The following is a 72,089-nucleotide window of genomic DNA, read 5'->3' as shown; positions in this document are numbered from 1 at the left end:
TACACCATCTTAAAATCTAAAAAACTATCTAATAATGATACTGATTTGATAGTCATGCAAATCTTTCCTGAATTGCAGCATTTTTTTTTAATATTTTTTTTTTTTTTTTAAATATTGTATTGTGTGATTTTCTCCTGTTGTCAAAAGCTAAGAATGAAGGATTATGTGCATACTCTCCAACATTGGCTACTCAGACATCCATAGCACTTCTTACAGATATGTTACATATAACGAATAATCATAAATTACTGAAGAATAGATATTTCTAAAGAATTCTAATTAATTAAAACATTAATCAAAATTATTTAGCATACATATAAGTGAAATATGTCTAAATATACAAATAAAATAATTTTAATTAAAAAAACACACAATACGATTTTGATGATCAAACAAATTAATACTGTTTGTCAGATAATTACATTTTCTTTATTAAATAGCACACATTTATACTTTTTAAAAATCATCACTGCTCAGTTTAGCATCATAGCAAATTCCCATATGCATTTTGTCATGGGGAACGACTCCAGTGTTTTTGCATTCATACAGCAACAATATTTCACTTTTTTGTTTTTAAACCATGCTAAAAAAATTTTTTTTCACAAATTCTCAACATTGCCATGAGTGAGTATTCGGAAAAAGAGTATTTTGAACGTTTTCTGTAGTTTTTCACAATATATCCATAAGTCTACAGTTTTCGTCTAATTTCCGCAGCAATGACAGAAAATCTATAGTTGTTGATGGGTATGATTCGATGTAATTTCTGTATAGTTTAAAAGACCAATAAGAAAGTAAAGTTCCAATATTGTGAAAGTTAAACGATGGATGAAATAGACAATTACACTTTTCATAGAGTTATGATGTCATAGGATACATATTTCACAAGAGCACATTTAATTTGCAACCAGGCGCAGTGTTCTTAATTTCAACCAATCATGTTATAGATTAGTGTTGAAAAGGACAGAAACTTTAATTTTGAAAGGGGAAATGTAAACAAATTATGATCTTCTGTGTTTGAATTATCTTTTTCATTCATTTTTTGTGAATGCAATCCTAAATGTCGATTCTAATACAAATACAATTTTATAATCAATGATAAAGTTTCATATGTGACATCGTATTTCACCACATCCCTGATCTAATAGTACAATATTATCATATTTTACATTGGTTTATATCGAAATTAATTATAATGGGCAAGGTAAGCCTTTTACATCGAAGAAGCTGAATAATGAAACTTTTTAAAATCATGATAACAGGGGTGTTTGTGGGACCCCAAAAAATCCCCTGAAACTTTTACGGACTTACTACCGGCATTTTGGAGTTTCGAGAAGGGGGGGGGGAGAGAAATGAAAAATTACAATTATGAAGTATTGAATGACCTAATTATAAAAGTTCAATGAATTACTTTTTTTGCAAAATTAATAACCATAAATTTTCAAACATATAAATTACTACATTTTATGCAAATATTTTAAATTACCTGAATTAATTCTTTTAAAAAAAATTATCTAATTTCTGCTGCTTTTTTTTTATTTTCTGATGTTTGTGGGCTTGTCTTTCTTTTGTGGTGAACTTCATAATTGCAGGAAGGTTGACTTTTATTTTCCTCATTTACAGTTGAAGAAATTTCCTCGAGAACAGCACATGCAGAGGTAGAAGCAGTTTGCTTTTCTGCTAATGTAGAAGGTTTTTCAGAGACTTTTATAGGTGACTCATCTGAAATACATGTTTTTAAGTCCTCTTGATATGTTTTCCAACTTCTGTTCATATTCAGTAAGAGATCTTTGTGAATTGGATCAGTCATTGGATTTTTTGAGCCATATTTTTCACATGAGGTTTCTTTAGAAGCCATTAAATCATATTTAATAGTCTGCACTGCATCTAGGAAATCAATCTTAAGAGAGGTTCTATAGTCACTGACAAGTGTATCCATTAAGTTGAATGCACTTTCCACTAATGGGCCATGGAAGCAGCTAAGGCAGGCTTTGACCAATTTAGCCAATGTAGGATACTTATAATCATTTGTGAAATCATCTTTTAAATTAAAAACTTTAGACCAATATTTATCAATTGTACACTTGACTTGATTTCCACTTTCATCAGATGTGTAGAGCATTTCTTTGGTGATATCAATATCACTCTGGTATAACCTTATTTCAGCTTCTACTTTTGACTTTTCATTATCACTAAAAATATGGGACATAAAAGATGATAATTTTTCAAAAGCTAATATTGTACTGGTTTTACCTCTTAGCTCTGGATCTAATGCTGTAAAACTAATTAGATATGAATTTTTAAGGGGTAATTTCTGTTTCATATGCTGAAATTTCAAAGTGAAATTCTCTTGCGTACATAAATAAAAAAAATATTTCAATAAGCGAAACGAAAAATTTACACGTGCATCAATAAATGAAACGAAAATTTTACACAGCGGAGAAAAAAAAGTTGCGAAGCGATCAATGACAAATAGCTAATACGGCGAAAAATCCCCCTTCTCTACTTATTGGCGCCACGCCCGGAGAGATAAGACCTATGAACCCAGAGTCACGTTATCGCACATCTGGTCGAACGAAGTCTCTCCCTTTTTTTTCTGCCGCGCCTACTTGCCGAAAAGAATCCAGAAGAGAATGTCCGAGAACCGGGGGAATGAGTCATAACTCGCAATAAGGAAAGAACAAAAAAGAAGTTTTTTCCCCCTTTTCACGCATTATCATTGCCTTTGGAGAAAGAAAGGAAAAGTTTTCACCACACACACTGACCTTGCGTTTTCTGCTTTCAAAGCAAACAAAATTACCCAGATCAAAATAAATTATTCATTATTATTCTTACTTCCTTTTGAACGACGATCCCCGGAATTTCCGGGTATCCCGGAGCACAAACACCCCTGCTGATAAACTATTTTTATAACTCAAACACATTCTTGAGAGACTATAATTTTGCTTTGTATTTTAAATACAAGCACTGTATTAAATATGGGAAAGATTACCTTATTAGGGTAGTTAACTACAGCAAGATTAATTATGATTTAAGATCATTATTAACAAATAGAAGTTTCATCTTCTATAGTAAGTCCACTTCTTTTTAAATGCCTTATGAACCGAATATTGTTTTTATTTTATGTATTTTGATAAGCATACAAGCACACACACACACACCTAAAAACTTGAATTTCTGACTGTTTCAAAGTCTTTTCTTTAACTCAATATAATCAGTCATGCTGCCTAATTTTCAACACAAGCAAAAAAAATCTCCTTTTGAGAACTATTAAATTTATTACATATATCATTGGAATATTTCATATGCCATTACTTTGATTTCTGTTATAAATATAATTCTCACATTATTAACATACTGAAACGAATTAAGTTAAAAAGAAAAGATTCAAGTAAACAAATCAGTATGAAAAGGCAAAAATAAAAATTTGTATATTATTGCAGCATATCTTAAATGAATCAACTATACATCACTTAAAAGGAGTCATAAAATAAATAGAACTAACTAATTTCATTTTGAAATGCAACAGATATTACAAAAATCTTGAAATGCAGAATTTGTTTAAATTCTTAATCTTGTGTCATACGAAAGTAGAGCAGTGATTGGTTGGCAATTAAGACACTGCCTCCAGTTGAAAGATGAATATGCACTTATGCAATATGTACATGGACTAGTCTCCATAAGAAAATTAAAATAACACAGCTTTAAAATCTAATAATTTGATGGAATCCTGGATATCAAGTTATATCCCAACAATTCAACTGAAATCAAATATAATATCCTCGGCGAACCAACTGGTCACAAGAGGCAAATAGTAATAAATACTCACCAGCAAAATAAAGCCATATTTCAAAATGATTGACCTAATTTCTTCATAACTTGGTTCAATAGAGTTTTCATTGGGTATATCAGCATGATGATAAAGAAGAGGACCTAAATTAATCCAATAGCCACCTGGTTTAAGAATATTCCATGTAGTATCAATGTAATCAATTACATTGTTGGCGGTATCAATGAAGAAGCAAGTGCATATGCAATCCCAGACATCTGGGGATAAAAAAATTTGGTATTATTATTATTATTACTTTTCAAGTATGACATGAGCATGGAACAAAAAAAGTTAAAATACTAAATTGTGCCAAATAAACACTGAGAAATAAAATTAATATGATTAATCGGACAATCAAATGAATAAATTAATAAAACTTCTTAAAATATTAGAGAATTATGATATAAAAAATAAATAAATCTGAAGAATGGTCAAATTCAATTCAAGAAAAGTTGGTATCTATGTTTTTGCAAAGATGTGTTATATTCAAGATAGGCCTTATTTGTCATAATTACATTTCATAATGAGACATCCAAAACTTTTCCCTCTCTTTCCAATTTCTTTTTTTTTTTATATTAAATAAATGTTTGTAATTACATTAAAAAATTTTGAAGGAACTTCTTAGATTGAAAAAAAAAGTGTTTCAATTAAACATTTTCTAAAAGATGATACAGATTTTGTATCATCAAAGGATTACGATTTCACTTCCCTTGTTTCCTCTCTCCTCTAATCATTAAGCAGATCCTGTTACTGTGTGGTCTATGCAATCCAGTCACACTATGTGTATAAGGTAGATTGACTGCTAATGAAAAAACAAAAATTTCAATCTCATAGGCGACTGGAGGAAAAACAGACCTAATATAACAATGATTTGAAATTATAAGAAAGAAATGTTCTGTTTACTTGAGAAAATCCACCTGTAATAAAAATAGTCAAATAACTTTCTGTAAATCTAATAACGAATAAATAGAAATTCAGTTAATAGTAAATATATTGTTATTTTTCATATAAATTTTATTTTTGTGGGTAAATTTTGAGAAATCGGAAGGGAAAAAGCTCTACGAAAGTTTTCCTGAATCAAATGTTATTTTCATCATATGTCACTGAAACCTATTGTTTACAAAATATCGTATAATGTTATTTCAATAAAATTGGATTGTATGGGCTTTGCAAAACTTTTTTCAAATATCATTTCACACTACTGAGGACTGCATTACAAAAATTATATATATATTTCAAGAAACACACATACAATGTAAAAAAACTCATTCTTAATCAGAATTATCATTTCTAATTGCATTTTAATTGAATTTCCCATTACAACATGGAAATAATTTTATTAATTATCTTGAAATTAATAATACAACAATGTTACAGAAGACAAGATGCAAGTTTTATATAAGATTAAAATTTTCTTTAATCTATTGTATAACTAAATTCATTTTATTTAATTTAAAAGCAAACTGACAATAAATAATCAAATACTAAATATGTTTATTCACACTACATACATTCCAAATGCTTATTTTAGAAGCATTATTAAAAAAAATATTAAAAACTCTATTTATCATTGCTTATTTCAACTTAATTCTCAGGAAAAGATTTAATAAAATTATGCATTTTTTACAACAGATAATATATAATTAATCCATTAGAAGCTGTTATGAATATTTTTTGACAAAGTTTTTTTAAAGATCAATGGATTATTAATTGAACACATAACAAATTAGTTCATCATTAAGAATGTATGTGCTTTAAAAACCTTATAAGCAATATTTTTAAATTGCGATTTTTATAATTTAAAAGTCTCAAAAAAACAAAAAAAAAAAAACATGGATGTATAGTGCAGTTTGATTCATTGTACTAAAAGATCCTACAAACACTGCTGCAAATCAAAATATGTTATTGAGATGATATGAGAAAGGGTTTAAAAATTTAATGAATGGTTAAATAAAATATTTAATCTTTAGACTATGATTAAAAAAAATTTATACTCTCCTCTTCAGGTGCAGATTTAAATGAAGAAATAGAAAAATGATTTCATCTTTTCCAAGTTATTGGAAGATAAATCTATGTCCTTCTAGACTGTCCATCGAGTTACCTCTTCTTTCTTATCACATTAGCAATAAATCGACAAAGAGGCATGTAATAACACAATAGTGCAAACTTAATATTAGAAAAAAGATGATTACAGATTCATTCAATCAATAGTGCAAGAGTGATTTTTTAGTGGCACAGCATATATGTACCAGACCATTCACAGAAATTAATAAAAATCCATCAATACAGCAACTGTTCCACTCATAAGAAAAAGGCTAATTTGAATTAAAGGTACGTAAAATATTAGTTCAAATCTTATAATAAATTTTCATGGCAAGCATCATGATTGAGAAAAGATTGAATAATAAATTTGTACCTAAATTGTTATAAATTTCGATGTAGCTACCAGCAGCCATTGAGAAATCCACCTTTTCAGGAATATCACATGGATTGGCATCTGGGAAACGCACCATTTGAACCTGATCATAAGACTTTAAGTTGTTGTAATATTGGTGAACCCAAGGATAAATTTTGAAAATGTCCACGCCTTGACACCTGAAGATAAGACAGTTTTAGATTTTTAAAATGGACATTGTACATATTCAAGTTTAAAAAAAAATTGTTATTTTAAATATGTTTTTGTATAATATAATGAATATATAAATATATAATGCTACAATAAATTTCATTAGTTTCTATTTAGTGTAACATTTTTTTTTTGAAAGTTTAGAAATTAAATGCAGAACAATTTTTATTCAATACTATAATCTGTGTTTAGCATTAAATTTACTTATACTGCAATAATACATAATTGAAAATTTTTAAATCAGAAATCCATGAGATTGGAGTTCCTAAATATAACGTTAATTGTCTTCAGATTTCTATAAAAAAAAATGAAGAAAAGTAAATATGTAAGCAAATTATTTAGTACTAGATTTTAAAAACTAATTGACTCATTAAATAAAAACTGTTGATGGCTTTATACTTTTAAATAGGGATAATATAGAAAAAATATTTCATTTACAAGTAATTGAAAAATAGGGAATGAAAAAAAAAATAGGTCTAATTTTATTGTTTATTATAAAAATAAATTTTAAAATAGTCAATGAAATCAAATCTGAAAAAATTCAACTACTCAATTAATAACATCAATCCTCATTTTTTAAAATAAAATTCTTAAGAGAAAAAAACATTTAATTGAAAAACGTAATGTTCCAAGAAGCTGCTGTTCTTTTACATTCCAAAAGTAGTCATTAAACATTAAAGGAAGAATATGCAATTTATATTTTTAGTCAAAGTAATCATAAAACACTTCACATGAAATAGGATCAACCCTTAATTCAAAAAACAATAGTGATAACAAATATTTACTAACTTGTTTAAAACAAAATTGGAAGCAAAGAGCATAAAAAGGCTAAATTCATTTCCTTGGCAAGAATAGCCCCTTCGTGCAATTTCATATGGTAGTCTACCTAGTCCAGCACCAGGAACTAGAATTTGTATATTTGGTTTGTCCCTATAATACATTAAGTATATAAGATATACTTTGAATGAATAATGAACATAAAATCATGGAAGAATAAAATTTTTTCGTTTAGTAAATTTATATCTTAATTTAGCTCTTTGTGGAACTTTTTTTTAATTGAATAACTTTAAGTATACAGAAAAAATATTTTAAAGTAGATTATCCAAATTGATGAAAGAATTGTGACGATAATACCAAATTTCAGGCATAATCTCTCACCATGGACAATACATTGGCTGAACGCTTGCACTTAATGACTGAACCAGACATAAGAGTAGAATCATATGTATTAACAGATAAGAGCACTGTATGAAATAAGAGCAGGAATTAATATGCAAGTACGATGGACATGTTCATTTGGATAGTGCAGTGAAAATTGGCTTTGATGGTCCATGGCAGCAGAAGATCAACTCGAGTGCATTTACTAACAGCACAACATCTCCTAAAGAAGCTCCCCTGGACTTGTATCCATATTTGTTAGATCCTAGATGACTTGAAAATCATGGCTGAACAGATAAGTCCTGATTTCAGTAGGGTTTTTGATAGTAAGATGCAAACCCCATGAAGCCATGGATCCAAGTTGTCAACAAGGCACTGTGCAATTTGGTGGTGGCTCCATAATAGCATGTGCTGTTTTCACATAAGGTCCTCTGGTCTAAATCAACCAATCATTGATAGGAAATGGCTGTATTCAGCTAACTGGAGACCATTTGCCGCCATTCATAGACTTCATGCACGCAAACAACAATGGAATTTTTATGGAGCACCATATCAGAAATGTTCGTGATTGGTTTGAAGAACATTCTAGGCAATAACAATGAATGATTTGATTCATAGATTGCCTGACATGAATGTCATCAATTATTTATGGGACAAAATTAAGAGGTGAGTTGGTGAACAAAATCCTGCACTGTCAATGTTTATACAATTACAGATCAATATTTCTGCAGAGGACTTCCAACGACTTGTTGAGTTCATGCCTCATATGCCATATGGAGTTGCTGCACTTTCCCAGGCAAAAGAAGGTCCAACATGTTATTAGTAGGGATCCCATGACTTTTGTCACCTCAGTATATATACATATATATATGTATGTAGCATAATTTTGATAGATGGCAAAGAATATGGCCCTTTTGGAATTTGAACAATGATTTATTTTACCATGTCAAACATAATTTGTACTCAGCGACAAAGTTAGAACACATTCCTTTGTACCATAAGACAAGAGCAAAAGGGACAGAAAATTTTCTTTTTAGTGATTTTACTAAGAGATTTTGACATGTGCAGACTTAAGAAAGGAAATCTTAGGTATCTTTGAAAAGAATGCTAGGGATTTTTATTCTTTCATCATGGCATGGGAAACAAATAGAAAATTATTTGGATCAGGAAAGAAGACAAAGTTTTAGAATAAGGTAACATGGATTAATTTAATATAAAAAAATTAGGAAACTAACAAGGATTTAAATTAAATTATATCATCACATATCTATAATTTTACAAATTTCTTTAATGAAACTATTGATAGGAATCATCATCTCCAAATTTTAAACAAAATTTTCATAAGGCATTTACACAACATCAAATCATGTAGTCAACATCTATAGAAATTAACAACAAATATTTCAAACAGAAAAGGAAATTGGTAATACTAATACATCAATCTGCACATAAAATATAATTAATATGATAATTATTTTGCAATAAAGCAAATTTTAGCAAAAATATGCAGGGAAGAAGATTTACACTTTGTCCTCGGGAAACCTTAAGGCAATTTCATCCAGTATAGGCTTAAAAGAGGCATCTCTCTCATCTTTTCCTTCGACACTCCATTCTCGATACAGCTGTTTAAATATGGACTGAACTTTTTCCATATCAATCATAGTCACTTCAGAACTAATAACTTTCTATAAATGGATTAAAAAAAAATCAGTATTTAGGCATGTACAATTTATGCTGCATTTTTTTATGCATTGTAATAAACTTTTAATAATTTTACCTTTTTCCTAAATTCATAGATATTTCTTAGTGCAACTCAAACTGCATACACATTAAAATCTACCAAAAAATAAAATCACAGGCTATATTTAATAACTTCAAATAGAATAGTTCATAAAATTTAAAATTTACATTAAAATTATTTTTAAAAAAATGTGTTTAAATGCAAGTTATACCTTTTTAAGGATGCAACAAAGAAACTTTAAGAATAAACAATTATCCCTAAGATTAAAAAAAAAAAAAAGTGCTACCAAAAATATAAATATATATATGAATATAAATATATATATATATATATTTATCTCATTTTATATGCATGATATACTTTTCTTATTTTATATACATGATGCATGAAAAGGATTCAAAAGACATATTTGAAAAAGTTAAAAAATGAACTGGAGGAGAGGGAAGATTGCTACTGAGTGAATATACATTCACACACATAAAAATCAAGTATTAATGAAACAAAAGGCATTGTAAATTTTATAACAAAATTTTAATAAAATGATTGTTGTTTTAGTGATAAATAATACATAAAAGTTTGACTAGGAATACAAAGAAACATCTGTTAGATGACATTTAAATCACTCCTAATAAATTTTTGAATTATAATTATCAATTTATTTTACTTTTGTCAAATTTACAAGTTAAACAGACTGAAATGGAAGGTTGATTTGAAACTTTTAAAATGTTAATTAATTCAATGATTTGCTTTAGTGCATAGCATTTAATTGCAATTCTTAATAGAATTTGTCATAAAATCAAATTTACCTCAAAATTATTTAGAAAAATTATTCTTAAACTTCACTTTCTTCAATAAATGGTTAACGCATATGAATATTTCTATATTAACAACTTTTTTAGAACAATTTCTATACAATTTTATACACTCTATGTATTTAAATATATATTTCGTTTTTCAACTTTGAATCATCTGTGTGAGAAACCTAGCCTTGAACTATGTCGAAATCTCATTATGCTAAGAGATGCATTCTTTTGTTGATTATTTTTCCCATTATGTATAACTACATACATTTTATCTACATTTATATATGTAAATTATAATTTAACATTTATTATATAACATATTAACATTTATATTGTAATTTATAAACTTATATATATATATATATATATATTATTTATATATTTTATTTACAATTAAATATATAAAAGAATTTTTAAAATTCAAAAAGGTTATTCAGTGTCACAATTTATTAAAAAAGGACAAATTAGTACTTTTGTAAAATTTTGAATTTACTTTTTTCATATTCTTGAATATGCACATAAGCTATTTCTTTATTATATACAGTAAAATTGCATATAAGCAGCTTATTTATATTTTTCTTATAATACAATTTAGTAAAACTTAGAAATATGTGCATGGTTGAGGGCAATCATTATAAACAATTCAAGTTGAATGAACACATAAAATTAGGTTAACATTGATCAAAAATCAAATAAGTTAATTTTTGCATTAAAATTAGCATATTTGACTAGGTGTATATTAATGCTTTAAATTGTTGCATTTAATTCCATAAATATTTTAGTCATATTTTGAGTTATTTCTAAAATAAAAAAAAATCCAAATGGCAGGGAGGGGGGATTTATGTGAATCAGCTGCAGAATTTGAAATAAGCACAGTTGTTATTTCAAAATAAAATTAAAGAATGCAATTCTGAAAAGAGCAGATTATAGTGAGGTGATTGCTAAAGAATTACAACAAAAATTATTGAAAGAAAGAAAAAGAAGCCAGCTGGAGTGATCTTTCCAAACATTTCCATATACTCTATAAGAAAGGTACTATCCTTTGCTTAAAAATGTGGACCTACTTTAGATAAGGAAATGACTGCCATGAGTGCTCAGATTTTTATTTTTTGAGTTCTATAAAGAAGTGTTGTGTGCTTTGGAAAGTAGGAAAATCAGTACATATTTTATCTGTCAGCTATTGGCAAACAACACTTACAAAAGATCCATCTTTACTTATATCTAACATTTTTACTGAATCTGATGATCAAACTTTTTTTTTTTGTTTTTTGATTAATCACTAACATGCAGTTAATACAAATGTACCAGAAAATTTAATATGTATGTTGGACAACTGAAATTCGGCACAGAACAACAATTGCAGCCACAAAATAATACAATACATTTCATTTACTTAGAATATTGCATCAAAAAGTATAAACAGATAGGCGGTCAATTCTTTGACAGACATGTTTTGAAATTTGATAAGAATCCACATTTTACATACTTAACATCTGTAAACCAAATTTTATTTATCTAATATGCTATATTTTTGAATTATCATTATAAGTAGGCAAAAGTATAGATTGACCAAAATAAGTTCCTAGACGGATTTGGTTCCAAATTAATATGGATCTAAATTTTTAGATGTTTAACTTGTGCACAAATTTCATCAATCTAGTTTGTTAGGCTGTCTAGTTATCATGTTCACATTCAAGTTATCATGTAGTTGCAGACTTCCTTTAAATAGATTTTGTTCAAAATTTGATGCTTTGCTGAAAAAGGCATTTTTTTCGACTTATTGCATTTGGACAAAAAGAATTTTCTGGACTCAGGGAGGACCTGACAAATTTCGAGTTCAGGTTTTTTGGCATTTCAAACGCTTTTTCACACCACATTTCGCATGCGACAGAATAAAAAGGATTGTAGAAAAAAAGAAAAGAATTACAAACAAACAACACACGAGAGTAGACATTCAAGCTGGCAAAACATTATTTACAGGCAATGATTCAAAACAATGCTAATATAAAAGAATGTAGTTATTGAATGCTAATACTGATTTTGATCTTTAACTTTGAAGATCAGTATAAAAAAATAAAATTTGATTCCAAAGAGAAAAATAATTTATTTTTGAATCTATTTGAAGTAAAGTTATTAACACACATAAATTATATATTTGGTCAGTTTCTTGCCAGGTGTTATGCTTAAATAATTACTAAGTCAGCCAAATGACAATGCTCAAGATTGTAAGTATTTTAATAGTACTTGGTTGTGAAACAAACATGGAAAGACCGGGGCATTGATTGACCATATGGCAGAAATTAGGAAATCCAAAAATGTGACACAAAGCAATGCACAGAAAAATAATTAAAATAATAAATATATTATTAATAAAAAATAATTAAAATGGCAGCCAAAATAGATTTTATATTCATTTTAAAACATTTATAAAAGTAAGAAATTTATAGAATATGATTTTCTCAAAGACATTTCAAGAAGTATATTGTCCAGGTCAAATTTAAATATATATAGGACAACAAATATGAAGTGAAAAACAGTACTTTATTGTAAATATACATCAGTAGCATATTCTAGTAAACATTTCTTTAATGCCCAATGGACCTTTGCAGCATATCTTGGACACAATTATTTTTTTAATTATTTTTTTACAGGTCTTTTATTGACATGATTCAATAGGCATTTCATAAGCCTGTTGAATAATAAGCAGCTCTATTCTGTGTATGAAATTTGGATATGGAAAAAATTTCTACAACCTGGACCTCTTCCTGGGAAGAATTTTGTTTCAAATCTTTGTAGTTTACAAGACATATATAAATGTGAAGTTACAAAACCATGAAATTTAAAAGATAGTTGAACCACACGTTTACATTTTCAATAGAGTCATGATGTCATGAAACTGCCCTCCATTAAATCATTTCATGTACACAATTATAATATGTAAGACAATTAAAATAATACATCTTTAATGTCTGGAAACTTTAGATTATCACAGATTTAATAATTATATCTAAATGACTTACTTGAAATTAAACCTAACCAATATTTCCTCCAAACCAGTAAGTCATCAAAAGAAAATATAGTATTATAATATAAAATAACAACAATGATTAAAAATTAATGAAGAAAAAAGAACATCCATTTTTAATTTGAATTCTTATATAACTACATATGAATTACAAATTATTGAACTATTATTTTGATTGTATATATCAAAGTACTATTAATAAAGTCCAATGTAAGAACTGGCATATAAAAAAATAATTATATATAAAAAATCAGCATCTTTAAAAGGGAAAAGCTACATTTTTATAATATATACAAAAATATTAAATTTCCAGAAATTTATTTCAAAAGTGCAAAAAAATGTCACGTCTTCACTTAGTAAAATGTATACATTTTAATACTTATTTTGATTTTCTGAAGAAAATACTTTGAATTTTAATTTACCAGAAAAAAATTATGGATTTCAACAATAAACAGCTTCCTTCATTATCTGTATATTACTATTATTGGTAATTGCACATTAACCAATGCCAGCAAATTATCTCCAAAAATGTCATGTTTATTGCAATCAGTGATTAATGCCAAAAGATGTCATATTAGTCTATTGATTATGTTTGCCAATGATATGAAGTTAAACCTAAAGTTCACCAAAAGCATGAAGTTAAGCCAAATTTCATCAGTGGTATGCACTTAACATATAAGCACCCTATTATAACACAGTCATGTTTCCCTCATCAACCTTTTCTGCATAATTTTCATAGCATTTTTACTTACTAAATAGTTTCCTTCAATTTATACTACAATTTCTCTGATCAATTAAAAAAGTATTAAAGAAGCATAGTATTGTAATTATATTAAATAAAGAATTGATTCAATATATATAAACCATGAAAATCTAGTTTCACCCAATGGGAAGGCAAAATTGCTATTCTCAAATTCAGTTAATTGTTGTTTGCTTTGTATATTATTTTTTACTTTAAAATGAACTCAAAATATATATCAAGCATTTTAAAGCAGTAATTTTTTCAAAAAGCCAATTTATTTTGTCTTGTGTGATTAGCAATTTGTTTTGTCTTAAATAAAAGTAATTAACTTTAATTGTTAAACTTGAGTGATTCTAGATAGTATCATCTGGTTAAAAACTTGATTAGGAAGATGAAAATAACTATCACAAAAATAAAGTAAACAATCCTATTTCAGACAAATTTATTTAAGCTTAATTCTTTACAATATTAGTACTAAATTATAGGCAATAACATGCAGATTCTTTAAGACACAAAGATCCTTAAAATATTATAAAAGACAAATCATTAATTTTATAGGTTATATATTATTTGATAACATTTCAGAAACTATTTTTCCTTGGCATTGTGTTCTTGCATTGAAAGAATTCTTTGCAGACTCCAGAAATTTTATTTAATATAGCACTCGACTAATTTATGGATACTTAAACTTCATCCATTTTTTACAATTTTTACATTGCATCTATTTTTTTACAATTAAAAGTAGCAATTAAGACATTAATAATATTGTTGGAAAACCAGATGAGAAAATTGTTTTATAAACAAAAATTGCATTCAATAAAAAGCTTTTTTTTTAAAAAAAAAAAAAAATTATTTTAATAAATTACAGTGATAAAGAATTCTTTGACAAAATTTTTGTCTCAATATTCATAAACCTGGTGCAAAGTCAGATCAGAAGATAAAAGTGTTATAAAAAAAACAACCTTGGGATGATGATTATTATACAAGCATGCCCTCCAATATTGGTTACTCAATCATGAATAGCATTTCTTAGCAATAAATCACATATATTATAACAATTATTAAAGAGTAGATATTTCAAAGAAGTTAAAAACGAATATTTTTAAACATTATTTAAGACATTTATTATTGATTAACTAAATTAACACTATTTGTTAAGATATTTACAATTTTGTTTCTTTTTTTAAGTACTTTTGCTTTTCTTAAGTCATTATTGATCAGTTTAATATCACAATAAACTTCCACATTCATTTTTGTTATGAGGAGTGACTCCAGAGTTTTTGTATTCATGATGGAACAAGCTCCTTTTTTTTTTTTAACCATACTAAAAATATCACTACATTGCTATGAGCACAAATTCAAGAAAGGGGCATTTTCAGCGTATTTTGCAGTTTTAAATATATATATCCAATGTTTCTAGTTTTCCTTTATACATCCATAATTCCATGGTTTTCACCTAATTTTAGTAGTAACAAGGGAAATTCCATAGTTTTGGTGGGTATGTATAAGAGTTTAGTAGCTTTTACAAAAAAAAAAAACAAGTAAAAATTACTTACAATATCTTCACTGTGATCAGCATTTTGAAATAAGTGAGCTACATCCTTTATAATAACTTTGATTATTTCGTAATTATGCTCAATTGCTACTCGCACTTGATCCAAATGAATTCTGTAGCCTTTCAAAAGGTCTTGTTGGTGAGGTGATAAGGAAGAAATGTACTTTGTAGAATTGTACAGCCTCTTGAGACTATGCAATCTAAAAGAGTAGGAATTTATTAGAAAAAAGATACTAATTATATCAATTGAATAATGTATTTATATCTTAAAATTAATATTCTAAATACTCTTTAACTCAGCTTGTCAGTAATCATACGTTGACATGAAAGATGATGTATTATATTGCACACAAATATACTAAATACAAATTTACAAAATTTATGACACAATGTGATATTTATTGCATATAGTGCATATTTTGGTTACAGACAAGTTAAGGAGAAAAGTATTGAATTCTGAGATATAATATATATGCTTTTCTATCAAAATTGAAACAAAAATTTCTAACTAAGTATATATATTTATAATGAATTGGAGAAGCTAGTTTGTAATCATAACTTAAAAAAAAAAAAAAAATGTTAGTTCCTTGGAAATCACAATTAACAAATATTAAAGGAGAGAAAAGCATTTTCTCCAGAATGCATTTTTTAAATGATAATTTAAAGTAATTTTTTTATTATACTATTTTTACTAGTTGTTTTTAATAAATTACTGGTTTGCCAAAATTAATAATTACTAAAATATTCAAATATTTTATGTAGCTTGAATTCAAATACTTCTTCAGCAGAAAGCTTTTAAATTGTGGTTGATATGAAATTTGTACTATTTTAGAAGATTTAAATTTGTCAATAGTGCAATACATCTCCTTAATTTATCATCTAAAGTTTTAAAATATTAAACTTCAACTAATCCAATAATATTCTCACAGAAATAAATTAACAAAATAAGACTGTAGGTAGGGGGAAATTATCCAGCACTCAATTTTTTTAAGCATTACAGAACATTTTTTATAATTTACATAATATTTCAAAGGATTATTTAATAAAAAAATTTCCTCACTCAACAAACAATTCTGTGTATCACAGTAAAAATAAATTTTTATGCAATAAACATCACATTAACTTTTTTATACATCTAATTTTATTAGATAGAAAAGTAACAGTTTTAATTTTTTTTTTTTTTTTTTTTTCATTATTGCTTACTTTTGAAGTTAAAATTAAATTGTAAGTACAACAAAAGTATTTTAAAAGCACACTTTAAGGGGAAAAAAAAAAAAAAAAAAAAAACCTACTTTTTATTGAAAATTTCTTAAAAATAACAATTTTTTCAAATTTAAAGCATTATTTAAAAATCCTCCTAAATATCTATATTAAAAATTATTGTAATTCCATTAGTAAATAATTTCTAAAATAAAAAAAATCATTTAGTAATCAGCAAAATTTGTAGTAGAAATTAATTTTAATAATTCCTAAATTTAAAAATGATGTATAAAAAATGAAAATAAGAAAGGGAATCAGATGAAACATTTTTGGATTAACTGATATACACATCGAAAGCACTTAATTGGTTAATCATCCAATATACAACTTCATTGCTTATATGAGTACATAACACCACTCTATACCCCCACAACTAAAAGCATTACAATTATTCATACAGTTTTACAAGTGCACAACTGCCAATTTGTATCTATATTCACATTTGTTTCTAGTTTGGTCTTCACTCCTTGAATGGTATAAATAAACTATGGCATTTCAAAGAATAATAAAGAAGTATTATAAATGCACAAAAAGCAATTTTTATCAACAAAAGACCCGAGACATTTTCTATTACTATCAAATGTTTGCTTACTTTCAGAATGTAATATGCAATATTTAGTTTAATTTGAATAGATTTCCTCTTTTAACATTATTTCAATATTTCTGACACTTTTAGTGGATAATAAACTTTTCCTCCACTTCTTCATACATCCCAAAAACACTTTTATCAAGGCAAAAATAGCGAATTGTTCTAGAATCAAAAATAAAAATCTTACTAATATGAGATTCTTTTTCAGAAATTTGCAAGCTCCACCTACTGAAAAATTCAACATACATCTATTCTTTTATTCCCATGATTACCTGAAAATTCATTTCAATTTCTATGCAAATGTAGCGAAATCATACTGTTCCATTTGACCACAAGCAATATATTTTATAACTGTAAAATTATTGGCATTTTGAACATGATTTGTGCTCATCATTCAGATACAATTAACACATGAAAAGACTGGATGCATTCTTGTTCACATAATTAACATTTTGTAACCTTTTATCTTCAGCTAATAAAACTTAGCGACAGGTTCTGAAATAAAATCATAGTCTATTAATCAATAAAATTACAGCACAATTAATTGGACTATTCTGGAAAATCTGCAATCATCTTGTATGCAAGGTGTTTCCCATCTAGTTTTTGCATTATTTGTCGTACTGGAATTTGACTAAATAAAGTGCATTAGTTTCTTCTAATTTCATTTTGGTTAAAAATAATTCTGTAAAAAGTCTAGCATACATTCTGAATAATAGGACAAAATGTTTCTACAACACATTACCAGCTTTCGTGAATCATTTTTATTTGCAATCAATCATTTGATCAACAAGTCAACAGCTCTGGATATTATAATCTGCTTTCTATTGGTTAAAATTGCTTACATCATTTGGTTTCACATACTGTCCAGATGAAACTTCATTTCCTGAACTAAACTGAACAAACAGCAGTCTCTAAGAAGCATTTTTGTATCAAGCTTCCTTTCAAGAAAATTCGATTAGTCCAAATGCTTTGGAAAGATCAAAACAGAAGCAGTTTCCTTTGTTATGGAAAATTATAATTTTCAGTCTGCTTTAACTAGGATTTCTACATTCCACATATCTTGGATCTACCAAGACTACATAATTCTTTTCTCACAACCTTATGGCATCACCAGTGCAACAAATTGCAAGAAAAAACACAGAAAATCTTAAAAACATGTCTTTATTCCATCACAACACATAAGAGAAAAGAATAAAAACAAGAGTCATGAAAAAAAAAATGATGCAATTACCACATCTAGTGGTAAATTGCTGCTTTTGTGGGTAGACTTCACATTTTTGATTATCAAAATTTCTTAAAATAAGATATTCACAGCTCATAAAAACTTTCCATAATAAATATTGCAATAGTATAAAATCTTACAACTAAAACCAGGAAAGTGTTTTTGTTATTATTTTTTTTTATTAATTTGCAACAAAAAAAATGGATAAGTAAAAATTGATACTCTAGATACAGAATTAAATACTTTACTATGGTACTTTAAATATAAGTACTTAAGAGAAAAAAGTACATCTAGAAAAGGAAAAATTCTAAACCCATTCTAGCCAGTAAGGATGAGACTAGTAATTCAGATGAAATACACTCAAACTGTTTGACAAATATAAGTATTAAGGATGAATATAAGCTATATATATGAGTACACAATTCGAGAAGAAATCTATGAGAAAAATGTAGATTAGAACTAAATACTGAATAGCAATCACAACAGAATATTGTGCAGCAGCTGCTATTATATAAAGCATGCTTCAAGACAATGGCTTAATAGCTAAATCAGACAATTCGAAAGATCTTAATACACACAAATTTAACAGTGAAAAAGAGCTATCATGTGTGAATGTAACCTAATAAGGATAATAAAATGAAAAGATGGAAAGCATCTCAGATAATACAGATTAAATATCAAAATTAGAAATTTTTAAATATATTGCTGGGAAAAGCATTACAACCATTTCATACGAAAAGCATTAAATTAAAATTAAACATAATCAATATTCCAAAATAAAAAACTGGTAACTAAAGACAGTTGCTAAAGAATATATTCAGAATTATATAATTGGGTATGATGATATAACTATAGAAGTAGCATCTCCATGATCTGTTTGTATTATTCTTCATAATAATTACATAAATCAATCTAAAGGTATTTTATCTACAATCATATTTTATTCAAATATTTCATATCTAATCACAAATCTTGAAAATAAATATTGATCTTTGTAACACATATTTGTTCAAGAGAAATATCATACAATTCTTCATTGGCTGAATCTGAATAATAATATGTCTTTTTACACTCCTTTTAAGCAGATAAATGGAAAAAGAGAAAAAAAAATTGAAGATGAATAAAACTTAAAACAGAAGAAATATAAAAATTCTCTACAAAAAATGTCTTTTATAATTAAAAAAATATTCCCTGAAGTAGAAACCAAAACTTTTCTTTGGGCTATGAATACTTTCATATAAATACAAAACAAAGAAAAAATACATATGCAAGGTAATCAAATTTTTAATTTACATTTAATGCTTGAATTATAGAAAATAATACTTCATTATATTTCCTACAATCTGTTTTTTATTTATAAGTTTTGATCAGTTTAATAACTTTTTTTGCAATTACAGTTCATTATTCTATATGTTAAATTTTGAAAAATCTTCTATTAAACCTTAAGTCATCTTTAATTACATTAATTGAAAAATACAAAAGATTAAATTTGAGTAATTAATATAACTCATAAGCTTAAAGATTATGCAACACTCTAAAAACAAAGTATGTAGAAATTAGTCATATCAAAATCTAAAAATATAAGTTCTAGATAACAATATCAGTAAATAATCACTTGAACAAATTACTGATGGAATGAGACTAATACTCGAAATACATATAAAAATGAAAATCCAGATATCTTTAAAATGTTACTTATAAACAAGCGTAAGAAATAAATTAAAATTCTAAACTTCTGAAACCTGCATAACTTAAATAAATACAAAATACTAAGCATTTCAATTAAATAGAAACATCTTTCACTATTTTTCATCAAAAGAAATTTGTTCCCACGAAAATAACAAGCAAAAAAAAATTTATATCTTACAATTACCAGAAAAATGTTTATTAAAACTGCTTCATGAATTTCAATAAATATTAAGATTTAAGGGGAAAAAAATCGTTCATACTTGTAACTTCTGAAAGCATTAACAATCCGTTGAAAATGTTTTCGTTCCAATTCTTCTTCAGTTTCCTCAGGTTCAGGTTCACAGTCATTAGAATTTTCTTTATTGTTAATAGTTTGATTGGCATTATCATCAGGTAAGGAACTGGAAACTAAAACATTATTTAAACTGTCAGTTTCTTCCATACTGTGAACAGTCTAATCCACTAACGATATGCTCTGTAGCAAAAGTAAACAATGAAAGGCAGGTAAATAGGAACGAAACACAATCTCGAAATCGGCTCTTTGTATGTCAACCTTTTTGAATCCAATCATGGGCTTTCTTTCTCCGTCTGTTTCATCGATTGTGATTGGTTAGAGAATTACGTGTTTATTTACATTATAAATGGAAAATAAAGAGGGGAATTTGTATTATTAAATTACTGTTTACCTATATAAGTGTGAGATGGGAAATGAAAATGTTTTTTCCCTCATACTCTCGAGCCTTTAATGCCATAACAGGCATTTTTTAAAATTATTTTCATACTGTCTATGACAATTTCAGAAAATATTTTAGTGAATATAAGCAACGAGTTCACAATAAGTTATGAATGCTACTGTATTCCTAGCTTTCAAAAAGGTTTTAAGAAAACAATAACAATTATTTATTAAATAATAATTAATACTGTGTATTAATTAAAAAAATTTTGCATTAAATTTATGCCTGTTTTAAAAAGTTATTAATTTATGTTTTTTTTTTTTTTTTTTTTTTTTTTTTTTTTACGAATAATTCACTCTATTTATCTTAACTTCCTTTTGACCAACACTCATGCTTTTATGTATTTTATATTTTATTGCAATTAATATTCATCTAATTTTAGTGTTGAATTTAGATATTCATTAATAATAGTTGAATTTGCAATCAATAAATAATTTTAATTAATGTTAACAAAAAGAAATATTGAATTTTTGTTTTTAATAATTTTTAAATGATTTTTAATTTTAAAATTATTAAAACAGAAAAAAAAGCAGTTAACAAAATGAGGAAATAATTGCTATAACTTCCAAATATTCAAAATTCTCATGAAATAAATGTTGGCCAGTAGAAAATAGAAATAGTAGTTCCTGTTTCATACCAATCATTAAAAGAATTAACTAAAATTTATATAAACATCCTGCACTGTTTAACAGATTTATTACTCTTCAATTTTGCTTCATAATGAAGTTAGTGCGTGCACTATAGGACATAATTATAATTAAACTGAATTTTTTTTTTAAAAAAAGGATCTTTTTTCATAAAATTCAGTTGACGGTGCATTCATATATTAAGTGTTTATTTTTTTCCTCAGTATTTTGAAAATTTTCTTAACCATGATTTTCTGATAGAAGAAATTATTTCTGAATATTATATTTATTTTCGATATTTTTATATAATAATATTTTATTATTATGAAAGTTACTGAAATATGTCAGTTGTATTAAAAATAATGCTTTTATAAGTTATCTTGCTAAATAATTATTTGAACAATTATCAAAAAAGAACTACTGTCCATAAAAGAAAATTACTACATGTAAATATATTTGAAAATAACATCACAATAATTATGATTTGTGTAGAATACTGCTTGTAGTATTAAATCAGAATAGAAATAAACTTTAGACTTTCTTTTTGTTTCTTTTATTATTTCTTATATGTAGATTAATAAAATTAATTTTTTTATCACCACAAATGAAGGGTTTATACTATAATAATTCATAGTATTCTATATAGATATCCCGTTCTTTCTTCTAGTGACTAATTTTCTGTATAATTCTTTCTTTTCGTGACTAAATTTTAAAGTACTGTAGAATTAATTTCAAGTCATTTCTTCTTTGAGTTAAATTGGCTGATGATCTAAGTTATCTTGAAACAAATATTCTATATTGATATAAATTTTCTATATTTATGTTCAGTTTATAAATAATCAATATGTATATGTGCAAAAAGATTTGTATTATAAATTTCTCAAATTAACTAACCTGGCCTTTTCAAATATCCAGATAATGCTCTGGGCAAATTTTAAACAAATAATATTTTCAAGTGAATGTCTTGTAGAAATCCTTAACCATTCTATATTGGTATAGTTTTAAACAGAATCATTGGTCCATTTAATTGAAATAAAGCTCTTCCTTGAGGTTACAGCTTATGTATTAAAATAATTTTTAATAAAATTATAAATATATAATTTTTTCTTATATAAAAGATACTATAATTTCAATAAATCACATCAAAGCCATTTCTCAAAAGTATCAGTGGTATTCGTTAAATCAGATATTATAATATTTTCACATTAGTACTCAAGAAATAATTATATTATGACAAATAAAACAATAACTTCTTTCAGAATATAACAGTCAGAATATTTGCAATTCTGCTTTTGTTAAAATGATGATTGTCAATGCTTTTTTAAAATTGCTGAAACAAAAATATTTTATACAAATGGATTTTTTTCCATTTTCCCTCCCCCTTTTTCTTCTCCGAGGAGTATATAAGAAGTTGTGTATGGCAGTCTATAGTAAATTTTAGACTTATCTATATCATAGTCATTCAAAAAGATGAGAAATTACATGACTAGGAAACACTTAGCTGAGGAAAAACTTTCAACTGAAATTTCCGACTTACTAACTTTAAAAAGCTGTTAATATTTCAATTTATCAATTTGCTTTATTCTTTTTAGGAGAATTGTAGAAAGCAAAAGGTTATGTAGATATAAGATATATAATTGTTTTATAAATTTAAAAAAGTTGATAAAAAATATTTATGTGTTTAAATGTTGGAACTTTTTTTTTTTCTTCTTATAGGAAATACTTTCTTTGCATAGTAATAAAATAACTTTGAAGCATATATATTAATAATTCAGCTTTATAAATTAAATTCCCCCTATAAAGAAGTATCCACCCCCTTCTTCTATGTCAGGGAGTTTATAAAACAATGAAAACAGTTTGAACTTCAGGGCAACAATGTAATCTATTGTTGGAAATTAGACAAAATTTCAAATCTCAGAACCTAATAAATTTTCAAGTTTAGTCAAAATATTGTGCATAATTGAAATCTCTGGAATTAGTTTCTAATAAATCAAATAATTGCATTTCAGTCTTCTCTTGCTAATAAAATAGAATATATAGATAAAAATGTCAATAACTGAAATTAAAAAAAAAAAAAAAGAAAGATATTTGTGGGGAGGAGTATTAACAGTCTGAATTCAAAATCAAGAGCAGTATATATAAGCAAGAGCACTAAAATGCATGTGAATAATTTACTGGTATATCCATTCAAGAAGATCTATCACAACTGTGATGCAAGTAAATAACTGCTATCACAGATGAACAGATCATTCAGTCTGCCACAGATCTGGCTGGATGTTCTTTTGTCTCTGTAACAAATCTTTCAGTTTCTTATCCAGTGTTCCCAAGTTGAACAATATTGTAAGTGTCAAACCAGTTGCAACTCAACTCCGTTCCAATGTAATTAATTCAGATTTTGTTTTCTTGAAGTAAATATGCTTTTGAAACTTTCTGTGTAAATATTCGCAATTACAGTGTTCTCTCATATCACATCCATAGTAATTATTGAAGATATTTTACAAGTATTAAACATAAATATATGTATTCATTTTTGTAGTGAACATGATATATTTAGAAAATGTAGATACAATCCTTGGAAAAACACAAATAAAATTATATAATAAAAGAAAACATGAAAGCTAAATATGTGGCTCAAAATCTAAAGACAGGACACAACTTTTTAATATAATTATTATAAATCAAGTAAGGATTATATATTATATTTTGTTGAATTCAAAAGAGTTTTGCATAATAAATTTACTATGAAAGATGGAAGAAAAAGCAAATATTGCTCTTTATAAATATTGCACAATATTACGTATAAATAGTTGCAGGGGAAAAAAGTGCATAAATATTGCTGAAGTAAGTATGAATAGAACATCAAAACTTAACAATAGAATATTTTTTATTAAAATCATTAGAAAATAAGCTGATTACAATACATTATGCTGATACAAGAGCAAATAATACACTTTCAAAATAATACACACAAAATCTTTTTTTAAAAAAGGGGGAGGGGGGCTAAAATTAAAAGAAAAATGATAAATACTGTCTTTTATGTCTTGCAATGTTATGGAAAAGTAAAATTAGGATTTATTAAAAAGTAAGACATAATTATTATTTAAATTAATGTAAAAGCAGAATAGATTCATCAAAAGTCTGAGTCAGAGCTATTTTAAAGATTCTTAGAAAACTCAGCAAATATAGTTGATTGATAATACTGATTCTAAAATGTACTTATGTAAAATAAGCAACACTAAACTAGATGTTTCCTATTGTGCTTAATTTGAGTTTCTAATAAATTACTTTAAACTTGATTCATTTTAGAAAAATTTAGTAACATATTTTAATAAAAAAAATCATGCAGTGTACCTTATACAGCAAGAAAAATAATGTTAAAAATTGATCATTCTTAATCTTATTTATTATACACATGTGATAAATATGCTAAATAGTCATATTTAATGTACATTTGCCTTAAATCTTTCTTCTTGAGAACAGTTGCAAATTATCATATACCTTACTTTGCTTTTATCCAATTCGCAGGATATTACTTTATACACATTACAACTTTTACAAAATGAAAACTCGCAATTTACATTATATATGTGTTCGCTTCCAACATACTTCTTCTTTGGGGCATTTTCCTGTGCAGTAGAAGATGTTAACATGAACTGAAGTTTAACAAAATAGTTATTTCAAAATGAATTCTCTCAAGTTTTGCATTCATATTTTTACTATAACACACAGGCCTATATTATGTGTTATAGTCTATAGTCATGGTCTGGCCGATCTCTAGAAAGTGTCATAAACAATCTTTCTGATTAACATAAACTAATTATTCATTAAAATATCAGATGTGCTGTCTTTTTAAATAAGTCCCAAACAATTTTATGATGAAATAAATTATAACTATAACATAGAACTGCATATTATATAAAAATATTGATTTACTTACCAATTATTGAGTAAACTGTACACATAATATACAGTATTTGCATATTAACTGCATGCAGTTGACAAATATAGTTAAGTTTTATTTATGAAATAATTTATTAGAAGGTGATCTTTGGTGGTTAATTGTTAGCATGCAGTTGATACACAAATATCTAATTACAAACTTTTTCTTGAAACATGATTATTATTAATAAAAATTATTACTTATTAAATAAATCAAAGAAGATGACAGATACACTCATTTGATTATCATTGCTAAGCATTGAGAGAATATCTATTTAGAATTGAATAAAAAAATGTTCATGACAATTACAGTTTTATAATGACACTTGGTCCAAAAGTTTAACACCATCTAAACATGGAAAATATATGCTCAGGTTATTGAGTTGTTTCTAAAATGGAAAATAAATACTTAATAAAAAAACCCAATTTGTATATAATTTTTTTTGTATATCTTTTTGCATATATTTCATAATAAAGAATTGCAATGATAGTTGATCTTGTCTCTCATTGCTTCTGACATCATTATTACACTGAAGTATGTATAACACTTTGATATTTTCAAAGTTCTCTCCCCCCCCCTTTTTTTAAATTCAGTCTACATATTTTGTGCTGATTATGCAACTTGTTTTGTTAATTTAATAAAAGGATAAGCATAAAAGTGAATTAAAAAAATAAAGAATTTAAAGCAAAAGAAAGAAATCTGGATACTACTAGTAGTAGTTTAGTATTATCTGTACAGTATGACTGTATGAAAGAGAGTAAATGAAACTATAAAGTTTGCAAGATTAAAGTGATTATTAAAGAAAATGTAGTGATTGATGACAGTGGCAAACATTTCTGTAGATAGAATCTTTAAAGGGAACGTTCTTTGCAGGCTCTGAAAGTAAATTCAGTTCCGCCTATTATTAGTTAACAAAAAGATAATACATACGCAATAAGTTTTCATTTTTAGAATAAAAAAGCAATATTTTGATACATATTTAATATAAGGAATCTGCTATCATGAATAAACAAGAATATAAAATGTTTTAGCGGTATGCGATGCGCGAGGATAGAACCTGGAACCTTGTGATTAGCAGTCCAGTAACAAAACTAGGATACAAAAGCGTACGCTGTAGTAGCGTAGTTGTTAACTTTCTTATATGCTATTCATCACAGTACTCTTTCTCCAGTGAGTCGGTGGTGAGACGAACGATATGGCTGTTGAGTGGTCATGTATTGAGTTATTAGCTGTTGTCTAATGGGCCTGTACCCAGTTTGAGTAGCGCCAAGCGTTATGGCGAGCGTTTTGTGGTTGCTGATGTTGCTGCGTCAAGTGAATCTGACGACTTGGGTTGTGGGCAGATGGCGCCACAACAGCTGTACGAAGGTTGAAGGTTCATCGCCCGAGGTCACCAATTTAGTGGTATGTGATGCACCAGGATAGAACCTGGGAACTTGTGATTAGCAGTCCAATAACAAAACCAGGATACAAAAGCGTATGCTCTTGAAGGGTAGTTGTTAACTGAATTATATGCTATTCACCACAATGTATGCAATAAATATAACAATGAAAGACATTCTTTTCATGCCCATCCATTATCTTGAATGTGTAAGCACTTGTTCAGAAAGTATATTTAGGGTCATTATAAACTCAGCTAAAAGTTTAGAGTGGGATTTTGAAAAAGATAAACAGAATATACTGATATGTTAGAGGATTTATTTATTTTACAGAGTTGAAACTTGCGCTAAAAACTACGTTTATCATATGAATCTCGGAAGTGTAAATAAGAAATAAGCAGAGGTATCACCATTCTCATGTCAACCTTCAGGAGTCCAATCACAGGAAAGCTTACATCAACCATCATGACGTTTTTGTAAGCTGTGCTGTGATTGTACTCATTTAGGTACTTGGTCTGACCGATTTCTAGAAAGTGTCAATTTCAATAGCCACCACAATTCACCATTTTGCCAGATTAGCAAACTCAAATTAAACAATTTTAATCTTTTAAAATTGAAATAATAAAAAGCAAACAGTAAATATTTTATAAGTTTCAATATATATTACTAAGAACTAATTAGAAAATAAAAATACTATGTTTGTTGAGTTTCTTATTTCAGTGAATAATTAAGAAACTATGGACGTGTTTTTTCATTTTGTTTAGTTTGGCATAGGGAACTTCCGTGCTCCAAATGCACTTCCGATTTAAGTAATATCAGATCAAATGCAAAGTTCAAATAAATTCTTTCTCTCGTATCTCAGTTCATTGATTTGGTATTTTTTTCATATGTTACTTTGCTTTAATTTTATGACATGTGGTTACATCATTTGCTTTTATACTGTTGCTGCTGGCGATAGGCGAGGATCGAACTCGCAACCTTTGGGTTCGTAGCCGAGTAACAAGACCACTAGACAAAAAAAATTTCTCATGACTCGTAGCTGTTATCTGGCTTATAAAGCGTCACCACATTACTCCCCCCTTCAGTGCGTCGGAGGTGAGACGAACGATTTTTTGTCATGTTTTTGCTGTTATTAGTGGTGATATATTGGCTGTAACGTCTTATCCATTTTTTTTTGGCTGATTTTTTATCAACTTTATTTATTTATTGGCTGATTATTTATCAGCTGCATTTTTTTTCTCTCTTATTCTTCCGATAATGTGTTGAAAACCCTATTTCTTCAAAAAATGCCGGATTCCATCCGAAATATACTAATCAGCAATGAAGATATCCGGAAGCTTGCCGAAATGGCTGATCTTATTGTAGAAATGCATCCGAATCGGGAAATATATGCTACATCTAGAGGTGATATACAGCAGGAGAGTGAAATAAATAGTTTACGTTCACAAATTGTTTCTTTGGAGCATAAAATCAACCGCTTACAACTTGAACGCAGTTGTTCAAGGAGCAGAGCTGCTAATAAAAACAATCGGGGACGCAGCGCGTCTCGTAAACGATTTAATCCTGCTGGCAAAATGTTACCCTGATAAATGTAAACAACCTTGCGAGTGGAAAAATGCAAATTCGGAAAACTAGCATCAGCAGCAGACTTAACGGCGAGTTCTGCTGCGGAAGTAAATCAGGATTGCCGTAAATACCGTCTATTTGTCTTTGAAAAAACAACGGGTTTGCGTTTTCTTGTGGACAGTGGAGCTGATGTTAGTATTATTCCCAATACCGCAAAAAAAAATTTCAACTAGTGACTATAAATTATATGCTGCAAATGGAACTGAAATTGAAACATATGGAATGAAAGTATTAACCCTTGATTTGGGATTACGTCGTGAATTCCAATGGCCTTTTGTCATAGCAAATATAAAACAGCCAATTTTAGGAGCAGATTTCCTAAATCGTTTCCATTTGTTAGTTGACGTTAAGAATAAAACATTAATTGATGGAATAACTAACCTCTCTACTCAAGGAAAAGTTACACCTGCCTTAAACGTCAGTGTAAATACAATGTACAGTGCCTGTAAATATTCAGATTTATTGTATTTGTACCCATCTATTACAAAACCTAATTTTTTTATTTCTGATGTAAAGCATACTGTAAAGCACCACATCGAAACTAGGGGACACACCAGTATATTCTAAAGCAAGGCGATTAGATCCGAAGAAATTAGAAACTGCTAAACAGGAATTTAAATTTATGCTGGATAATAATATTATTCGTCCATCTAAATCAGAGTGGGCCAATCCACTGCATATGGTCTCGAAGAAAGATGGATCTTTCCGACCATGCGGAGACTACAGAAGGTTGAATGACCAAACACTCCCAGAGAAATATCCAATTCCTAGACTCGAATATTTTCAGCACATTTTGCCAAACAAAGTCATATTTTCTAAAATTGACCTTTTTAAGGCCTATTTTCATATTCCTGTTGCAGAGGAGGACAAGAAAAAAACAGCTATTATTACACCATTTGGACTTTACGAATTTAACAGAATGAGTTTTGGTTTGCGGAATGCTCCGGCAACATTCCAAAGATTTATTCACGAAGTATTTTGAAATTTAGACTTTGTGTTTCCTTATTTAGATGATGTATTGATTGCCTCTTCTAGTGCAGAAGAACATCGCTCACATCTCAAAATTGTTTTTCAACGCTTAAATGATTACGGGCTTCGCATAAATGTCAGCAAATCAGTTTTCGGAGTTGATTCACTAGAATTTTTGGGCTATAAAATTTCGGCTAAAGGATCAAGGCCTCTGCCTGAAAAAGTAAAGGCCATATTAGAGTGTCCATTGCCAAATACCCTTCAAAAATTGCTTACATTTTTAGGTATGCTAAACTTCTATCGTCCATACATAAAAAATGCTGCGGCAACTCAAGCCCCTCTTCATGAATTTTTAAAAGGTGCCAAAAAGAAAGATCAGAGAAAAGTCCCTTGGTGTGAGGCGACTGTAAAACTATTTGAAAAATGCAAAATGGATATAGCAGAAGTTGCAATGTTGACATATCCAAATTCCGATTATCCTCTGTCTCTTCACACAGACGCATCGAATTTGGCTATAGGAGCAGTTTTGCAACAACACGAACCTGATGGGTTGAAACCTATCGCATTTTATTCAAAAAAGTTAAATGAGGCACAAACTAATTATTCTACGTACGATCGTGAACTTTTGGCTATTTATTTGTCCGTAAAACATTTTAAGCATTATTTGGAAGGAAGAGATTTCCAAATCTTCACAGATCATAAACCTTTAGTTTTTGCTTTTAAGCAAAGGAATGACAAAGCGTCACCACATTACTTCCCCTTCAGTGCGTCGGAGGTGAGACGAACGATTTTTTGTCCTGTTTTTGCTGTTATTAGTGGTGATATATTGGCTGTAACGTCTTATCCATTTTTTTTGGCTGATTTTTTTATCAGCTTTATTTATTTATTAGCTGATTATTTATCAGCTGCAGTTTTTTCCTCTCTTATTGGCCGATTATTTATCAGCTTCATTTTATTTATTGCCCGATTGTTTATCAGCTTCATTTTTTTTATTGGCTGATTATTTATCAGCTTCATTTTATTTATTGCCCGATTGTTTATCAGCTTCATTTTTTTATTGGCTGATTATTTATCAGCTTTGATTTTATTTATTTCTAGTAAAGGGCGCTACAACAGTTGTATGAAGGCTTTTTGCGTATCACGTCATCGGGTCACCAATGTTACTATTGGCGATAACCGAGGATCGAACTCGCAACCTTTGGGTTCGTAGCCGAGTAACAAGACCACTAGACAAAAGAAATTTCTCATGACTCGTAGCTGTTATCTGGCTTATAAAGCGTCACCACAATACTAAATACATTCGAAATTCAGATAATTTCTTTTTCTTGTTCATTCAAGTTATTCTCAATATTTTTTACAAGCCTTTAAACTAGCTTTATATCTTCCCCCCCTTGAATATTACGCAGTGCAGGTGATTCTAAAATAAAGCCTTTTCTATTCAATTATATATTATAGTTAACAAAGAATAGTTTACCATGAAGTTTTATTGATTAAAAACAGTTCTGGATAAATTTCAGTTTTCTTATAAACAGTCATTGCCATCTTTATTTATACCAAAAATGTAGTAGAATAATAATATTTCATAATTTCAATATATTACTTATAGAAAAATTCTTAGAATGTGTTGCATTAGCATACTTTTTTTTTTTTTTTTTTTGTAATCGATCGATAATTTTCATATATGGTGTATATTTCAACAATTTGTACTTTATGCATAGTTTCTTACTATAACAACAACATACAAAAGAGGTAGTTAATAAGCAGTTAATACCTCTTATTAATAAGAGGTAGTTAAAAATCATTTTTCCAAAATGGCTCCAATACAAGATCTTCAAATGCAATATCAAATATCTTGCTATGCTTATTTGCCAAGACAAGTAAATTTTCCCTGCTTATTATTTCAAAAACATAGTATCCAGCTTTGGATATTACTTTCATAGAAGGAGTATTTCATAGAAACGAAATATCGTAAATCGTCCATAAATTGCTGTCATTTCGAAGTTAAAGAAAATGCATTTACACAAATATCTGTCTGTATTAAGAAATGAAAAAAAAAAAAAAACCTTTTTGATTAAATTAACCGTTTTTAAAATTGAGAGCCTGATTCAGCATTAAATAGGCTGCTCATACTTGGAATCGTGGTTACGAGTTGTGAATTTGAAGTGAAATCAAATGAGGTATGTTAAATAAAAATAAAACACCTGAACGCAGACAAGCAGTAAGGAAGCATGAGAAAAGTCTTAACAATGCGCAATATTAGTATATCTTTATTTTATGTTGTTTTTGTTCCTCCATTATTAATTTCAATATCTAATTAAGAAAGGATATGGAAAAGACTTTAACATCAATATTAATATTTATTTTCCATTGCCGAAAAAACTGTAATATTTAAACTTCACACAATGGCTGACTCCAAATTTGAACCAGAAAATATTACTCCTCTGCATCAAATTATTTCTTCATGTACCGGTGCTTTATTAACTTCTGTTTTCGGTGAGTTTTTATATTATTTCATTATACTGTTGAAAAATGAATATATTTTTGGAATCTGCATTAAATGCTTTGTTCCGTCATTACGGCTGAAATTATTAAAATTTGCACGTGTCTTATTGAGCTATTGCTACATTGATATGTACATAACATTTAATACAAATTTCATGTTTTCCTTAATGGGATCGGGTTAGCAAAAGTAGAAGATTAATTTGATATGTGTGCATGATGATTAAAGTTTATATATTGCTGGCTCACAAATGTTTTAAAGTAAGGTTCTTAGTGTAAAAGTAATCGAGCGTGTTTTATAAGAAACTTTTTTATTATATTCATACATTTGGAGTGAAATAATTTTATGTAAAAAGAAGAAATGTATTTATCTTATGCCAAACTTGTCAGTTTTAAGAATTGAAACTTTCATTATTTCCAATCTTGTACAATACAATTGAAGTTGGTTTTAAACAATCTTCTTCTTTACTCAGATAATGAAGATGATACATTTGGGTTCTATTTAAATCAAAAAATCTGATTAATTTGTAACATTCTAAAGTTCAAGCTATATAATTATTAAGGAGTTATAATATAATATTCTTACTCAAGGAGTTATTTAGATAAAATTCTTTTTTTACAGCTGAACTAAAGAATAATGTAATTGGAAATGTACAATTGAATAATGTGCAATTGGAAATTGTAATTTCTTAAATGTCATAGATTGTCAAATAATAGTAACCTAATTTAATTCTTTAGTTAGGTTATTTAGTTATTTGGCAAGTTTTCTACTATAAAAATTGGAGAAGGGGATCTGTACTATGTTCTTTAGTTGTTATCTTCTTTGTTTATATGATTATCTAAAAATTGACTTATTTAGTTAATTAAAGGTCTTTATATAAAAATACTAATTTGACCATTAGGTAGATTATGATAATTCTTTTTAACAGAATTTTAGTTGAATTTTTTATAGTAAGGTGTAAATTATTAGAAGAATTTACACCTTTATTAAGAATGTCTATTTTTAATTTATGGAAATATTCATTTTTTAATAAAATCATCTTTACATAATTCTAAATCTTTGCTTATTATTCACTTATATTTTTCAGCATATATGCATAATATATTATTATAATAACAGTAGAAATTCATTATATAATATGTATGATGTTATAATAATAGACACAAATGCAGTAAACTGAAAAATTAAAAAAAAAAAAAAAAAATTGAAAGAAAACACAAATTATTATTCATCAAGAGATAAATTGTCCCATGGTAATAAAAATATTAAATTTTTTGTATTAATGGTTAACAATTAAACATTAAGTAAAATTCATTACTCCTCTTTAGATGTTGTCCATAAGTTTGGAATAATCTAAAATAACTATCTATATCCACTAAATACATAAAATGCAACATATCTTAGGAAAAATAAAAAGTTGAGAAAATTACTTATTGCCTATTAATAATGTGTCTGAATGATACATAAAAAAATTCATTGCTGTAATAATAAAGCAAGCAAACTATTTTTTTACAATATCTATGGTATTACATTCCCCTCATTTCATGCGAGTGATTCTTCCTCCTTTCAAGACTTTGATGCAGCTGCGTGTTAAGGATACTAAATTGAAAATACTGTGTGATCTTTTATTCTTCTTATATATGTGTGTTGTCTAAAAAAATTATTGAAAAACAATGTTTTTGTGTGACACAGTAATATTCAAATAATTTGTTAAATTTCTCTCGGAAGTAGAACATTCCTAAAGTCTGCTTGAAAGCTAATGGTGCCTGGCATTCAGCTGCTTAAAGTATAAATTAGAAATACTTGCAAAATCTGAACACAACATTTTTCTATGGTTTTTAGCTCTTTTGTAAATGAATTTTATCATTACTTCTCAGTGTTTTTCTGTTTTGTTGTTATCATGAGCCTGTCTCATGTCTGGAAGTTAGGGAATTTAGCTGAATTAGTTTTCTATATGCCTATTCCCATACACATGTAGACCAAGATAATAAAATTGTTCTTGAATGTATTAAATTCAATATTAAATTATTATAACGATAGATTTCAACAAAGAAAATTGTGCTTTATGATTTTTTTGCAATATTCTGTGTTAACCCATTAATTTTCATATTTTTATTAAAAATTTTTTTTTGCTTGTTTAGTGTAAATTTAATAAAGGATTTTTTTCTATCTTAAGAGAGGATTTGGTTATTGATACTTCGATTTTTCAATTCCTTTCATAAATAGCTCTTTTGGCTAAAGAATACAGCATAATTGTCAAGCTGCAATTCTTTGTTGATATTTGACAAGTTTCCTAGGGTTTTCCATGGTTTAGCTGTGATTGATAAAAAAATTTATATTGTGTCCTTTAATTTTATCCACTTGCCAAATAATATGAAATATTTTCAATTCGTAAGAAACCACTCAATATGTGTGCCAAAAGCTTTTAAAATCTGAAGAGTAAGGTTTGGCTGGAAGCATAGTGAAAAATGAAACTGAGTTCAGAGACAGTTTAATCAATTTGATGTTGTTGTCAAGACTAGTAATATCTGAGTTTTGTCATTATTCAGACTTTAAGGTATCATATGATGGAAGAAAAAAATATATAAAATATTCAAATTATCCTGGAGAGTAGCTAAAGAATTTACTTAGAAAAACTGCAGATTTTTGCTATCTCCTTTATTCTTGTCATTCATATTTAACTAACATATATTGTAGCCTTCTTCATAGTGCTGACGAATTATGAAGAACCATATCATCAGTAAATGACACAGTATGCATTTCTGCACAGCATAAAACTATAGAAAAACCTTCATTAGATTTTTGTTTTTAATAAGTGTTTCATTTATTATGGTTATTTTTTCATTTTTTGTAAAACTAAATTTGGTTCATATATTTGTTACTTCTAAATTTAGAAGTACTTCTCTGTTGTATTGATTTCATAAAGAAACTTGCTAAATCTTTCCAATAACTGATTGTGCTAAGAATTCCACTCGACTAGGATTAGGCCCTACTTACAGAAAACAATGTGGATTTGCGTCATATTTCACATCGCATATTGATTAATCTCGTATCTTTTCTTTTACTGTTTGAATTGTTCTTCTCTATGATCTTAAAAGTTAAATTTCATTTATTTAAAAATTGGAGAAAATAGAAGAATCGCATGAAGTGTGCCACAGTGGAGCTCAATGCATGTATTAAATCTAAATAATGAAGACAAATGAATTGTATCGGCAGCTTGTAATCTGTTGCTTGGCTTTGATGACTTGGCATTCTTTATATATTACTGGATTATTAGGAAAGCAACATCTAATAAAGTGAATTTTACCAGAAAAGGTATTTTCTGAGTTGCTTAATTCAAGTTACCAAGGTATTTCTTTCTTTCTTGGGTTTAAGGAAACATTGGGGAAAAAAATAAAAAGTTAATCTCTTTTTTTTAGGGGGGGGGGAGATTCTTGATAGTGAAATTTTGTTGTTTACAATTCTAATAATTTACAACAAATAATTTTTTTAGTTGAACTTGTGAATTTTACGTGTTAAATTATCAGTAATTTTGGTATTATTTCATAGTGATACTATAGTCATTATGCCAAATTTCATATTACATGACAACCTTATGTCATGAAACGTGCAATTTTTTTGCCAGTTTCATGCTTAATGTTCTCAATTTCCACATAACAGAAAATGACATTTTGCATCCTAACGTATGCTTTTTTTTATTTTAATATAAAAAATTATGATTTTAGTTTATTTCACTTAAGAAGGACTTGTATATTGGTTTCCTTTATTAGTGATTTTTTTTCCTCCTTTAATTCTCAAGGCATGTGCAATTCTAAAACATTTTCATCTCGAGTTTCCACACCCCAAATGATCCGTTAATTTTTCTGTAAAACAATATTTTACACCACTTAAAATTAAAACTTCAATTGTAATGGAATATTGATCAGTATTGGATGATCTTTGTCAAATAAATATATTAATAAATAAAAAAAGTTATATGAAATAAAAGATAATTAATAAATTAAATAGAATAAATTAATAAATGCAAATTTCTATGATCTATATTTAAAAAATCCCTTTTTGAAAAGTTAAGATACATAAATAGAATATTTTATTTCATATAAGTATTTTCGTATAGTGCAATAATATTAATTACGTTTAATTAAAATTAGAACATAGTTATTTTTTATGAATTATTAGGAAGAAATTTCTGTTTGCTTATCTTTCATATTTGTGCATTTTGATATTGCACATGCAGTCAGATTATTAAATAGTCAAATTGGGCAATTGCATAGAGGCCCTACAACTTCCGAGAACTTCAAACACTCATTTTTTTTTTTTTTTGGTAGTGGGGTATATTGTAAATGATTTAATTTTGTAATTTCATGGTAATTATAAAGTCAGGGGTGTTTGTGCTCCGGGGAAACCCCGGAATTCCGGGGATTTTGAACTTCGATACCCGGAAATTCCGGGGATCGTCGTTCAAAAGGAAGTAGGAATAATAATGAATTATTTATTTTGATCTGGGTAATTTTGTTTGCTTTGAAAGCAGAAAACGCAAGGTCAGTGTGTGTGGTGAAAACTTTTCCTTTCTTTCTCCAAAGGCAGTGATAATGCGTGAAAAGGGGGAAAAAACTTCTTTTTTGTTCTTTCCTTATTGCGAGTTATGACTCATTCCCCCGGTTCTCGGACATTCTCTTCTGGATTCTTTTCGGCAAGTAGGCGCGGCAGAAAAAAAAGGGAGAGACTTCGTTTGACCAGATGTGCGATCACGTGACCTGGGTTCAAAGGTCTTAATTTTGCAAAATTAATGGTTATTAATTTTGCAAAAAAAGTAATTCATTAAACTTTTATAATTAGGTCATTCAATACTTCATAATCGTAATTTTTCATTTCTCTCCCCCCCCCCCTTCTCGAAACTCCAAAATGTCGGTAGTAAGTCCGTAAAAGTTTCAGGGGATTTTTTGGGGTCCCACAAACACCCCTGAATAAAGGCCAAAGAGTTGAATTTTAATAAAATCAAGTGTTTTAATTAATTTTGGTATACTCCAGTTACAATCCTAATTGTCATCTGCAAGTTTTATAATTTTAAAAAATTGTGATGCTTTATTTTTAAAATATTTTGTTTAAAATTGTTTATTATTATTACCACAAAAATTTTATTTGTGCATTTTTAGTATGCAGTATACTGAAATTAACTTTATAGAAAGTAAAACAGCAAGTAAACTTTTTCTAATTCAACTTGTCAAAATTTACTACTTAAAATTACTTGTATAAAGTCTAAATTAAAATTAAATTAGTTTAAAGGTTGATTTAAATTAAAAGGGCTTCCGAGATTTGCATTTCCTAAGGGTTTCTAGAAGGTTTAATCAAGTCCTGTACAGATTTTCTTTTTTTTTTTCATTTCTTTGAAGTCTGAATTTCTTTTATTACTGATTTTTACTTCAAGACGACCTTAATAAATCGCTGTCGAGTTTCCTGGTTGTCTTTATCTCCATTGTTTACTACAAACTTGTTTTCCATTTTATTCGGTTATTCAAGAATCATCTCAAGGTGAAAACGGATTTGTGTGTTCTCATCTGTCGGAATCAAGTCAAACTAATGCAATGCTTTACGTTTGTGTATTTTATTGCTCTGTGGTATGACGCAACGTATCTGCGTTCTCAGATGACAGAATTAAGCGGAATCGCATAAAAAAAAAATAACTAGTGCATTCCCGTTCGGAATATTAATGACATGTGCAATAATCTTTATTATTATTTTTTTCTTATTTCCATTTCAAACAGGTTTTTTTAAAAGAAACGTTTTCTCACTTGAAACATTTGGAAGTGTTCACTTTTTTTTTTTACTTAATTCAATGGGGTCAAAATAGAATACTGATTTTTTTTTTTTTTTGGCAGTTCGCCACTTCTGTTTTCTAAACTCACGTGTGCACGTGTTCAGAGCTCTTAACTGTAGTTTATATAAGCACGGATGGCAAGTAACTGTCCTTTTATTCAGATTTTGAAGGTTATAATTAGTAGCGTTTTAAATTGTGTTCATTTTCATGGTTGGAAATACATTGTATAAGAAAACCAAGCTGATTTTCAAAGCATCTTTGTTTCTAAATTTAAAGTAAAGAGAAGATTAAGATAAAGAGGGGGGTGGGGGTGCCAATGAAAAGTTTATTTCTTCGTTCATTCGTTTCTCTCTGCATTCAGACGATACTTTTTTTATAATTAAAAAATAAAGAATGAGTGAAGCAAGAAGCATTTTTAGCATGAGACTAAGTAAGTGTTATGGTATTTTTTACGAAAGTACCATTGCCTATCGTTTGATGTTCTGAAAAATATTTAGAATGCTAATTTTCCTTTAGATATATATATTTAAAAGTGTGAAAATTAATAATAGAAAAAAAATTCAAAATTTTTGCACGTGAAAATGACGGTAATATCCATATTTTGAATAACTTTTGATACAACTTCTCACATTGAGAAAAGATTGTAAGATCATTTAAGTCAGCAAAAAACATTTTTGGTTATAATATTTGTTTATACAAATTTTTTTTTATTTAAAACTTTATGCTTATAATTATATTTTATAGAATATGCCATCAGATTTAAATACCCTTTTTATGATATAGCTTGTATACTAAATTATTTTCATTTTTAAATTATTAATTATATAATTCAAATCTTAATGCTCATGTGTTAAAAATATAAGACGTAAATTGCATTACTTTTACTCTTTTTATCATAATTTGCAAAAAAAAATAAAAAAAAATGATAATTTGTTGATTTATTAACGATGATAACTTATGACAGCGTCAAAAAAAATATTATTAAGAATTAATAGTCTGATAAAATTAAAGTAAAAAGCTTATTTGCCATATGATGAATAAATTTTATCTTCAAAATTAGCACGGAATTATACTTTAAAACTTTTTTCCCTCTTCTAAATTCATTTTCTTTTCATGTATGTGCTTTTAAATTTTCCAAAATTTGTAACACTAAAAATATTGTTTCACTTCTATTTCATAATATATTATTAATTAAATTGCTTTTTTTTTTTATTCATGGCAAAAATAAAGTTTGGCTACATATTTTATCTTTAGTGATAGATTAGTTTGCCCTTTAATTGAATTTAAATTTTTTTATCGAATTTGATTGAATGTTTAGTGCTGATTGAACTTTCAAGAAGGTTGAGAATCAATCGTGTCAATATTTTCCTTTCAGAATATTGGCTTTGAGACAGTTTCTATGCGGATAAAATAGGCAATATCAATGAGAATACGATTGAATAATATGTTGTTCTTTTACTTTTTTACACAATTTAAAAATGTTTTTTTCTTTTCAAATATTCAGTTATTTGAAATCTTTATAAAAGCCCTCCATTTAAGATATTTTTTGTTGAAATATTTTATTTTTATGATAAAAATTATTTTTAACGGTAGAATTTTCAACCTATAATTGCCTTCTATGTAACACTTTTTAGTATTATAATTTTCAGTTTTATAATTCGATTTTCACAATCGCCTAAATGTTAATAGAATAACCCAAAATGCTATTTTGCATTCAGAAGCATAAGCTCTTTGTTTGGATGATGGTTATATTTTCGATGAGTTTATATAAACGATGAGAGCGTGCATCTTTTATTTGTCCATGTATGTGTTTTAATTGCTTTGGAATGGGGAGTCTCTTCTAAAGCTTTTAATGTATTGCAATATTCTGTCACAAATGTATTGATACTTCATAATACTGACTGATTATAATTAGCCCTACTTTCAAAGTGTTGTAAATAAGCCTGACTCCAGAGACACTGCAGTCTGCTGTGGTATATGTTGTTTATCGGTTTTTTTCAACTTGTGGCAGAAAATGGACAACATATTGAACCTGTCTTGCGCAAATTTAGTGATAATTAACAATCGTTTTCATTATTGCTTTCTATGCGATTTTTGACTGAAGGATAGTTTAAAACCGATTTTTCAAATCCCGTGTAGTACTTGCCGTGGTGGATGGGTTTTTCACTAACAATGCCATGACTGTTGAATGACTTGAAAGTCTTTTTTTCCGTCAGAAAATCGAAATAGTCATGCATATTGATGAGTCCAGTTGGTTTAATGCCAAAGCCGTCGTATTTCGATTAAAAATGTTTCTCTAATTTATCTTCTCAGACCCCTAACATGAACTCCCGGAATAAAAATGACCCAGAAAGCCTTTAAACCTTGTTATGCTATGATGACAAAACTGAAAAAGAAACGAATGAAATCGTACTACCAAATACAACTGCTACAAATGAAATTAAAAAAAAATAATAAGGCAACAGAACCCAGAAATTGCAAAAACATTTAGAAGACTATATATTGTACAGTATGAAAGAAAACCTGAAAAATAAATGCATCCCCACATCAGATAAAGGAGATCCTACAAATTTGAGAAAATTACTAATATTTCGTATAGATGGAATCCAGAAGAAAGTTATTAATGAAGAAATTGACATTTGAAGCGAAATCAAACCTGGCAGCTAGTCTCAAACGCAAACATCGTCGGTTGTTGAAGATTGTTTCAAAGGAAATACGACGAGGCAGGAAATTTCTTAAAATTCAAGATAAGTTGCAAAGAACTACTTCCAGATTCCTGGTGTTAATTTTAATGAGACTTTTTCACCAGTTATCAAAATCAAATCAAATCAAATTTGAATTCTGCTCGCGCTTTCTGTTGAAATATGATGAACATTACTGTAGCATACTTCAATTGTTCTCCGAATGAAAATATATATACGACTCAAATTGAAGGTACTTCTGAAAAGAAAAGGAAAATCTAGTTTGTCATTTGAAAAGTAGTTTATATTGGTTTCGATAATCGGGACTTGAATGGAATAGATGTTTAGATGAGTACCTGAGACAGTTTGGACAAAATTGCTCAATTGTAGATTCGCGCATTTATTATAATTAAGAAAAGGAAATTATTATTGGAGTATATATCGACGACGTACTGATTTTTGGAAAGAAAGAAGCAAAAATTGAAGATTTCTAAAACAAAATAAAGCAAGCTTAGAAGCTAAAGATTTAAATGAAGCGGAGCATATATTCTTCTTCAGAATTAATAAAAAGTTGGTTAGTAGATTAGTTATCCTATGCCGAACAAACTTGAATATATTTAAAATGGAAAATGCTAAAAGAGCATCAACTCCATTGGATTCTGACGTGAAATATCGTCCTCATGAGCACGATCCCCAAAAATAAATATATCCTACAGGCAAGCAGTTGGTAGTCTCTTGGGTTCGTATCCATATCGGTTAGATCCTAGACGACTTGAAAACCGCGTCTTGAATACTTAACTTGTGATACACGACCAGAGCTGTCGTATGCAGCAACATATATGAACTTATTTAACAAACAGATGAACATTGGAGAAGTATAAAGCATATACTGAAGTGACAAAAGTCATGGAATAGCAATGTGCAAATATAGAGATACCAGTAGTATTGATATACAATGGATAAATGGGAAGTACGTTGGCAGGGCTTTCATTTGTATTCATGTGAAAAGGTTTCTGATTATGGTCGCACGACTTTGAATTCGGAATGGTAGTTGGTGTTAGACGCATGGGACATTCCATTAGGGAATTCAATCAGAGATCAAGAGTGTGCCGAGGAACCTAGTTTTAAGCATAATCTCCTACCACGGACAACGTATTGACCGACCACCTGCTAATGACCGAGACTAGTTATATAAGCGTTGAATCGTCAGTATTAACAAACAAGCAACGCTGTGCGAAATAAGAGTAAGAATCAATATGGGAAGTACGACGGACGTTACCGATTGGACATTGCGGCGAAATTTGGTTTTAATTCGCGATGTCAGCAGAAGACCGACTCGAGTGCGTTTATTAACAATACGAAATGTCTGCAGCGGCTCTCCTGGGCTCGTATCCATATCGGTTAGATCTTAGACGACTTGAAAACCGCGTCTCTAATAGATGAGTTATGATTTCAGTGGGGTTTTTGATAAGATTCGAATATGTTGCAGATCCCACGAAACTATGGTCTCAAGTTGTCAACAAGGCATTGTGACGACTCCATAATGTTGTGTGCTGTTTTTAAATGGACTCTTGTCTTCTCAATATATATTGAAATGCCTAAAAGTAACAAAGGACCAACAACTATTTTTCAAGAAAACAGGAGAAAAGTTAAAATTTTCTGATGTTGATCTGGGCAGTGATCGAATCGATCAGCAGGTAATCTTTGTGTTAGGTGGAACAGCTATTTAATGGTATAGTAGAAAACAGAATTGCGCAGCTCTTTCATCTTCTGAAACGGAGTATATCGCCATGTGTCAAAAGGCTGAGAAGGCGCTATAGATTAGAAATCTAATTGCTGAAGGAGTTACAGATGACAATTTTCATCGATGAGCCTCAACAGATACTCATTGACAACCAAGGAATGATGTGCATTACTCAGAACCAGGTAACTTCGAAAAGTAGCAAGCTCATTGACTTGAGTATTTCTTCTTTTGGGGTCTTGAGGAAAGAGGCACATTGATTTTTGCCTACATACCATCGAAAGATAATGTAGAAAACATTATCACTGATATACTCACGAATTATTTCAACAAGCAAACTTTGCGTAGACTCAAATGTGTATTGATTTGTGATCTCCTGCTTGAAGTGGGGTTATATCAGTTAAAAGGGAAAGTGTTAGAATTATATGCTGATATATTCATATATCAGCAGGTATATATATTTTATATTCATAGTACAAGAAGTGACAGTCCATTTCTTGTTCTGCATTTTTAATTATTTCAATTTTTGTTTAAGTGAGTGTCAATATAATATTCCTTCTAGTATTATATTGCTTTCTAGCAACTCTTTTTATAGACATTAAATCGATTTTTATCTTCTATATTTGAACATTTTATTTGATTTTAAAAATCAAATCTAGCAAGTTATGTATAATTTTGAAAATGATTTAATCAAGAATTTATTAATCTTTGATAATAGATACGTTTATTAAAACAACACTTATAAAGAAGAAAGCGTAATTATAGAAATAATGACTGATATAAATATTCTCACTTATAGCAATTAATATTTAATTGAGTAACCTTTAGTATCAATTACAACCTTGTAACACCCTCCCATGGAGCTCATTAATGCTCTTATTTCCGCAACTTTTATAATATTGTTACAAATCTGTAATTTTGCTACCCGGCACGAATAGTGTCATCGTGAGAAAGACCGTTGTAAGATCTGTGCTGAGCGGCTGCCGCGTCAATGACCTGAGAGCTTGGCGACTAAATGGGTCATACTGGAAAGTTCGAGAAGTTTCATCCATCCAGTAGGAACCAAGATACATTCAGATACGCCCTGATTGGTCTGAATATTCTAGCCCCGCCTTCCGGAACTATAAAAGACGGGCACTCTGAAGCTGCAGTGAAGTTGTGTGGATCGTCAGATGTTGTGTGTGAGAGGAGTTGGAGTCGCCGACAAGTAAAGAAACTGGAGGATTAGACAGCAAGCAAGATGCTGAACTATAGCGATTAAATGCGTTACATTATTATGATTGAACGACGGTATTTTGTTGTAGAAAATTTTTTGTAACATTTGGTGTCTGTCAGGAGTGGGATTAGTTGGACTTTCCTGTGTATGCCTTGAAACAGAGGAATGGAGGAAAAATTCGCAGAGTTACTTGCCATGATGGCAGAGCTGAAGAAAGGACAAGAGGAATTGAAAGCTGGATATGAAGAAATAAAGAGTGAGTTGAGGGAAGACTTTTCGTCAATGAATGAAACTTCAGAAGATCAAGTTAATAAAATCGAAGACGTCCAAGATATGACAGAAGAAATTGAGGGAAATGGCGAGAGCCAAGTTGGAGAAGAAAAGGCTGAAAATCGAATGGCGACCTGTGTCACCGAAAAGGAGCTTAGCGATCCTGAGGATGAACAAAAGTTTAATAAGGAGAGGCACGAACAGGGAGAATGTCAAATAATTGCGGAGCTGAAACAATCTTCTCCGAATGAGTCCCCTGAAGTGGAATCGAAAGTGCAGGCGCTTGGGGATGGAGAAGATGGACTTTCTTCGGACGGGTCTGTTGATGGCGATCCGTTCTCGATGCCTATGGATGCAAGAGTTGATGTGACCCTGTTTGGATTGGATTCGTCCCAAAGATTAAAGGGACAACCTCTCTGCAAGCCTCTTAACATCTCCTTGCCTAGTGATATGGATGAAGATTACGTGGCTGGAATCGCTGATCCCTGTAGTCTCGGCCTCGATCTCCTTAAAGAATTCAACCTTGCGGTGGATTTGCATAGGAGTGCGATGCAAAAAGGAACCAACGAATCTTCTGTGCATCCGGATCAGTTATGTCATCGCCGAGGAACCCTTCCCGTAAAGGCAGATGTCCTCTTCAAAAGATCCTGCGTGGAGAGCTACGGACAATTCTCGAGTGATGAGGATGAGCCGGGAATCGGTATTCCGGTGAAAGCTTTGCCAACGAAGGCGAATCCCTGGTTGTCAAGAAGACTCCGGAAGGCATTGTTGGACAATCCTGATATTCGGTTAACTCGACGAAAGAAGTTCAAAATGAAAAACGGACCAGCCTGGCTAGAATTCGTTCCGGAGAGCTCAGCTACGATGCGATGTTTGGCTCCATGGGACACCCTGCATTTTAAGAAGAGAAATCAAGTCTGGGTGTACAATCCGAAACGACGAAGAAATCCGAGTCAAAAGCATTGAGAAGGTTCGGATGGATCTTTAGTCGCCGCCAAATTAGTGAATGATGTCATCTTCGGAAGTGCGGAACTCGCCAAATGCATTAACATCATCACATCGTTCGAAAGCCTACGCCAGCTTTTGGATTGAAGTGGAACTGCCGGGACGTCCGTCTTTAAAGAGGGGAGCAATGTTACAAATCTGTAATTTTGCTACCCGGCACGGATAGTGTCATCGTGAGAAAGACCGTTGTAAGATCTGTGCTGAGCGGCTGCCGCGTCAATGACCTGAGAGCTTGGTGACGAATTTGGCGACTAAATGGATCATACTGGAAAGTTCGAGAAGTTTCACGCTCCATCCAGTAGGAACCAAGATACACTCAGATACGCCCTGATTGGTCTGAAGATTCTAGCCCCGCCTCCCGGAACTATAAAAGACGGGCACTCTGATTCATTTTTTATTCAGTCTCCAGCCATGGAGGGAGACGGACGCTCGGATGACTCCAGTAGTGTTCGTAGTGTTAGTAATATCAACAATGTTTATAGTACTAGCTCACGGCCATGTTGCTATTCTGCACGTGTCCTTGAAATCAAAAATTACTGTATTGAGATTAGTAACCTAGATAGAGAACTAACTGCAGCTAGGAATAAATCTTGGCAAATTAATCATAAATTAAAAGGAGATTGCAATCCAGAGGAAAAAGCTTTCCTTCTAAAACGCTTAAAAGTACTAAATAGAAAAATACAAACTAATGAGGAGAAACTAAAAAACGCAAAACCCTGCTTAAAAAGAAACTGCACTAAACATGATGGAAATAAAAATCTATGTGCACACATCAACTACCAGCAAATTAGATCTCATCAATTAAACTCAATAGCAAATTCTTTTATTGACACCTTACAGCAAATGAAAGATGACAACCTAGAACATACAAGCCAATATAAAGAAGATTATTTTAAACTACAAGGAATACAACATGATATCAAAAAGATTGAGGAAGAATTAGAGGAAGTTAGCCCTTGCCCCATCATGAATTGCGACAAACATAGTATAGAAAATGGAAATCAGCCCTCCCATCCTGAAACTATGATGGAAACGACAGAAAGCAAGAACAATAATCCTGAAGAAATGGAAACCGAACTGCCCTTCCAACCTGTTGACAGAAAGCATTCTTCAAAAAGAAAAAATTCCGTTGAAAACCCAGAAGTCACCACCAGAAACAAATTTCAGATTTTAGAAGAAGAAGCACAGCAACCAAGAAAAGAAATCCCCCCCCATCCAGATGAAATTAACAGAAGGATATAACTTAGTACTGCAGCAGCTCAACAGAAAATACCCCAAATCTGAAAATAGCTATTCTAATGGTTTTATTAAGATCACCCCAGGCAGCGATGAAGAGAGACAGGGAATCCTGGAATTCCTGACTGAAAAGAAGCTAGAGCACATCATCTCCGAAGACCCCTCCGAAAGACCCATTAAAATCATCATTAAGGGACTACCTCTCAATCAAGATATAAATGACCTGAAACAAGAACTAGAAGCACAAAATTTCAACATTGGACGCATCTCCCAGCTCAAAAATTTTAGAAATAAGACCCTCTACCCTATTTCCCTGGTGGAAGTCAAGAAAACTGGAAATTTTACAAACATCTACAATCTCCGAATCCTGTCCTACATCAGAGTTAAAATAGAAACGTACAGAAGACCTGCAAAAGCAACTATGTGTTTTAGATGCGCAGGATTTTATCACAGCGCTCGGAATTGCAGATGCAATTCGCGCTGTATAAAATGTAATGGTAATCACGCTACAAATGAGTGCTCTCAGAAGGAAAAAGTACAAGATCCCATATGCATCAATTGTAATAATACAGGACATCTGGCCTCATGGAAAGGTTGACCTGCCTACCCAACAACTGCCCCATCGATAAGTAATAGAAAATCCTACGCTGACACCCTCAAAAATAGGAAAAGTAATGCTGAAAAAATCGTAGAAGCAGCTCAAAATCCTCCTGCACCCAGACAGAGACCCCAGCACCAACAACAGATACCTGATCCTACCCCAACTTCAGCAGATCACAGCCCACAAACCAACACCCTGGAATTGAAAGAACTAATGGAAACGTTAAGAGAAATAAGAAATCTTCTGAAAGAATTTCCAGGATTACTTTCAGTTGCAGCTAAATTAAAGGGAACTACTTCCAAAGAGGAAAGAAAACTCATTCTCCTTAATGCACTCCTGGATTAAGTTGAAGCTCCACCGCCCACCTGCAAGTAGAAAGTCTCTGATTGGCCGCCCAGATACAATAGTTTATCCGCTGCCTGGACGCTCTTCAAGACCAAAATGCTTCTACTTCTCCCTCACCTACTCCCTTGACCGTCTGCTTTGCTATTGGCTGAGACATCTCACCCTCTCTCCCTCACCTGCCATGCGACTTTTCATCAGTCGACTTTGCTTCATTCCCTCTACTACCATCACAGGAGACGTTACAGTCCATGTAAACTTATCTCAAGCCAGGTCACCACAATTTTGCCATGTTGGAGGTAGCCCACATCGGGCGGGAACTCCTTTAATCTGTGTTATTTTCTGCTGTAGTGAAGTTGTGTGGATCGTCAGAAGTTGTGTGTGAGAGGAGTCAGAGTCGCCAACAAGTAAAGAAACTGGAGGATTAGACAGCAAGCAAGCTGCTGAACTAGCGAGTAAATGCGCTGCATTATTACGATTCATTTGCGATATTTGTCGAAAAAAATTTTGTAACAATATGCTACTATAATTCGATTATTGCCTCGATTAATTCGGTTTTATTGTTTCTGTGTGACAAGTTTCTTTTTTCAACTTTATAGATTTTTATTTGGTTTGAAATCTGGACTATTTCCAAATCATTTCAGTAATTAAATACGAATGTTTTAACATCAGTTTTTACATATAGTGAATGGTATTGAATCCTTTTGAACTATAATGCATACTTTCGGAAGGCAACGATTTAGGAACGAGTACTTTATTTATGTATTTTCGAGCATTTATATTACCATTAATAACACATTCAATTTTGTTATCATACAATTCCATATCATGATATTAACTGGGTATTTAACAGCAAGTGTAAGGCATTCGAGACGGAAGTATCCAATTTTTAATTTTTCTCTTGACTTATTTGTCATCGCTACCGAATACTGAAATTTTTGTCTCATAATCCAATTAATATGAGTTTTAGCCCAACTTATTTTCAAACTTTGCCTTGGATTTAAAAATTGCCTTTTTTGTGTGTGGAAGTCTTGTATTTAGATCAGATTCTTGCAGTTGGTTGATCTTTGCGCTCAATTACAAATTGTATTGCATCATTTCACTTTGTAGTATTCTCGGAAGACTTTTCTCCTATCAAGTAGATAAAGCTTTTTAATTTTTCAGTCATGACTTGATGTTATTTAGTTTTCTAGTGACTGAGGTTTCTTAAAAAATTTAAAAACATCGCGTTTAGTTGGATTTTATTTAATTTTCTTCTTAATTTCTTAATAACCAAAGCTTTATTCACGCAATAGTAAAATTTTACATCATTTTTTGAGGGGGGGGGGATGTATCAATTCCTTGTGACACCATTTTTTACATTTTGACAACTCACGAGATGTACAAAAAAAAAAAAAAAGTGACCAACACTTCATAATCATATTAAAAATTCGAATAAACTACTTTCTCTCATTTCCAAAATATGGTACCAAGTTCCTATCTTTTGATTGTATAAACATTTATGGTCATTCGGTACATTCAAATAAATTAATTCTGTGTCGTATGAACGTAATGATGTGTGCTCCTTTCTTCGAAATTACTTTTTAAAATAGAACGATAATTCTACGTAAAACATCACATTTTTGGTTAAATTATCTTTAGAAGGATTTGTAACTTTATAATAATACTGCCATTACTAATGCTGTTATGAACCATTAAATTATCAAAATGCACTTTTACAATATTTATTCATACTTAGAAATAAACTTGCAACATTTAACGAATGGACTGTGAGCCGAATCAATTCATTAGCAAGACTCCGAATATAAAGTGAATGCCAGTGATAGAAAAACTTGTGTCTCGTTAACACTTTACCGACCGGTAGCGGTTCGAACATACTATGCCATTTCACCGCGCTGGGGAGCAAACGTCGAATAATCGACGACCGGTTGGTAAGCGCTGAGAACAAAACGTCGATTAATCGACGGCCGGTTGGTAAGCGCTGAGAACAAAACGTCGATTAATCGACGGCCGGTTGGTAAGCGCTGAGAACAAAACGTCGATTAATCGACGGCCGGTTGGTAAGCGCTGAGAACAAAACGTCGATTAATCGACGGCCGGTTGGTAAGCGCTGAGAACAAAACGTCGATTAATCGACGGCCGGTCGGTAAAGTGTTAAGGGATAGACTTATTTTTTTTAGGAGTGCAGTTGCAAGAGGTACAAAAATGCTGCTGATCATATAAAACCCGTAGAAACGAACATAGAAGGCTACGGAAACTTTTGATTTATGCTCGACATGCTCAGGTTACTGCTGTTCATGTAACATGACTTGCCCGCTTTTCTTTCGAGCAAATTTACCAACTTTCGACAGGAAATCCGTGCCTAGCTTTTTTTTTAAATCTAGGGCTTTTCAGCCACATTCTGTGTACTCGTTATTTGCCGTTTTCGTGCATGCATGTTCGTCGAATGATAGAATCGGACTCGAGGAAAAGATTAGATCATTGCGACGATGTGTGACCAGATTAAAGTATTCATTTGCAGACTGTGCTTTAGGAAAAACAGGTGAAAAGTGAAGGTTAATATATTTTCTGGAATGGATCAAATCATGCTTAAGAGAAAATGCGTAGTATAAAGCACTCACAGTAAAAGGATTTTTAAATTTTAGGATTGAATTTGAAACAATTCTGGGCGATTTTATTTTCTTGAAGTCCCCCCCCCCCCCGGCTTCCATAGTTTTCATCTTTATAGAAGCATTACTTAACCATCTGCGTAGGATTAATTAGTTATCTCGATTAGTTATTCGAGATCCATTGTAATTCAAAATGGAAAGTTGCAATGAAGTTAAGATGCCCGCAGATCAATGATTTCTGAAGTTCATCTTGTATCAATTTTGAAAATAATCACTGCGAATAAAATGTCCCCCGAAGCAGAAAAAATGGTAGTTGAGAAGAGATGAGAAAGCGCCAGGAAGAAAACATAAACATTGTTTTTGTTCGCGTCACGAAATAATTTTTCTTTTGTCGGCGTACATTTAAATTTTGTTTATTTGGTCCGTATTAACACTAGAATTTGACGCAAAAGTCGTTTAGAATTAGTTTTAGGAGTGATTTGCTAAATGATCTGACTCATTTTGAAGTTGCAATGAAAGATTTCATAAGATATCAGCTCAGGTTTTAGCCGTTAATTCAATCGAATTTTAATCGCTGTTCCTAAAAAGGAACAAGTTAGTTTAGTTGATAATAGCATTAAAGTCGACAGATATTGCATATAGTTTTTTTTTAAAGTAAGCCTCTCTTTCTGTATTTTTATTCAAATAAAATAGATATTTTAATGATATGTTTTAAAAAAATTAAATGCAATTATAATTGGCGATTTGTTTCAGCTTCAAATAACCATGCGACGTTTCTAATTACTTCAGAATGTGTTAACTCCAGCTTATCCGAATAGCGCGTAATGATGCCAAAGAAGAAAATATATTGTTCATTATTGAAATTTATATTATAAAGTTAATATTAACTATTATTCCAGAAATATATGTTGTTTTAAGTCATACAAATTTAGAAAAGAAGTAATATTCTTTAAATTACGTATGGTATTTTCTGTTATTTTAGATTTAATTGCTTGAACTTTATTTTTTGCAATTGGAATTGTAAAAGTATATAATTTATTCGTATTAATTATAAAATAAGTTTCTTGCATTTTTAAATCGTATTAAAACCACATAAAGTTCATCCAAAATGTGAAATATATATATATTTGCTGCAGAATGTAATATCAGATTTACGTCAAAGCTTATCTTTTCTGATCAGTATTTGTGATAAGGAACGTCAACGTACGATCCTTTTGATCCTCGTGCGTACATACCCATTCTTTCCCCAATACATTCATTTCTTATATCCGATTTTATCCTTATCGTGCGATTGCTTAACATTTGTCTAGAATGTTTTGGCAAATCTCTCTCTTTTTTTTCTTCCTAGTTCCATTTCAATACAATTTCGATTTGCAAAAAAAATTAATAAAATCATTCTTATATAAAGTGCACATTTTTAAATAACAAATAGTTGTAAAAAATTGGAATTTTTGAGTTACGGGTTATTCAAAAAACTTCGGGTTTTCTGTTTAATTTTTAATCTTACAATAAATTAGAATTGTGAAAAAATCATTTTAAATTTAAACATTTCATTAATACTTTTTGAAATGACTATTTATTCCGATTAACTCTTAGGTTCTATATTTTATGTTCTTTCAGCCTTTGAAGTGTTTTCTTTTATGTAGGATTAGGGGTCAAAACTGTTATTCAGGGAGGGAGTGATAAAGAAAGTTGGATACTTAAGAAATATTGTAGTAAGTCGCCCCATTAAGGATAATTCGTAAAAGTACACAGACAAGAAGGTTTTCTTTATTATTATTATTTTTTATTTTTACATAAGCTTCATTTAATGATATGCATCTTTTCTTATCTATACTTATATAAAGCTCAATGTGTGTGTGTGCAAGTGTGTTCGACCTACAGCTATCAAATTTAGCACATGCATACCTTGGAGGTCGGGAATGTGCACCTGGGGTCCTTTTTTTTAAATTTTTAATTAGAATTTTAATTATTAATTAAAAACTAACTTTCCCGCTAAAAAACTTTTCATTTTCCCCACCGCCAAATGAGTAAGGCTTCAGTTTTTTTTCCCACGCTAATGAGGCTAGGGTTAAGATTTTTAGGCCAATTATTTCAAACGATTCTGTTTATTTTCTTTATGTTTGATGCATTTCAAATTAAACATTGTTAATTAATCGATCTTTCAGATTCCTTCTCAGGTATTTTTGAATTAAAATAAAACAGAATAAAGGAAATTAAAAATTTCTGATCTGCATAGCGTTACCCCAACTGGCGTAGAAAAATTCACGCATTTGCGTTACCGTAACTGGCGTTGAAAATTCACGCATGCGCATTGTGTTATGATTGTTGACAATACGGACTTGGTTTTGAAGGTTTAATATGTTTTCGACGGATATTTCAAACGATTCTGTTTATTTTTTTAGTGTTTGATGCATTTAAAACTAAACATTGTTAATTAATCGATCTGTTCATGATGAATCTAAGAAAATTTTGTTGAAAAGTTCTTGAGATATTATATAAATAAAGAAAAATATTCTTTAGTGCCATAAGGTTTAAATAATCAGCGACTCCGTTTTCAGTACTCATATTAAAAAAAAAAATGCTTTGTTTCAGTAAAAAAAAAAAAAAAAAAAAAAAATATTATATTTATTGCAGTTTAATCATTTCCATTTTAATTTAAAGCATAAATTCTACGGGTGCTAACAGAAAATGAGAGAGATATATATTACGTTATGGCCGAAGGCCTTTATAATATTATGAGTAAATTATATGACTATTAAAATTTGAAGTTTTAAAATATTTTAATGAAAAAAAGCAATTAAAATGGGAGTTCCATAAAATATTTAATTAGTAAAATTTTAACGTGCATTAAGATTGGCGAACCGGCTGGTCGCCAAAGGCGGCTAGTTATATATAAAAAAAAATTGGGAGCCATCTACCAATTTTCTTGTTATTTTGCTTTGATATCCTATAATCATGATTAAAAGCATTTTTCATCATTGTAATTAAAACCCAATTTTAAAAATAAACGACATTCATGGATGTGAATAGAGAGAAAAAATAAATTAATCGAGGTATTTGATAGTTCATTTTTCTAAAATGTTATTTTTCTGTGAGACCAAAATAGAGTGGGATTCATTCAGTGTGGTGGTCAAATATAGAATTCATGTTGCAAAATGGAAATAAAATTATATGATACTTATTCCAAAAAAATGTGCTATACGTGGCACAGGTTTAATTATTACTGAACTAATTCAAAATTGTTCAAATTATTTTTATCATTTGCTTATATATAACTAATTGGGTACTTGTTCACCAATGGCATACAGTTAATACACATCAGTTATGAAAGAATCTATGTGTGTAATCTTTGGCAATGTTTTTTTCCCCTCCATCTTCTATTAATCATTGCAATACATTGATCCACAAGTATCATTAGTCTGCAAAGTCTGCCAACTAATTTAAAAATAATACAGTTTCTACTAGTCATAATGCGACTGTCATTGATAGTTAAAATTGACAATGCTGACAAAATACGAACAACCGCATTGTCAATAAATGACATTTTGTTTCTGTGCAGCATAGAACTACAGAAAGACTTCCATTAGATTTTTGTGTTAAATAAGATTTTCATAATTCTAAGTGTCAGTCATTTTTATATAAAATCAAGTTTGCTTTAAATATATCTATTACTTCTATTTAGATTTGGTGGCACTTTTCTACTATATTGATTTCTTATAAAAGTCTGATAAATCTTTACAATAACTGAATTGTGCCAAGAATTCAAATTTGGCAATGATTAGTGTCCCATCAAACAGAAAAAATATGGATTTGGATCATATCCAAGAGTGTCTAACAGCGCATAATGATTCATCTCGTATATTTCTTTTTACTGTTCAAATTGTCTTTGACATTAATCTTAAACATTCAGTTTCATTGATTTAAAAACTGAGAAAAATAATTCCATTACCAAGTTCTGAAAAAGTGTGGATTTGGATCATATTTAAATATTGCATATTGATTAATCATTGCCCTTCTCTGTGATCTTAAAAATTAAATTTCATTTATTTAAAAATTGGGGAAAATTGTCATATTGTGTAGTGTGGCACAGTAGAGCTCATTGCATGTATTAAATCTAAATAATGAAATTGAATGGATTATGCACATCATTAGCTTGTAATCTGTGCCTTGACTTTGATGACTTGGCATTCTGGATCCATAGCAAAGTGGTTTACAGTAAAATTAATTTTAAATGAGAAAGTATTTTCTGAGTCTGCTTGATTCAAGTTACTAAGGTATTTCTTTCTTGTGTTTAAAAAAAAAAGCACATGGAAGAAATTAAAATATAAGTTTTATTAAAAAGTCTTTTTATTTTTAGGAGGGGGGGGGAGATGATTTTTGATAATGAAATTTTGTTGTCTGTATTTGAACTTGCAAATTTCACTTGAACTTGCAAATGTTAAACTATTGCTAATTTTGGTGCTTTTCTACAATGATACTATGGTCACTATGTCAAATTTTATATAGTATTTCAAGCCTATGTTGAGAAATGAGATTTTTTTTTGCTAATATTGTGTCTAAAGTTATTGCACTTTTTTCACTTCACATATCTGTTGGTTGTCATGTAATCAGAAAATGACAGGTATAAAGCTGGTGCGAAATGTCAATAGATGACAAGTGTTTTACAAATTAACAAATTATCATAGTTTGTTTTAACAATATTTTTTTTTTTTTTTTTTTTTTTTTTTTTCAGTAACTCCTTTGGATGTGGTCAAAATTCGTCTTCAAGCTCAACAGAAAGTAAAATTAAATAATAAATGCTTCTTGTACTGTAATGGTTTTGTGGAGGATCTGTGTTGCACTTTCCATTCCAATGTATCCACTCCATATTGGTATCGCCCTTCAAGCCACTTGACTGGAACATTAGTAAGTAAATTTACTATTTTTTTTTTTAAATTAAAGTTTATATCTTATAAGAAAAATGACTATGTCAGAATAATCTGAGAGGAACATTGGTGGCCTCATAAAATTAAAACTATTGCATTACATTTCTATTCACATATTTCTGTTTTCGAATTTAGATGAATAGAGTATGTTTAGCTGTTAGAAGTTCAGACACTTGTTTGCTTATATTGGCAAAACAGGCTAAATCGGCTATTTGCCAGCATGATTAAATTAAATGCTACTTTGTGTGTGTAATGGCATATACATTGGAAAAAATGAATGTACAGAATTCTGGATTTCAATCATATTGACTAAAAGTATCAAATATCTTAGTTGATACACTCTTTCTGATTCCTATTTGTTAGTTTGATGGCAGTTAAAATATGTGCTAAATATAGCAACCTTGTGTCACTGTAAAACTGGTGTAAAATTGCATGTTTTGCACAGAAGAAAATTTGCCAAATTTGTACATTTTTGATGATTGCCGTATTAATAGAAAAGTGTATTTCTTGAGATATTTAAAGGACCATATTTTTTTATACAAATGATCCCTTTCTCCAAATCAAAAATGTCTTCAGAGTGAGTGTCTACAAGATTATTCGATTTCTCTTATATCGATTCTGGAAACAATTTAGAATTAACTATTTATAAGAATAGAATAACGAAACTGCATCTTGGAATGTTTAAAAATTATGTTAAGGGAATTAAATTTGTCTGTATTGGTAATGATTTAAAATAGCTGATGATTTAATGATTTTAACAAGTTGACATAACAATTTAGACTGTGAATCAATCCTTGCTTCTAACACTATCAAATAAAGAAATTAGGAATTATTAACTTACCGTATAATCAGAATTATTTTTGATTATCATAAGAAATTTACATAATCATCTCTGTAAATTTTATTGGAAATTGATTGCTTTAGTTAAGTAATGTCTTTAAATGAGGCTGTACCTCATACTTTGAGAGAAATTAAAGCTTTTTTTAAAATAAAATTAGTACTTAATTGCATGTCAGAGATTTATCACCAAAAGTGTTATATTTGGTTGTGATTAATTGCCAAAGGCAGCACGTTAATTTATTGATTATGTTTGCCAGTGATAGCCACTTTAGGCCTAAAGTTTGCTAATAGTATGCATTAAGCTGAAAATTTAACTATTGGCATACAGTAATGCACAAGTGCCATAAAATCAGTGTTTGAATGCCAATTTATCCTATTCATTGCGTTTTTTCATTATATTTCAAATATTTTAATTAACCATACCGGAAAGGGGAATTAATGCTTTATTTTCAGGATTTTTTTCGATTTCCATCTTTCATATTATAATTGAGGCTTCTGACCATATTTGCGAAATCTATTGCTTTCTTAAGACAGTGAAACGGTATTTATTTATTGCATGATAAAGCTTTTAGTAATTGTGATAAAAATGAGTTACTGCTGTTATATTGCTTTGAAGAGTGGAATTATTATATTGAATACAGATGTCTAAAAAATTTTTTCATGGTTCATGCCACAATCAATAATACTTTAGAGTAGCTTTAATGTGAAAAAGACATTATAAATTTGGTTGATTGATTTTTAAGGCGTGTATTATATTTATTACTTTAGATACTTGCAAATTTATAATATTCCAAGATCATACATAGCCTCCGTGAATTTTTTAAAAATAGAAACTAGCTGCAAAGGATGTTCAAAGATTCTGTTTTTGATTAATAGTTAACTTTCTATAATTTGCTAATAATTTTCTCACTTCTATTTTTATACACTTTTACCAAGATGGTTTTTTCATATCTATAAAGATAGAATTTTTTAATCAATTCACCATATTTCATTTCTTACAGACTGTGATTTTTAAAATTTTATACATTTATATTCTTCCAATTGCAATTCATTATTTAAATATCATCAGATTATTAAAAAAATTAATTTAAATTTTGATTCACAAGAAATAAATTGTTTATTAGTATATTTGGTAGTGAATTAACAGAGACAAAAAATTTATTTCAAGATCTCAATAATTATATTAAAGGTTAAAAAGTAGAAAATAACTTATATGAAATTGTATCTATATTTTAGTTGTATATTAATTTAAAAAAATGTCTTTAAAAATTGTTGTTATTAAATTTATTTACAATTGGTTATTGTTTAGGTGATTATTTTTGCTCGTTTGGACACTATAATGTTTTTATTAAAATTATTTAATTTATTTATTTTAAAACTTGTTTGTGACAAATTCGGGTATCTGGAGACCTGTTTCCTTCAGTATAATCGAAGAATAGTTTTCTGTTATATAATATTTTGAACTTGCTAACAAAATTTGTTTTTAAACCTGGACTGGTATATTATTATTTGAATTTATATCTAGAAAGAAAGGAATTGTAGTGATCTTGGAATTTTTAAGTTATTTACCTGGAATTTCTAAAAATTTCTTTAGAAAAAAAGAAAAAAAAATGCTGCCTTTAAGAACGAAATTTTTTTTTCTCCCTTTTATTAGTTGATATACTCTTTAAAAAATTATTCCTTTACTCCCATTTATATAAAAACCCTGAGAGATACTCAAGATGATATCCACTACAGTATTCTTTTAAATATTGAGATTTTTAATTTATCTAACAAATTTCAATATGAAAAGGTTATATTTTGGATATAATTCATGCTGACAATAATCAATTCTATTATTCTAATTTTGGAGCTTATTATATTTTCAGTGGGAGGAGGAAATGATATGGCATCATTGCATATGTAAGACAACATGCAGTTAGATGATATAATATATTTAACATTTATTATATGAATGAATCCTCCTTGGATTGAAATTCCAGCTTTTTATAGGTGATATTTTATGCAGTTTTCTTAATAGCTGATGCTAATTAGCAGATTAGATAAACTTTGTGCATCTAAGTGTTTCGCTCTAGTAAATATTGTCAATTCAGTAATAAAATAGTAACACAAGTTATAATAATTGTATGTATGTTATTGTAATCAACTAGTGAGGGTCTTTCTTTTTTATGAAAAGATTTTATTATTAATTAGTTTTTAATATCGCTTATCTGTTAGTTATCTATATTATGAAATTTTATATTGATTGTTATCTATTGATTTTGAGGAAATTCACGCCTTTTTTCAATGTAGTTAAACATTTTTAATGGGTTTAAAACTCGAATCTAAATTTTTAGAAATATGTTTAAAATACTTCATTGTACCTGTTTTGCGTTTCTATAAGATTATTTACAAATTTATTACAGGATGCCTTTGTTAAAATAACGAGAGCTGAAGGTGTTGCTTCTCTGTGGAGTGGATTACCACCAACTCTGTAAGCATCGATATTTAATATTAGTATGAAACATTGTACCTTCAAGTATAGATTTCAATCTCAAATCATGTTGCATAAGATAATTGTTGGATGATCTAGAATTTTACAATATATGCTTTGATTGTTAGAAAATGCATATTTTTTTAAATAAGAAACTGGTTTCATGAAATTTTTCTATTAAGTACTGATTAATGATGTCCTACTGATTTTATTTCCTCATGTGAGTATATAAGAATGGAGAAACTTTACCAGTTCATAGCCGATACATAAATTTTATGTAAATATATAGTTAAGAGCTTTATTTAATCGAAACTTTACCAAAAATAATATACCATAATGGTTAGGGCTGGGTGGTGAACCAAACTCCATCATCGCAATATATTGTCCAACATATATCAATATTTCTCGACATATAAATTGATTTTATTAATTATTTATTTCTTTTAAAACAGTTAAAGATTGAAAACTTACTGCTAAAATAATTTTTATCTTAAAATCAGAAAAATAATAATTCCACAAAAAATTTCTTATATTAGTTAAATGCAGTATTTTTAAAATCAATTTGAAATATTGCATATATCTCATTCCGACTGCTACACTGGTGGAAGCACAAAATATTTTGCAAAAACGGTTCTATATAAGAATTTATTTAACAGATAGATGGAGTACCCTCTATATTGTATGGGGAAGGTTCCTAGACTGTATTTATATCACAATCATCCATCCTTACTAAATTGCTTTACTCAGCAATCTTTCCATGATCTGAACAGAACAGCTAATACACATAAAAAATCTGAAACATATATAATAAAACAGGGAAACGTATACAAATTCTAACAAAACTTACTTTTTCACTTATGAAAAAGTGAATCTTTCTTTTTTACTTTGATTGGACTTTCTTTTTCACTTAACCTAAATAGGGGAATTGATTTGTGCTCTATTTAGGTTATTTCTCCCTACATCTTCATGTGGTTCATTGTAGTGGATTCAGTCCTTCATGATATCTGATCTTTTTGATATTGTGGCTGTCCTTCAGCTTCCTTTTGAGAACTTCATAACAACCAAAGAATTGTGGCCACAACTATTTAACCTACCCCAAACTGAGTTTGCTATATGGCAACAAAATCTTCCAACTTATTGCTGGTTGCTTTCTTCCTCTTCTTATTGAAATTTTGCATCTTCAAAGTGTTTTTCTTAACTTCCTTGAGAATCGTTCTTTGATCTTCCAATTATTCAATGCTTAACTTTTTCAACAATTCGAGGGTTCTCATCTTTCCTCCTATTAGAAGTTCAAAAGTTGTCTTATATGTTCTCTGGACAGCAGATCATCCAAGATATTAAAATTGTTATGATACAGCCATGAAACAGTCGTGTGTTTTTTTTTGTGCGTGTTCATTTCATCTCATAAATAGTGTCTTAAAGCTACTCAAATCTTCCTCATTTTTGCTCCCATTTTTTCCAACGTAGTGAATAAGTAAAATTTAAATTAAAAAAAAATAATTTAAACCGATGTTTGGTTTATTTTTGCTATTATCTTATAAATATTCAAGCTAATTTATTTTGATATCTATGCTTTTATCAGAGCTGTAATGAGCAGAAATAAGTAATTCCTTATTAGCTGTTTCATCAGTATAAACTTTTATTTTTATGTGATTTTGATTTTTTTTTTTTTTTCTTTGTGTCCATTTCAGTTTTTTTTTTCAGGAGTATCGGTAAGAATCCCCCCCCCCCTTCTTCCCTTCCTCTCCTGCTCGGGTATAATTTAAGTGCTTAAGTAATATTTTATTTAAAAATTAAAGTGAGTGACATTATTACAAATAAATATATAAACTCAATTGCTGACAGTGATAAATAATTCATGAGTAAGTAGAGAGAAAAAAAAAGTTTTGCTGCTTTATGCTTTCAAGCAATGTTTTTTTAATTAAGGAAGAAGTTAAAATCTCCATCTAAGTTTCAAAATCTTGAATTTTTATTTGTTAGGTAATTTATTTCCAAAACATGACTGTCTTGTAAATGTGAAATACCTGAAATTTTTATTAACCAACATAATTATTTGGCTGGAGCTATCATTGGGAGGTATGAAACATGTCTCGTGCCTTCTTTTGAGTAATGTTTTAAAAAACCAACTAATTACAGTGACCATGTGGTTTTTAAACTTAACTTTTAATTCATAAAAGATATATAAAATTATTCTACGAAACTTTAGCATTATTGCAGATGTCTCATCCATCCCTTATCTCTCCTGCAAATGTTATTTATTGCTTCTTTTTTTTATAATCTGAAAAAAAAAATCAGAATAGTTTTTTTTATTGTACTATTTGAGAATTCAATTTTTGGGCAATGATACATGCAAGATGTACAGGTTGCATAATTTTACCTTTTAGATCACTATTAAATAGTGATTCTGTTATAAGAACAGGGAAGATATCATGAAGTCATAAGTCAAAAATATACTTTTTGATGGATATTTATATGTATGTATTTTTTCCCTCCCTTTAGTTTGATGGCTGTGCCTGGTACTGTTGTATACTATACAATGTATGACCAAATTCGTTATTATATGAGGAAGCATCATACACCTTCCTGTCAGCCAATGTGGTTACCCGTTTTGGCTGGTGCAGCTGCAAGAGGTAATAATCTTATTTCAACTTTCCCTTTTGAATGATATGGTTTTTAGGTTAATTAGCAATGATGAAAGTCAATTTAAGTATTTGTATTGAAGCCTTTCTAGAAATATTTGTCACACTTTGATATTTCATTTTAAATAGGAAATCATTTGTTTCATCACCTAATAAATTTTATAATTTATTTTTTTAGTTATCATAGTTTATTTCTTAAATTTATTGTAACCTATTTAAAATTTCGTAGATGAGAATCGCAGCTCTGATCAATGATAAATTAACCTAGAAGTAAATCATTATAAAATTCTGAGTTCTTCTTTATGTACATAAAAGATATTGACTTGTTTTTATCTGAAATTGTTTTTAACAAAAAAAAAAAAAAAAATTATGTTTAAGATGAAACTTTATTTAAGTTCTTGTAGCTATTTTGTGTCATTCATCCTGAGTGATTTCTGCATACTGTCAGCTTGAATTATCTCTTATAATAATTTTTGATTTCTGTGTGTCTATATCACTGAAATCATTTTGAGCAATTAAGTATTTCATCTATATTGGTCTTTTTTAGACTCTTCAAAAAAACAAACAAAAGAAATTAAAATATTTACAAAAAAAATTTAAAAAATTTATTTTGTTATCATAGTTATAAAGTTATTGTACTCTGATTTCACTGTTATGACTAAAACACTTCCTAGATGTAGTAAAAGATTTAATTTGGTAAATGTTTGATTTAAATATAAATTAATCATACCAAGTGTATGTAATATTTTATCCCTTAATCTGACATCAAAAATATGTGAAAATTCTTAAATTATTTTACATTCTTGTCTTCTTTTCTTTTTTAGATAATTTTATTGTCATTTTCTCCCATTTTTGGTATAAAGAGTTCCTGAAATATGTTGTGTTTATTATAAACAATCTAGTTAAATAAATGAAATATTTATTCTATTTTTTAATTCATTGAATTAAATAAGAAATAAAAAAATGAAATATGATGAAAATGTCTTAGTGATTAGTAAAATATATTAGAGGCTGGGGGTAACTTGGTTGGTAGGGCTTTGAACTTGCATCCCTTGGATAGTGAGTTTGAACCCAGCGGGTCGAAGACTCCCTGTGTATGAGGTGGCTGGTGCATATATAAATCTATCGTGATTACAAAGTCCTTCTGGTCTAGACAATACCACTGGGGGTACTGGTTCAGAGGTGAATGAAGTCTGCCCTGAAAAAAGGGTTGTGATGCATGAGTAGCTAAGTCATACTCTTGGCTCTACTGAAAACAAGAGTAAAACTACCTAAATTCCCGACCTAATATCAGTGACTTTGTCAGCAGGCTTGTCTATGTACCATAAGAAGTATAAGTAAAATATAATTGTTCTAAATCAAACAAAATTAAATTACCTGTAGATTCATGGCATTAATTATTCATGATAAAATAAATGTTAGCAAAATCCTAACCAGAAAAAAGGTGATGGAATTCTCCAACCTAATCACAGAACTGTTTCAAAAACTTTAATTTCATATGAAAACTCATGAATTTTAGATGTGTCATTAATGATCCACCTACCTCTCACCATTTTGCATTTTCCAGAGAAATTAAAAAAAAAAAAAAAAAAAAAAAAAAAAAAAAAACTATTTCATTCAACGTTTTATTATTATTATTATTTGAAGTTGGGAAAAGCATCCACTGAGTTTCCAACCAATCATTGTATCAATTTGGAAATTCCATGGGTTTCATTTTATATCAAGGCTCGTGAGCCCTGGATTCATTATTATGATTTTATCACTTTTCTTATGAGAGATGTGTAGTATTAAAATAATCTGTCCATTTTCTGAACAAATCTTTTTTTTCCTTCTAATGTTTACATTGCAATTTGGTTACAGTTAAGTGAGCCTCTTCTCGCAGACCTTTTTGTAATTATTTTGTGTAATGACATTTTAATGCATCTTGATTTCAAATTCACTTTATATTTGGAACTTAATGGAATGTTGGCCCAGATTTTCTGCCAAATGAAACTTTTAACTCATCTGGAAAATAATTAATTAAAAATGATTAAATCATTATTGTTTCTTCTTCCTTAAATGATTGTTTGTTTCTTCTTGTTTTAAATTAGAGAATATTGGAATAATCTCTTCAAAAATTTGAAAAGGTTAATGGAAATGTTGGATTTAGAAAAATTTTAATTTCAGTTTGTGAAAATTTTTGATAAAAGTGAATATTTAAAAAAAAATCATAAAATTCAATAAATTATGTCAGAAGCCGAAAACAAAGTTCTTTAGAATGACAATCATTTGCTCTTTTTGTTGGTGCAAAGATTCTTCCAGTGATCATTAGAAGCCATATTATGGAAAAATTCATACTAGGGAAAAAATTATTCAGTAGAATACAAAACAATTTTTTTAAAATTCTATGTTAAATTTTAAAATTCAGGTTTCAAGGTGCATTGATTCACTATTATGACTATCTGTGTGTCAAATTTCATTACTGTAATTGTGATAGATTTACCTGGACGTCGTTAACACACAAACAGAAAAGATACACATACAAACACTTCCTTTTATAAATATAGATTTACCTCACAATCTCAGATTTTTATAGTTTTATATAAATGTATCATTTATGTTGTGAAAAATTATTGAATTTCATCGGTATGTATCTATTTACTTATGAATTATAGCTATGTAAAGTTTTTAAAAAACTACTGTGAATGGGACATTTTTCTAACTGTTCTAAGGGCCTTCCTAATTGAGCTATACAGCGGGATTGATATCATTTTAGGATATAGCACTATAGTTTAATATAAAAAGAATTGTCAAAATCTAGATAAATTTTGTTTTAAAGTACATATTTTAAAATTTTCAAATTAATTCCATGAATAATTAAAAGTATAAATCACTTGGCAAAATATAAATTTGAAATGGGGTAATGGATTGTTAAAATAGTTTAAAATTACTTTAACTAATTTATTTAAGCTATGTATTATTAGACTTTTTTTTTTCCATTAACTCTGTTTTTAGCTAAATAATGCACTAGGACTAATATTTATATTTCCATAAAGATAAATATGAAATGATTACCTAAAAAAAGAATAAAAGTAATGAGTCTTAAGAAACAAATCATACATAATTATAATTTACTGACAATTTATATTATCTCATGTTTTAAAAGCTCTAACTTAATTTTATTCAATAAATGTAAGTTATGTCTTAAATTCATCTTGTTTAATTAATATATGACATTTGAATAATTTTTTCTGTATCCATGTAGTAATTGCCTGCACTGTTGTAAGTCCTTTGGAATTGATAAGAACAAAGATGCAGTCTCAAAAGTTGAGCTATTTGAGTAAGTCAGCTAGCTGTCTTTCTATAATTTTTAAGCATGCAATATCTACCTTTTAGAACTATTCATTTATTTATTTTTTTATTATTATTTTCAGTGATTGGTGAATCTGTCAAAAAACAAGTTGCTACTCAAGGTTTGCTATCTTTGTATCAGGGCTTGGGTCCAACAATTTTAAGAGATGTTCCATTTTCTGGTAAGAAATGCTTCAGACAAAATAATACTATGTGATATTTTTTGCAATTAAAACTGATTGGGTTTTTAATTTCTAAGATAAATAGCATCAGTGAAAGTCCTGAAGAGCTACTTATTTGTAATGGTCTTTTTATAAAAGCTTGATTTATTTTTTTAAATCCGAGGGCTTATTTTTCTTTCTTGAACATTAAAAAAAAAAAAAAAAAAAAAAGCAGAATGGTTTTTTTTTTTTTTTTTTTTTTTTCAATGGATTTGCCCAATTATATGAATGTTTTTCTTTGTGTTGTCTGAACTTAAATCTGGTAGTATGTCAATGATTCCATAGTCAGTGTAAATGATTACCCTAAATACTAGTGTGGACTAAATATATATGTTTCATTGTCTTGTCATCATCTACATTTTTTTGTCAAGGCGAAAAAATATTTCTTTTCTGGTATTAATTTTATATATTCTCTGAAATGATATGATGGGAGCTTGTTTTTACTATTGTTGCTTTTCTGTATGTGGTTACTTCTTTATAGGGCAATTTGTTAAGTATATTTCAACATTATTAGTGAACTATCAAAGTATTAGTGATGCTAATAACTTTTGTACAATAATTTAGATACATTAGATTTTTTTAACAATATGCTGCGAAAAATGTGTATTTATTTCATTGTGGACTTTAAAAAAGTGAATACAGTGAATGGTTGAAGAAATAAATAAAAAAAAATAGAAATAAAGCATTAAACATTACTAAAGAATTGAAAATATCAGTAACATCAGCCCACTCAAAATATCCCTATTTTAAGAGGAATTGAAGAAATTGTTGGCAGTGGCATAAAGAAAATTTCTTGTTGTCTTTTTAAATAAAGAAGTCATTCTGAGGAAAGGAAATTGCTAAAAATGAATGCAAAGCTAATACACAAACTGAATAAACCAGAGATTTTTCTTTTAGTGGCAATATCTAATGTGTTGAAAAAAGCTATTAGTATGAATACTGATCAGTTGAAAGATTTAGATAGTAAAAGTTCTAAAAAGAAATTTAAAAAAAAAAAAAGCTTGCTTTATATAGTTAACAAAATTTGCAATTTTTATCTTGGATTTGTTGACTTACATTTCTAACCTCCCTCCTCCTTACTCTACTGTAGTTTCAGTAAAGTAATTTTAGATATGCAATGAAAGTGCCATAGTTAAGATTTTAAAAAAATATTTTAAGTGTTTTTGCTTCAGTCTTTATAGAAAATATTCGTCATTTACTGGTATAATCTATGTTTATATTTGTATAAAATTGCGTACTATTTTTTGTCCAGCTTGTTGAATTTTGATGTAACAACTAATTCTGTCATCAAAACTACTACATTAATGTTCATTCTGATTTCTTTTCTAAAGGTGCTAGGAAAATGTGCCCATAAAGTGATTATTATTATTTTACAGTAAAATTTAATTACTCATTCTAATTTCTCTTCTTTCCGATGCAGCTGTCTATTGGTTCAACTATGAATTACTGAAGCAGAAATTTAACCAACAAAAGCCTACCTTCTGGTTCAGTTTCTTTGCAGGTGCTACTGCAGGAGGTGTAAGTTATATTTATATCTTTCTTTTATTATTATGACTTTAATCTTTGAAAATATATCCTGTTTGTAAAACAATGTAGTCATGATTATAACATATTCCTTGCATTATAAGACAAGGGGAAATTCATATCCTAAATATCTTGCCAGATATTATGGAAAGATGCATCATTTGTAAATGATTTCTGAATGGGCTTCATTGGGTAAAGTGCAAATCAATAGACGAATTTAATGTACCTGATAACAGTAAAATATATATATATATATATTTCATGATAACATGTTTTGAATGACCAAATTTTTTTTATTTATATTTGTAGTCAAGAATTATTTTAGCTAAATATACTTTATGCATTTAAGGTTTAATATTTATGCACAGCACGAAATCAAATGATTCAGTATCTCACCAAAACTCTTAATCTAATTTTTGTCCGCAAGGCTCTTATTATATATTTTTGTTGTTATTGATTCAATGAAAGTGTCCTTCTAAAATATTCAGTATTTAAATTTTTATTGAATTTCTGTTATTAGTATTTATTCTTAATGAATCATTTTTTAAAATTATAACTTAATTTTTCTATAATACTTTGAATAATGGAATTTCATAAAATTATATACTGTTGTTTACGTCTGCAATAAACAAACTTCCAGAAGAGGACATTTTTAATACCCTATTTTTTATATTTTATTATTTCCTGCAAATTTAAGTGAATAATTAACCAAAACTTATGTACTTATTGTGAACTAAGAAAATGCATTAATTTTCCTTTTTCAGCTTGCTGCTCTCCTAACTCTTCCTTTTGATGTGATAAAAACTCACCGACAAATAGAACTTGGAGAGGTTCAAGCTATAGCTAGTGAGTGTGACATTTTACCTTTTTAGAAAATAATTATAAATTGACTTGGATATTCTATAAATTTCATTTTGTCTTTATGTGTGGCCGTACAGATGCTGCATTAAAAGCTTTCTTTTGTGTGTGGGTTTGTACAGTTAACTATTAATTCAGTAAAATAGATTCAGTAAAAATGGTAGCCAAAGATTTGTACTTTGTAACTCTAACCAGATTTAAAATTTGTAATTACTTAGATGGCATTAGTGAATGTAATTCAATGTATTCATAGCCATAACCAAGGTCTACAATTTTAAGAGGGAAGAAATTAATTGGAGAGCATGTGAGAATGTTTTGGGAGTACCATTTGGATTGGTTTTTGTATAAGGATTGAAAGGAATTTGAAAATAGTAACTTAGATGAAAAAGAATCTACCTTTGCTTTGCAGCTTGCTGAGAGAAATTTTTGTATTTCAATTTGAAAAGTTAGCCTTTGAATTCTGATTAAGTTTCCTCATCATTGTGTAGCATTTCATTTTATGACTGATTAATAGTGTAATTTAAATCCATTATAATGGTAGTCCATAATTACTGAGGATGAAAATTGCCATTATAATAGACTTTTTTATTATTAGTTAATCATATGATTTATTATATTAGCTAATCATATGATTTATTAATGTTAAAAACATACTAAGCATTCTTGAACTAATTCTACATTTAATTGCTCTTCCACTGTTAAATGAGGCTGTGTCAGGCTTGTGCAATATTTCAGCTCCATTAGAGGCTTGTGGATTTGAGACGCAATTACATAGAAGAATTCTTATATACATTGTAGTGCACATTAAATCTGTCAAGAATCAAATGAACTTCTACTGATAGGGTGCTGAAGGTACTCTTTCAAATGCTGTCCTTTTCATTTGACCATGGTTCAAAGTTTATGAAGTTCATCCCAAAATAAATGTATCTGCAACATTTGGTATAATTATATCTTAATTAAACTTTCTTTCCTTTCTCAAATTCTGCTGTGTCTTCAATTGTGTCATCAATATGATATTGCATCTTAATCGACATTCACATATTTTAAAATAGAAAATTTAAATCTATAATATTTTACTAATAATGCTTTATCAGTCAGGATCCAATCTGTTATAGCATTTTGTAATCTTTTTAAATTTCTGACACATATGAAGTTGGGGGTGCATTTCATGCAATTAATAAAAATTTCATAATTTTAATAATATTTCACTATAAAATTTCGTTTCCATGTTTCTTATGAAATCATTGACATTGATACAGTGTTTTTATTTAATTTTAAAAATCTTTGTTATAAAGAAAGTTTACTCAAAATTTTCATTTTTCTTTTCTATCTTTAACATCAACATATTGACAATGTATTATTATTGCAGGATTTATGTACTCATTATTCTATATATGTACTACATTTGTAAATACAGTATATATTATAAGTATAATTTTCGAAATCTTTTTATTTATTTATTTTAAATATCTAAACAAGTGAATATGCAATTATTTGACCATATTACAGCAGATTATTATTTGGACTCCAAACAGGGCCATTATCTTAAGGGTCTCAAAGCTTCCATAGGCAGATTTTTCATTGACAGTGAGTAAAAATAATTCAGATAGCACCCTGATTGGAAAGATTTCATTAACATTTTACAAAGACACTAATAGAATTTCTTTTTATTATTATGGTAGATTGTCCAACCATACTTAAGTTTTTAGGGGTGAAAAAAAAAATATTATCCATTTTTATCACAGAAAAATCTTTTTTAGACAAAATGGAGCTTTGAGAGGAAACATTTATAAAGGTTTTTGAAATTATATAAACTATGTTTAACTTTTTCTTCTCATTTAATAATTTGAGATTTTTTTTCTCTTTATTTCAGATAAACAAACTCGTTCTACATACTTTTTGATGAAAAATTTATACCAGAACAATGGTTATAAAGCTCTCTTTGCTGGTGAGTTTTGAACCCTTTCTTTTCTATGGCATATTAATAGAAATAGAAAGTTATTTTACAAAAAATCTGTATATTAACTTTTCTTTATGTATTAAATCAAAACTTATATAAGAAAGTAAAAATAGAAATGTATCATTCTTATCACAAAACCAAAATAATGGACTGCTCATTCATTATTCTCAAAGATAGTTTGTTGCAAGATCAAAGATGTATGTGGAATTTGTTCTGATAAAAATGTAGGAATTGTTGTTAACTGATAGAGAATTAGAATTGAATAAGCAATTGATTTATCTGTGCAAGTAAGTAAACTGTCAACTTAGTTGCAATAAATGCTAATATAAAAAATTGAAGTTCTGGTATTAAAGCATGTGCAATAAAAAAAAAAAAAAGGCTGTTAATTTCATGATTTTTGTAATGATCTCAGATTTAATATTTTAGCAAGGGATTACTATGCATGCCAGTGTAAATTTAAAATGAAAAATAATTGTTTATATAATGAAATTGTGTGCAAAATAAAGCAAATTACTTCTGATTGTGATAATTTTTATGTTAATGAATCATTTGATAAATCCAGAAAGGAATTCAATATAAATTCATGTTTGTGAGGCAAATCTGGTTCTTATACCATAGCAAAATAATAACTAAGTTTTATATTTTGTCATTGTAAAATTTAGTAGTAGAAAGACTGCTAGATTTAATTTCAGTATTGAGGAAAGTGCATTGAAAACAACTAACAGAAATGCATAAGGCATGTGTACCACTTCAAAAATGATTTATGACATTTAATATTTTTTTAATAAAGTCTATATATTAATGTTTTGATGAAATATATGTGAACAATATCATAGTAAAAAATTCAGCCATCTCTACTTATATAGTTGCATGAAATAAAAATTAATATCTTATAAAATGTGTGAAATTGAATGTATTAAAATTTTTGAATAAGGTATTGAAGAAGGAATATTTTAAATATATTAATAAGAAAGGAATATAATAGAAGAAATGAATATATTAAAATAATGACTAAGGTACTGAATTTTGAATAAGTTACTATCTATCCTCCTTGAAGAATACGCTGTACTTCATGAGAACTAGTTAAAGTTGAAATTGATTCCGTGGGTAGGATGAACTTTTTAAGTCAACTGTACATGCTACTCCTGGACATCACCAATTTTGTATTTAAAAAAGATGCTTATTTGATTTTTAACACCTTGTATAACTGGCTGATTTTGGGATAATTACTCTTTTTTTTGTGTATGTGTGTCTGTTGGTCTGGCTTCTACTCAAGAAATATTTATTTAATATATTTCAAAGGTTTCAGAAAAGTAAAGTGTTCAATGGATGATATCATTACTTGAACTAGTTCTGAAAATGAGTTACAAAAGTAAACTGAACATGCTATTCAAAGATGAACATGAAGTACATCTTGAAAAGAAAAAAATTATCTTTATCAAGAGTAAAATAAAGTTTTTAGGACATATATTTATTTCAAAGGAATTAAACTTAAAGTAATTAATGCATCAAAAATCGAAACTGTTGAAAATTTAAAAACACAACATGTGTTGTTAAATTACAAAGTTTCATTAGCATGATAAATTTTTCAACAATTACCTTTGCATAAATTTGTTTAGGAAAAGTGATTTGAAAATCATCAAATGATAAAGTCATTCTCTTCCTAGAATTAAAAAAGCTTCAGAAAATGCATCAAAATTGCCTAATATAAATAAACTGAGTACAAGGGCTAGGCGATGACTGAACTTCATTATCACGATGTATTGCCCAACACATATTGATGTTTTTCGAAATATTGTTATTTCATTATTTATTTATAGCTCTTATAAGTTATAAATAGTATCTCTGATCAGAACGACTTCAAATAAAAGAAAATTTTAATTTATATAATAAAAAAAATTCCTTTTTTTTTTTTTTTTTTTTTTTTGTATAAAAATAGTTTGAAAATAATTGTGTTAAAACCCCTTTAATGAAGTGTGTCAATGCCAAGTAAATGTCTGCATTTTGCAATTTATAATAGTGCATTTTTTTCTTCAATATAATAGTTTTTAAAATTTTACCTTTTTTACTGCTGATTTAAAAAACTTCAATTTCTTTCATTTTTTTTTATTAAAAAAAAAAGGAAAATGACATAATAATGTTTTTAACTAGTAAAATTAAGTAGTTTAAATGAATTCAAAATCTGATGTCTTGAAAAATTGATTTTGTATATGTATTACATAAATTTTTATTCTTATTTTAATAGTATTATTGGCCTATTTAATTTAAATATGCACTAGAATTGTAACAATAGATATGTTAAAGAACTAAAATTAATCATTCCATTTACTATTTTATAACTCAAAAAGAGACGAGAAATAGTAAATTCGAAATAAGTAAAACATTAAAAACAAATATTATGGAGGATAAATTTATTTACGGACAAATGATGTAATGCATTAAAAATTTTAAAAAAGGTCCTGATCATATTCAAATAAAAGAAAAATATTCCATTATATATCATCATTAATGTAAATTCAATAAAAAAATAATCAACATTAAAATGTAATGCTGTGTTTTTGAATATTAAAATTCTAGCTTATTATCTTTTATTTCTAAGTATTCTATCAAAAAAAAAAAATTTAAATGGGTGGGGGAGAATGAAAAAAAAATTAAATAATTTAAAAAAATGTTAAAAGATTGAAAAAAAATCATCATTAAAATATCTTTACATTAAAAACAGAAAAATAAAAATTTCTTAAGAAAAATTCATTCTTTTAAATTTATTATTCTGATATGAAACTTTATGTGGTGACGCTTTGATTAATCACATGATGATTTAGTTACATATTAAGGTCCCTATAAAATCGATGTTCTACAATATTTACAATTGAGTAATAAAATATCTTTGGAAACTGATAAAGAATAAATCTTCAGCTAGGAAACTAATGACTAAAAGTTTTTTTCCTCCTTTTCCAAGGATAAATTGTAAATAAAAACTGTTAAATAATGTGTAAGTGCAATTACTATTTAGATTGTAGTTCTAATAATTTGCGATTTGTAATAATAAAATTGCAAGTTTGCTTATAATGCAATATTCTTTTTTAGGTATTGTGCCTCGAATTGTTAAAGTCGCACCTGCCTGTGCTATCATGGTCAGTACATATGAATATGGCAAACAGTTCTTCCATAATTACAATGCTTCAAAAGCAGCCTCTACTTTTTAGTCTTTAACCAATTTGTATTAGGCTTAGTAATTACTGCATTTCTGTTTACAAGTTTTGACTATGACTTTTTAGTAGTCAGAAACTGGCCGGGAATTCCATTTGTAACTGTTCATTTACTTCTGTTGTAAATTTGAGATGATTTTTTTTCTTTTGGTTTTAAATTATGTCTTCATTGTAGATGACTGAATATTTGTTCATTCTAGTGCATTGTCTTTCTATGTATCTCCATGTATATATGTATGAAATGTTGAGAAATTAAAAAAGTATTGAATTACAATCATGCAATAAAGTTTCTTACTTTCATTTTCATTAGTTTTTATTTAGATTTAGTTGCTTTAAATTTGATATTCATTACAGGATTTTCTTATTCTAAAAACGATTTTATAATGCTTTACTTTATATACTTTAGAGTTTTATAATTATGCTTATTCATACTTAGTTTATTCATGCTTGACAAATCATTGCAGCAATTTTATGTTGGAATTCATTGCATATTTAGGAATAAGAAGGATGTGACATCATAACACAACAATAAGACGAAGCACAATTATTTTTATCGTGCAATTACAATGCTTGACAAT

General features: G+C 28.7%; 2 protein-coding genes across 2 annotated transcripts in view; one reads left to right on the top strand and one right to left on the bottom strand.

Moving 5' to 3' along the window:
- Window positions 1-20,747, bottom strand: part of LOC129969157 (carnosine N-methyltransferase-like) — a 24,052-nt gene extending 3,305 nt beyond the window's left edge. The window contains exons 1-6 of the mRNA XM_056083591.1: window positions 20,497-20,747; window positions 15,478-15,676; window positions 9,135-9,295; window positions 7,242-7,382; window positions 6,243-6,421; window positions 3,827-4,044 (exon numbers count right to left, since the gene is read on the bottom strand). Of these exons, the coding sequence (XP_055939566.1) occupies window positions 3,827-4,044; window positions 6,243-6,421; window positions 7,242-7,382; window positions 9,135-9,295; window positions 15,478-15,676; window positions 20,497-20,678 (1,080 nt within the window). The 5' untranslated portion in view covers window positions 20,679-20,747. The remainder of the gene's footprint in view (window positions 1-3,826; window positions 4,045-6,242; window positions 6,422-7,241; window positions 7,383-9,134; window positions 9,296-15,477; window positions 15,677-20,496) is intronic.
- A 10,939-nt stretch (window positions 20,748-31,686) lies between these two features.
- LOC129978258 (probable mitochondrial glutathione transporter SLC25A40) lies at window positions 31,687-71,785 on the top strand. The gene is made up of 10 exons (XM_056090620.1): window positions 31,687-32,003; window positions 54,265-54,437; window positions 57,703-57,770; window positions 60,270-60,400; window positions 63,654-63,728; window positions 63,823-63,921; window positions 65,381-65,478; window positions 66,249-66,330; window positions 68,216-68,290; window positions 71,390-71,785. The coding sequence occupies exons 1-10, from the start codon at window positions 31,913-31,915 to the stop codon at window positions 71,506-71,508; spliced, it is 1,011 nt and encodes a 336-aa protein (XP_055946595.1). The 5' UTR covers window positions 31,687-31,912; the 3' UTR covers window positions 71,509-71,785.
- Window positions 71,786-72,089: the final 304 nt, after the last annotated feature.

This window comes from Argiope bruennichi, chromosome 1, assembly GCF_947563725.1.
Source record: "Argiope bruennichi chromosome 1, qqArgBrue1.1, whole genome shotgun sequence".
Classification (NCBI taxonomy): Eukaryota; Metazoa; Arthropoda; class Arachnida; order Araneae; family Araneidae; genus Argiope; species Argiope bruennichi.
Note: the sequence above shows the minus strand (reverse complement) of the source record. Positions and strands in the feature narration are given on the sequence as shown.

Coding starts and splice junctions, on each gene's coding strand:
- LOC129978258 (XM_056090620.1), top strand. CDS start 31,913: ATGGCTGACTCCAAATTTGAACCAGAAAATATTACTCCTCTGCATCAA. Junction 57,771..60,269: donor AGTGGATTACCACCAACTCT/GTAAGCATCGAT, acceptor CCCTCCCTTTAG/TTTGATGGCTGTGCCTGGTA. Junction 66,331..68,215: donor AGAGGTTCAAGCTATAGCTA/GTGAGTGTGACA, acceptor TCTTTATTTCAG/ATAAACAAACTCGTTCTACA.